At 35.8% G+C, this 72,089-nt stretch overlaps 2 protein-coding genes across 4 annotated transcripts in view; both read left to right on the top strand.

The window, feature by feature from the left end:
• Positions 1-9,764, top strand: part of stard10 (StAR related lipid transfer domain containing 10) — a 26,184-nt gene extending 16,420 nt beyond the window's left edge. For both annotated transcript variants that reach the window (XM_087796062.1, XM_087796063.1), the window contains exons 3-7: positions 1,580-1,727; positions 1,795-1,898; positions 4,848-4,965; positions 5,199-5,251; positions 8,880-9,764. In XM_087796062.1, coding sequence (XP_087652188.1) covers positions 1,580-1,727; positions 1,795-1,898; positions 4,848-4,965; positions 5,199-5,251; positions 8,880-9,092 — 636 coding nt within the window. In that variant the 3' untranslated portion in view covers positions 9,093-9,764. The remainder of the gene's footprint in view (positions 1-1,579; positions 1,728-1,794; positions 1,899-4,847; positions 4,966-5,198; positions 5,252-8,879) is intronic.
• Positions 9,765-13,022: 3,258 nt separating this feature from the next.
• On the top strand, positions 13,023-62,016 carry arap1 (ArfGAP with RhoGAP domain, ankyrin repeat and PH domain 1). Of its 2 annotated transcripts, none has more exons than XM_087796456.1 (34): positions 13,023-13,092; positions 19,537-20,388; positions 23,798-23,961; positions 24,954-25,033; positions 25,102-25,190; positions 25,959-26,099; positions 26,176-26,245; positions 26,312-26,432; positions 26,501-26,685; positions 26,789-26,895; positions 28,427-28,626; positions 28,712-28,797; positions 31,195-31,377; positions 42,681-42,855; positions 43,800-43,931; positions 44,007-44,142; positions 44,242-44,344; positions 44,756-44,948; positions 45,439-45,481; positions 45,574-45,734; positions 46,531-46,743; positions 46,844-46,949; positions 47,035-47,182; positions 47,882-47,959; positions 48,491-48,571; positions 48,646-48,763; positions 50,239-50,352; positions 50,437-50,567; positions 50,637-50,719; positions 51,072-51,131; positions 55,856-55,919; positions 56,242-56,317; positions 59,038-59,075; positions 61,346-62,016. In XM_087796456.1, the coding sequence occupies exons 2-33, from the start codon at positions 19,592-19,594 to the stop codon at positions 59,043-59,045; spliced, it is 4,446 nt and encodes a 1,481-aa protein (XP_087652582.1). In that variant the 5' UTR covers positions 13,023-13,092; positions 19,537-19,591; the 3' UTR covers positions 59,046-59,075; positions 61,346-62,016. The 2 variants fall into 2 exon arrangements, with proteins under 2 accessions (XP_087652582.1, XP_087652581.1); XM_087796455.1 differs by having other exon boundaries at positions 56,242-56,400.
• The last annotated feature ends 10,073 nt before the right edge of the window (positions 62,017-72,089 follow it).

The following is a 72,089-nucleotide window of genomic DNA, read 5'->3' as shown; positions in this document are numbered from 1 at the left end:
TATTCAAGTTAAAATGTTACATTTGAGACTCATCAGTCATCCGTGTTTATTGTGCAGGTGAGCTACTGTAAGGTTTTATTTTCACTCGGGGAACCTTATTTAATCTTGTATGAAAGTAAATGATTGATCAGAAGCAGATTAATAATCTCGTGTTCAGACTTTCTCTATGCGTATGATCTTCAAGGGCTTTTCTGTGGTTTAATCTGCCTTATTTTAACTTAAACTTGGGAAACTAACTTTTATAATATGCTTAATTTATACATTTGATCAATATGTTGTATTGTCTTGTTTGAGAAGCTCTATTTAATTAATACTTTACACTAAAAGCTTCTATATAATGTCAACATTGGTTTCCTGTCCACAGTCGTGAAAGTGTTCAATGGCTGAAACCTCAACAATGAGCCGATAACTAATTCAAAAGTAGCAAATTGCTCAGGTGCATTCTGGGTGTTGTGTTACCGGTTATCAGCAGAATGTATGACAAAGGAGTTGGTTACCCGGAAACTTAATCCAAACACAAGTGAGCGCCAGAAATGTGATACCTTGACCACTTAAACCAGGCTCTACATGAATACCAGCAAATCACCGGCGACTCGACATGTGGCGTCACATTGTCATTTGAAAGCTCGTTGATATAATTAATCTGAGAAAATAAAGTGAAAAAAAGACACTTTTTCATCCATCTAACCCTTGTGTTATTTCTGAGCCAAGGTGTTTTCTGGCCCCCGGGTCACCTTGACCCAGAGATAATACACGGGTTTATGAATTGTTAATCAGTCAGTTGTCTAGACCAGCAGTGATCAATCCCCGATTGAGATCTACTAGTGCGGAGGACCAGTTCCATTGATCATTAATGTCTTAAAGGGGATTTGTTTTTAAAAAAAAAGATGGTATTTTCTCTGAAGTTTCATTAGCCTGTGACTCTTGACACATCAAGACACTCTTTTCTGTCACGTTTACACAAAAAACTAGTGGAAAAATGTGTTTATATAAAGGTCGGTCCAATATAAATACAAAATTAAACCAGTCAACAGAAAAGTATGGCGACCCCTGTACTAGTGGTCCAAAGGTAGTGTGGGTAGATCACATGACATAAAAAAAATGTATATATAAATATCACATGTTTGTCTGTTAACTAGTGAATTTTGCATTTAATTCTGTAAATTTACAATTGTATTGACGATGGTGAAGGTGGTGAAGACTTTATAAGTCGCTCACATGATGAACGAGTGTCAACGGTCCTGAACTAGAGCGAATATTTGCTCATTATAAAAGAAGCTTCTGCAGTAATTACCGGCCGACACGTAAATGACACGGATAATTACAAGTGTTTCATGCATAAATCATCTATAAATACAGGTGTCGGCGACAAAAATAGTCTTGATTTAATGCACGAACATACCTGTAATGCATTTAAAAGACTTTTTGTGCTCAAACCTTATGCTTGAATTACATTTATTAATTATTTTCTATGCTTCTACACACTGTTGTAAGCATGAATTCGATTTCCAGTACCTGACTTGTATATTCCAGGTTCGTTTTGACATAAATATCTGATCCACTTCTCACTCTTTTGCAGTGTAAATACATGTGCAAGGACGTGTCGGCCGAGGCCATGTACGACGTCCTGCACGACATCGAATACAGGAGGAAGTGGGACAACAACGTGATCGAAACCTTCGACATCGGCAAACTGACGGTCAACGCCGACGTGGGATACTATTCATGTAGGTGTCCGTGGATCGGAATGAAAGGAAAGCGATTGATGTTGTTGACTTCACTGTCTCCTCACAGGGAGGTGTCCCAAGCCTCTGCGGAACAGAGACGTGATCACGCTCCGCTCATGGCTGCCCATAGGGAACGATTTCATCATCATGAACTACTCGGTGAAGCATTCTGTGAGTAGACGCTCCGAGGTCACGCACGGATGAAAAAAACACGTTTTATTATTTAATAGAGTTGGCAGCCATTGCTAGCTGCTTCTGACCAGCCTGTTAGCTATTTCGTACGTATAGTTTCTCTTGTCCTGTTTTTGTTTGATGCTAACAGTTAGTTTGTGTCATTCTCGGTGTTATCTTGACATTTTAAGTATATATATGTATATATATTTTTTGTTTTGTTTTGATTGTTTAAGCGCTTTGTGACCCTGGTCTGGAAAAGCGCTCTATAAATATTATATATATTTACTTACTTACTTACTTATACGGGCTTGTCAGTCAATTGTCGTATCATGTGTTTAAAAATGTGACTTATAAAGCGTTAATTCGTTTTAACCTTAAAACATTTGATAAATGTGACTTGGTATTTATGATTGTTTTTTATAATAATAGATGGATGAAATTAAAGAGGAAATCTATCAAAATATAGCATATAGCATATTTTTATTTATTATAATTATTAATTTTATATATATATATATCGTTTAAAAAACACATTCATCTCAGGAAAAAATGATGACATAATTGTTATTTAATTAAAAGGAATAAATAAAGTTGTTAATATCTGTTTCATTTTACTTTTATTATGAACATAAAAAGGACATTTAAGTTTCATTATTTTAAATGACTCATCAATGCACAAACATAGTACTATGTAATAAAAAATATATATAAATCAGACATTATTTAAAGCAGTACTGTTTGAATATTGCTGCATAAACTTTAAATATGTTTACATGTTCGCTTTTGAAGTAAAGTTTTCTGTGAGAGTACTTTTCTCACAGGTGAGTAATTAAGGAATAACCATTACTCACTTACTTACATTATTTAAACATATTACTATTAAAGTCACTGCCCCGCACCACATGTCAAAATGTATAACAATAATTATAATACGTTATTTCTGATATTACCTGGCTTTTGAATCATTAAATAAGAGAATGTTATGACGGTTAGACATCACTTATGAATATAAAGACCAATTATTGTTACGTTGAGCATCCATCTTGTTCTTTTCAAATTCTGTTAACCCTCGTCCAGAGTGGTTTCCTGCCTTCTGGGAGCCGAGCTGCGAAGGCTAATTGGGGCACGAGAGCGAGTTTAATCCCAGAAGTGATGCCGAGCCGACAAGAAATGCACATCATCATTTTTTGACTTTAACGTCAGCATCAGACACCATTTCTTTTAACTTAAAACATGATGTTCATTAATCCTTCAGTCAAACTTCAACAGTTGTCAGTGAGTCTGTATTTAACGTGTCGCTCGTCCTTGAACTTCTTTTCAGACTCAATTAAAGTCACTAATTCAATGTGTGTAATAGGATAAGAATTCTCATGTGACTGAGTAGTTGCTCCAAGTCCTCAGTCGAGACTTTACTTATTCTTTTATTGAACAAGACTCGTCTGAGAATGTCAAGTATGTAATTTATATGTTTTAAAGTATGCTTTGAAGCCTCTAAATTGGGTTAAAGAATCAGAAACCTTTAAATAAAATAATGAAATAAAATGGATTCATGATGTACAATATATATAAATGAAATAAGAAGCATAACCATAAAATGGCGTGTAAATAACTAATAATTTACATACATAAAATGTAATTATTTATGATAGAAGTGGTTCCTGAAGCAGGATCATGAAATCATGTTTAACTCCTAATTATTAATGGCACCTCTTGATGTTGTTGCTTTGAAAGACATCATTCATAAAGTGTTCTTGAACTTGACTTCCACTTAAGATTTTATTTTCCATCCTCGTGAACACTGAGCTCTTTGATTCTGTGGATGTGAGAAGCAATCGGTAAGAGCTCTCGCAGAATTGAAACACGTTTCAAGTTCATTCTTTGTTTCCGATGAAGAAAAACTGTTGCGAAGGAACATTTTCTGCAGGATTATTAGAATTATTTCCATTAAAATTGTGAACGTATTGGGTTGTGTTGAGCAGCGACACTGAGAAATGGGAAAAATAATTTCCTTGCCATAATACAATATTGGGTAACAAGTAAAAAGTTGCTACTTTACGTTAAACACTTATGTACATAGAGTTAGCTGACATTTCTAGCTGCTACTGACTGCTAGTCTGTTAGCTATTTGGTACAAGTCTTATATCTTAGTGTGTTTTAACTCTTATTCTAACGTCTTATTCTAACGGCTAAATGTCAACATTAAATAGCTGAATCTGTGAAACCAGAAAAAGATTTAATCAAACACAAAAGTTGCCGTTCATGGCGATATTTAAACGGCTAAAGGTTAGCCGCTAACCGTTTTGGCTTACGCCAAAAAACGTTTTCCTCGTTCAGATTTTCTCGGTTCAAACTAGACAAGCCTGTGTTTTGTTTTCCTTTTTAATAATACTTTTTAAGCTCAGTTAATTTAATTTAAACAAATATATACAAAAGATAAATTTAATTTTAGATTACAAATGTATATATAATTATAATAATAATTCAAAACCCTTAATATGTATTCACATTAAAGAAGTAAAAAAACAAAAAAGGGACATTTAATTAATTTTTTAATGACCTAATATTTGAATTATTTAAAATGTGAATGAGCTTTATTATTATGGTAAAAAGGATAGAAAATAAAAATGTATAACATGTTGAGAAATTGAATAAGAAATTATTAAACTAACTGTCATTTTTGAATAGTATTGCTATAAGCAAGGTTGTGAATAAGACCAATGTGAAACTATATTGCCCACTAAAATAACAGTACAACTTTTCCCACACTGCTCTTTGTACATTTCATTCCCTCTCAGTGAACGCATCACCTTTTTCTTTTCTTTAACACAGTGTGTGTAACTCATCTGATCAGCATCTGATCTGTGTTCGGGAAGAATGGCTCAATTTCCAATCATCCATTGTTGAAATGTCAATCAAACATTTGTTTATTTTTGTGTCCCCCTGCAGAAGTACCCTCCTAAAAAGGACCTGGTGAGAGCCGTGTCCATTCAGACCGGGTACATGGTCCAGAACCAGGGACCCAAACAGTGTATCCTCACATACATGGCCCAGGTAGATCCCAGAGGTAAGCGGATCTCCGAGCGTCCTCACTTAAAAAACCCACACAGCTACCTGGATGTTCGACACGTAATAAATGACTGATTTCCTGTCCTCGGATAATAAAATTGTTGCCATAGAAACACAATTACCATGGTTTTTCCATCCCTCCTCTGAGTTGAATGTCAAGCACGGAGTCGATTTGTCTGTCGTTTGTTAAGATTGTAAACAACTAATGTTTTCTCACTTTTGTGTCTCCAGGTGCTTTACCGAAGTGGTTTGTCAACAAGTCTTCCCACTTTTTTGCTCCTCACGTAAGTCCTTGATCAATAAAATATATTATTATTATTATTATCAACTCCTTTAATGAACTTATTTTATGGGATCTTGGTATTTAATAACCAGGTTAACTCTTAACATTGAACACTGTCTTGGCAAATAACAAGTAGACCACGTTGCTCTTCAGAAGTGGGTTGAGATAGTTGGTACGATAACTCTTGTTCTGACATAACTAGAGTTGAAAGAAGTTGAATTCGCCTTCTCACGCACACTATTAAGCCCCCAAATATTACTGACAGAAAGGAAATCGCACAATATTTGTGGAAAATAGTAGAAATAAAGTGTCTCTAATCTTATTTTTGTGTATTAGGCACAATTTCAGCAGTATGACTATAATATAAAATGCAAAACAAAATAACTTTTTTTAAAGGCACAATAAGAACAATGAATCAGGCGACAGGACACTGATCTGTTTTTGTGTGATTTAACAAAAACTTGATTCAATTATCAAAATTGGATCAAAAATTCAGTGAGGAAACTAAGTAATTTGTTTGTGTGGCTTTGTTCTGTCTGTAGTTTATTTTTGCACAATGGCCAAAACAAAGTGATCAAGTATTTGAACAACTGATTCATAAAAACATAATAGAAACATATATAAGATTACATGATAGACATACTGGTCACATCACACCTACAAATGATCACACGACAGACATGAGGTGTACATTACACACAAAATGTTTAAATGACACACATTAATGAACAATAAATATTTTTTTTAAATATTTTTTCGGATCAAAATAGTTAAATAACAATTGAAAAATAGTTTGATTATAGTTGAAAATAGTTTCATTACAGTTGAAAATTGTTTGATAGCAGTTGAAAATTGTTCGATTTCAGTCAAAAATTGGTTGATTACAGTTAAAAAATGGTGGATTACAATTGAAAATGGTTGGATTATAGCTCAAAATAGTTATTATTTTAGTTGAATAGTGTTTGATTATAGTTGAAAATTGTTGATCACAGTTGAAAACAGTGTGATTTTAGTTGAAAATAGTTTGATTATAGTTGAAAATTATCTGTTTACAGTTGAAAAATGTTTGATTATAGTTGAAAATTGTTTGAATATAGTTGAAAATTGTTTGATTATAGTTGAAAATAGTTTGATTATAGTTGAAAATGATCTGTTTACAGTTGAAAATTGTTTGATTATAGTTAAAATTGTTTGATTATAGTTGAAAATTGTTTGATTATAGTTGAAAATTGTTTGATTATGGTTGAAAATAGTTTGATTATAGTTGAAAATTGTTTGATTATAGTTGAAAATTGTTTGATTTTAGTTAAATTGTTTGATTAAAGTTGAAAATTGTTGGATTTTAGTTAAATTGTTTGATTATAGTTGAAAATTGTTTGATTTTAGTTAAATTGTTTGATTATAGTTGAAAATTGTTTTATTACAGTTGAAAATTGTTAGATTACAATTGAAAAATAGTTTAATTATAGTTGAAAATAGTTTGATAGCAGTTGAAAATAATTGAATAAAGTTGAAAATTGTTTAATTAAAGTGGAAAATTGTTTTATTTCAGTTGAAAATTGTTAGATTTCAGTCAAAAATTGGTTGATTACGGTTAAAAAATGTTGAATTACAATTGAAAAATTGTTTGATTATAGATAAAAATTGTTGGATTACAGTTTAAAATTGTTGAAAACAACAAGAGTGCGTTGACATCATTTAAATCCTCTTAATGTCTCCTTTATAGGAACACTTTACTGTGTATTACTGCTATAGCAATATTGTCAGTAGTCACTCGATTACTCAGCAGAATAATAGCTAATAATAACTCAATGCTTAAAATAATTCATCAGCACTAACTTGCTTAACTTCTACTCTAACTGTGGTGAGTTAGTGTTTGACGTGAGCCGTCATGCGTCGATAATATAGCGGCCTGTACAAGAAGAGAGTCTCGGATCCTCGATGATCTGCGATGCCAACCAACGCAGCCACTTGGCTAAGAGCCCGACGTTGACGTCGTATTCCCTTCATGAGCCACCAGAGATCGTTGATTTATAATCTCTTCCACTGCAATTAGTTTTCCGACTCCTGCGCTCCGGTGAGGACAATATCCAGCATAGAACCTCAACCTTTGTACAATAATTGGGTCAAATAAATGCAGTGAAGGTTGGCGTAAACTTTAAAAACGCTGTCAGTCGCGCTTCACAACCTACATTTGGAAAGAATGTTAGTTTGTTTTGTTGTTTATTTATTGTAAAATAATGCTCTTAAGAAGCATCTTAAGATTAAAATACTTTAACACAAGGGTGTTAAAGGGTGTGTTTGTATATATTTATATATACAGCATCACAAAAAAACACAATAGGATTTACAACATGTACCAAATAGCTAACAAACTAGTAGTCAGTAGCAGCTAGCAATGGCCGCCACTGCCCGGAGACAAAAAATAAGAGTGAAACTGATGTTAATGGGAAGAAATTTAAGAAAAGATTCATACTTCCTTTTGAGGATAGTTAGGCAAAGATGCATTATGTTTGGCGGCGACTTTGACTGCTACCGGTGTTAGTTTTATTTTGAGTTCATGGATTTAAAATTGTAAAACTTTTGTTCTATTCCAAAGATGTTTGTTTCAGTATTTCCCAGATATTTATCATTACTGTTTGGATTGATCTCGTAAAAACAGTTTAAATTTAGATGTCTTATTTATTTATTTTAATCATAACATTTAAACTTCTATATTACTTAATAAACATAAAAATATGTTTATAGCTTTGAACTACGTTTTTTTTCTCACCAAGAACAAATTTATCAAATTTTCTAAAGTCTTTGAAAAAAATTGAGTTATAATCATAAAATAATAAGTCATATTTCATGGCTGTGGTTCCAGACATTGTGTCATTTTTATAGGATTTTTTTTTTAAATTAGCATCATTAGTAGATTTTTTTAAATTGGCAAAAAAATGTTTTTTTAATGTTGAATTAAAAAAGTGGGTAAAATTCCCCCTAAACCTATATCTGTGGTGTTTTTTTTTCTCAAAGGTGGATTATCGAGTGGGTCTTAAATGCAATATAAAATTGTATTAAAATAAAACGTCAGTTCTCACCTGCTCATTGAAATCATGTGAGTCGCTTCAAGATATGGACGAAAACTCCTCAACGACAGTAGCTATTTAGTTAAATAAATAAAAGGAAAAATCCAGATACTTTTCTTAGACTCGTTTTCGCATTGAGTCCGTTTCTGAAGGTTTCTCCTTGTTTAAAGGACGTCTTTCCTCGCCAACGTCTCTCATTCTGATTGGCTGAGACCTGTTTTTCCTCTTTTCTTATATAATATTATTTGGAATATAAAGTGTCTTGACTTCAAATTAAATTGTATTAAATGTAAAATATCCATGAGATGAGTCTACAAACCAACAGACATAGCTGATAATTCTCCACGAGTTAATCACATTGAACCATGTATGTGCTCCATGTTTCTGAATAACTGTGTGTGCATGAGTGGTCATGTGCATCCAAGTGTCAAAAATACTCTGTGACGAACGTGTCATGTGTTTGTTTTTTTTACCAACAAACAAACAAACGTTGTTTATAATGCATTTTTTACGCCTTTTCAGTCGTGAGCAACTGATCGACGTCTTCTTGTTTTCCAGGCCATGAAGAAGATCTACAAAGCGTGTTTGAAGTACCCGGAGTGGAAGCAGAGACACAACCCCGGCTACAAGCCCTGGCTGTACCCGGAGCAGACTACATTACCCAGCATCCCCCTGTCCGAGCTCAGCATCCAGCATGCGGAGAGTCTGGAGAATATCGACGAGAGCTCCCTCGACGAGGCCCAGTGCCCTGAGAGAGAAGACAGCGACTAACACACACACACTTACACATGCACACACACACACACACACACACACACTGACACACTAATGCAGGGATACATGCATATCTGTCACACATCCACAATCACATGTGTGCATTATGTGATTTACTCTATGTATCTCTGTGTGTGTCCAGATGCACATTTAACACTTTATCTCGTTCACACACACACACACACACACACACACACACACAGCTGATGCTTCAATCCATTTTCGCGGACATAATGCATTTCCATGTCTGCCCACTCGGCATATTTACACACCCACTGTCATGGGTGCTACAACTTAACGGCGATTCCTTCCTCGTCAAAATCCGACAATATTATTTTTTTCCGTATCCTTTTGTAAAATGTTCATCTTTTGTCATTACTTGCTGTGATGTCAGTTTGGTTTATGTTAAAGGGAAGCTGATCCTCGTTTCATCTCGGAATCTTTTCCGTGTCTCAGACATCCTTGTATTTGACGAACCCTCAAATTTAAGATTCAAAAAAGTTCCCTCCATCTAGAATTATGACGTGAAACAGCATGTTGAAGACTGTATGGCATTCTGGTTTGGAAATTGCTGCACATGCCAAGACTGCGTTTGATCCTCTTATTTTTGAGATGTCTGAATGTATGTAGAGTCTAAATTAAAGATTCCTACAGAGGTTTTCAAAGGTTGACGTTGGGTTTTTGTCATTTTTAATCAATCTAATCATTCACTGGAGACCCTAAAGGTTTATTTTATTCGTCTAAAGCTTCAGCTTTGACCCACTCGTTTAGAAACTGAGCTAAAATTGGAATAAATACAAATATCTTAGAGCCTTTCACCTTCTTTTGCAAACTTATGGCCAACAAAATGTTAAAAAATTTAGCCTGCAACGATATTAAATAATGTTTTTATGGCCTCTGGGATAAATAAACACTATTTTCTATACTAAAACTCCCATAATGCATTGCAAAAGGCCACAGTACAGGTCTGTCAAGACAACTGTCAATAATGTGTCGTACTATAATCTTTTAAACAAATAAACCGATAGATAATCGATAAATAAATATCGATAGACTTTATTAATCCCTCCCGTAGATGTCCGTCAGGAAATTGGATTTCCAGTTCACAGCAGACGATAGTTTCATTAAAACAAATTGCAAATAAAAAGAACAAAGGTCAAGGGATGACAAAGTGCAATTATAAAGAGAGCAACGAAAAGGATACAAAGATTAACAAAGAATAACATCATCCTTTCCGCTCATGCCTCCTAATTCAGAATTATACGGTCTAATAGAGTCCCTGGGTCTATTAGTGTTGCAATGGGGAGTATATGTGGTTTGTAAAATGTTAATTAAGAAATATAGAAAAGTGGTTAAAATGTATCTATTTTTAAAGGTAAAACTGTCCCAAGAAAAACATAAATAAATAGATAAAAGTAGTAAATTATGAGAAAACAGAATTTCTTAATCTTTCTATATTGTGGTTGATAACTGTGGAAAATGAATAAAATGTAAAAAATTTAATAAATATGAAAACAAAGAAATGACTAACGAAAAAAGCTTGGATATAAAAAATAATAAAATTATTATTATTAATATAGATGCATTTAAATAGAAAAAGAAACCCAAAAGTAAAGCTACAGATCAAAATACTGTCATTTGATAAAATAAAAAGGGTCTACAAAATAAAATGTAAATGGTAAAATAATATTTCAAATAGTATAAACAGGAAGTGAGTACTCATGTCAGTGTTACACTCTGATCCAATAAGTAACGGGTGAACACGTCAGGAGTCAGTTCTTGGAAACCTCAATAAAGATTTCATGTGTTTGATTATTAAAGTGTTTTTAAAAGGTAAGTCAATGGATTTCTTGGCCAGTCTGCTATTATACACACACACACACACGCGCGCACACACACCCCCACACACAAACACACACACACACTCCCATTGATCTGTAAGTGGTGTTTTCTGAGGAACAAAGACTATAACTTACACCGTATTGACGCGCTGTCTCTTAGTGGGTGATGCCGATATGCATGTGGCGTGCAACTGATCCCACACACTGTTTTTTTTTTTTGGAGCTAGGAATCCCCCCTTTTTTGTTGGCATGGCAACAAAGATACCCACTCACTGTTTGCGTGTGACAGAGGAAGTGATGTCACGCTCCTGTTGGGATGGGTTTATGGATCAAATGCATGTCGTGATAACCATGTTTATAGCAGATGCTTCGTGAAGTGGCATGTCACTATTGCATGACACACACACACACACACTCAAGCCATAGGATGCTGTGACCTGATTCTTCCATCGCCACCTCTACACATGCACCGCCTTATAAAGAATGGATGAGGTCAGGAAGTGTTCTTTAATGCTCTTCCTGTACATCAGCATCCTCCCACCTATTACCACACTACAGCTCCGCCCTCAGCCCATCATTTAAGTGCATCCCAGTGGCATCCCTGTGTTGTCTCCCACACACCCCCGCAAAAAAAAGATGGAGCGCATCCCTGCATATGTGTCACCCGGGCCACCCCCGCAGACCAGTTTATAAACGTGTGATGACTCATCAGACCCCTCATCATCATCTCTCCCAGACCCTCCACCTCCTCTGTGCTCCGATTCATCATCTTCTGCCCTCCTTTGAATTATTCATCTCATCCTTTCAATCACTTTTTTTAATTCCATCATTTTTGCTCTCCACTGACACCCACTATTATATCTCTTGTTTTCTACACACACGCCTTATGACGGCTTATTTTATTTTGTTTTATTTCCAGGTGTCAAAAGTCAAATCACTTCATGTTATTACTGTGTCTAAATCAACATATTCGCTCAATAACACACCACAAGTATAAAGGTTTTTCTCCCTTCTTTAGCCACATCACAAGTTCATCCTTAAAATGCAAGTAAGTAAGTAAGTACTTTTTATTTATATAGTGCTTTTCAGACCAGGGTCACAAAGCCCTTAAACAATCAAAACAATATTCAATAAAGTATATACTTTAAAGGTCAAGATAAAACTGATAACACACAGGAGTTCCAGAAAATCAAGGAAAAGCCTGAACAAATAAAAACGTCTTAAGATGTTTCTTAAAGGAGTCAGTATATTAAAACAAAAAACAAACAAAAAAACAATAGGTACATAAGAGTAAAAAACTTTAAATAATTATTAAAAACACCATCAATTGTTTGCTTTCTAATTTCTTGGGCATTGAATTATTAAGGTTAACGAGGGTGATAATATGAATATAATTATATATATTATTACGGATCAAGTGTAGTAAGTTCTATCTCACTCAAAACAAGTCATCTTGAAATATATATCAACATGAGGTCGCCCTCTACTGAAATAAAAGTTGTATTGCAACTAATATCTAAAGATTCGCCCTGGTAGTTCAATGCTGGATTTTCAATGTTCCTTTTTAAATAAGATCTTCAATATTAGAATAAAATATACCAATAAAAATACATTTTACTTACACACAACACTGATTTTAAGTAGTAAAAACACAAAAACAACAACAAAAAACCCACCTGCACTATGTACAGTGTACTAGTTTTTTTTTTTAAATTGTGAAGTAAATAAAACCTAAAATATATATTTTTTAATTTTAGATCTCTTCGGCAAAACAAGCACCACGTGACGGAGATTTGTATCATTTATAGAGAAGTGTTTTAAGAGATCACTACACATCCAAGAGGTTCTGCATCAGTCTTTCAGAATAAAATACACACTATTGTTTGCACGACAATGAATAAGGGTCGTAAGGTTGCGAGATAAGAAATGTAGTGTACGACCAGCTAATAAAATACACAACTAAGTATATAAGGAATTCGACCAAAACTAACGCCGTAGAGATCAACAAAATAAAATAATGCGTTTAATTTGAAAGTAAATACAGGAAGTTGAGTTTTGGGCATCTTCAGCTTGACGCAAGCTACTTGTCCGCTATTCCGTGCTTCGGTTGTGGATTTAAGTTGAGAAGTGAAAAGGACGGTGTTGTGCTGGAAAAGGTAAGAGATCAACAAACTTATTTGACGGACGACGAGGAGTAAAAACGTGATTATTTGACGCCAAAACGACGATAACTTGTTGTTTTGTTTACTGACTTGCTCCGTTAACTGTGTCAATTCAGCATTTAGTCAATAAAGGAAATACAGCGTCAGTGTGTTTCGCCAAAAAACTACTTTTTGTTGCAAGTTATTTTGTCTTTATTCTGTTTTCTGACGACGTTTACTGCTCACTATTGGACTTCTTATCCCCTCTGGAATTCACTAATGTTTTAAGCTGGTCCTAAATGTACCATTTCCGAGACGAGATTTATTTTAAACCTAATATTTTTGTGAATTTGTACATTAGTATCACTTCACAGAAAAGCCAAGATAATTGTCCATACAATATGTTGATAAGAAGTCTGATAAGAAATCAAACAATGAAATGAATCTTTACTTTTGCAGGGTCACCCAGAAAAGAGATAAGAAAAAAACTTTATTAGTATCACAGATTTGACAGCGGCAACCCTGAGAACGACTTTAAAAATAGAATACATACAATAAAAAAAATTGTAAAATCAAAAATAAACCAACAATCTTGACTATGAAAAATTGAAGAACTTCGGAATTTATTGTTTAAAACAGCATGGATGCCACTGAAGGTTATAGTTCTTATATATGTTTATACAGGTTTAAACTGCTCCAGGAAATACAAACGTTTTTCATGTTTTCATTTGTGATTATACACTTTTTTTAAGGGTGATAAATGGAATGGGTTATTAAATCAATTCTATATTCATGTTAAATACATACTACACATATGTGACATTAATTGTAAGATTTGTATCCAATTGACTAAAGAAAACGTTAGTTCATGTTTTAAATCAACATCATAACATTGTAGCATTTAAGTAGAAAATGATTAAGATCAGTGGAGCGTGTGAGCGGTTGTTCTTTCCTGTCTCTTAGGTGTGGTGAGCGTTACTTGCATGTGTTCCTCAACAGGTTTTTATATTTCACTTCATTATGTACTGATCATAGATAAAAACTTTGACTAGTTGAAACCATAAAGTCGTAAACTTGTTCTGGTCACGAGTGTCGCCTTTAAGTAACCAAACCATAGGACGAAAGAGGAATGACAAGTATACGAAGTAAACAGTTTTTCTATCATGGAAACATATGTTAATCGTTGATGATCTTTTATCCGGTTTATTGTCTTGGAACTTCTTTTCTTTCGACAACATATGGTTACTTCACACTGTGTATTTGGGCAGAATCTTATTACATGATGAGTCACTAATGTTTCACCCTCGTGACGGACAGTGTTTGCCGAGACCACAACTGTCAAAGAACATTTGGTACTTCTGTTTCTATTCATTTTCAAGGTTTTTCCCGGCATGATGAGGAGAATACATGATCCGTTAACAATGTTGCTGCTTCATTACTGGCGGGGCTGAGTCACTGGACCAATAGAAAGTTGGTCTGGGTCAGGCTGAGTCATTTTCAGCATGTATTGTGTACATTCTTGTCCGAGGACATAACCCTGATGACAGATTTCAGTTTGCTCATGGTGCTTTGAATCAACCATGACATTCAGGAAGACGTCCTTCAAAAGTACTTCTTAAATTTACTTGAATATTGACACGAGCGTGGTAATGACGGAATAATACTGCAAATTATACCTACATTTCGTACTCTATCAATGTTTTATCATTATTTATTCAGTAGATGCACTTTACTCCTTTTTTACCCGTCCATTTTTTTTTAGCCTGTGTCGCTATTTGCTCAGCCAAACATTTCAACTCCATGTAACAGTGCGTGCAGTCACCGGTGTTTCACTTGTGGATTGTTATTTAATGAAGTCTCACTTCACTCTTTAACCTCCGGTTCCTCTCAAATGTATAAAGTTTAAAGTAGTCATGCCCACGTTTTAGATTTGAATAGAATTGGGATTTGGAAAGTTGTATCTTAAGAATGCTCTTTATACAACTACATACCTATTTGTCATCTCCTACACTTGCTCATATATGCATTTAGATCACTGCTTCTGAATTTGGTCGTGGATTTCAAATATTTGTGAACCAATAGTAAAGTCGCATGTGTTGTTTCAAACCACACATCTGAACGAGGACCTGAAGTTCTCTAGCGTTCTCACCGTTTAATTCCATTTAAAACACCTTCTCATTTAGAATCGCTGTTGTCGCAATTTATGCTTTTTAAGGATATTGTTTTGATCCCAAAAAGTAGAAAATACTACTGCCTACTATTGATATACTCAGATGCACATGGTTACAAGTACGTTCATTCAAATAATAAAGCCGCAATAAGTAACATTATTATTGTTTCATTTTCTCCTGTAATGATGGTTTAGTTTGAACAGTCATGGCATTATATAGCTATTATTTAAGAGATGAACTTAACTTTGTCTGGATGACCAACTGAAGAGTGTGTGTCACATTACATCTTTTCATATGATATGATAAAACCATAAACTGAAACAACAAGAGTAATTATCTCATTTTGTAAACAAATTACCTGCAGAAAATTGCCAGCAAAACAAAGAATATATAACTTTGCAACTACACTTTTCTGACTCTAGAGGGAGCTAGATTCAGTATTTTAAATCTACGGAAAGGGCCTTTAATGAAAAATGATTCTTTAACTAATGTGTTATGGAAGACACATTTATAATTTTTGCATTTTATCTGCTGTTTTGATAACTGCATCCGTGATCTGGTGGATAACCGTAGCCCTCAACTGTGGACGACGGAGGGGAAAAAAAAAGAAAGAAGCAATTGGCTCCCTTACAAAATAAATCAACTCTGATCATAAAGAGATTGAAAGAAAACCGCTACCAGTGAGTCATTCCTTTTCTCTTTTTTTTGACATGTGGGAGACAGAAAAAAAATTAAAGAATTTAAAAAAATAGTCACGTTCAGCCAATAGCTGTAAACCTGGGTTTTCTTTTAACTAAAAGAGCTCTTGCTTGATACTCTTTGCACTGATATTCGCTTGAAAAGCTAATCTAATGTAATAACTAGTCCTGGAGATATTTAAAACATGTTATATTTTGACCCTCGCTGTCAAACATTAAACAAGTGTGACCCGGAAATGACTTCTAATAAGCCTCCTTATTTCCCTTTAATGTGTTACCATTTCTCATTCGCTTGTTCCTGTATAGTCGGGAGAAATTGAGGATGGTTTTCTCCCATAAATATCGGGGTAATACGTGGATATACCACTACCTTTAGTTGAATGTTTTTCTGGGTAAAGAACTGGTCTCGGAGCGTCCACCAACCATGTGTTTTTTTGCTTCTTGTGACTGGGTTTTGTGAGAGAGTTTCCCCGGGCAACAGAATGCACCATTGTGTGGCCAACACAGAGACCCTGTTATTGGCTCTTGGGTGAGTGGAGGGGGTGATGGGGAGAGGAGACGAGTAAGAGAGTGAACTATAGAGAGCTTGGCCTGAAGAAACCTCAGCAGCCCTTTCAAAAGTTAAAAAAGATTTTTGTCTGCTTTGGTCAGCATTGTTTCATGTTACGATGCTAAAGGTCATGATTCCTCCGGATCTGCATACTCGGCAGTGTTTAGGGCGTCGTTTAAACCATTAAAAAGGTACAAATATAGAAGACTGTCAGGTGATTAGACTAAGACGGTGTTTGTACTTAAAAGTTACTTTTATTATAAGAAACTACTACTTTTTTCTATTAATTCTTCCGGTCAGCACATTTTATTGTTCCATATAAATCATAATATTCCCTTTCCTCCTCCTAGAATGGTCTAATGTCGAAATTAATTCTTAATTTAATTTAATGGGGGACATTTCAAGTGTCAGAAAGTAAAATAATTAAAAAAAACAGTACATACACATTAGATTAAACATGCAGTACATAAATATAAAATATTAAAAGAAATAACAATAGGTAAAATTATTATAAAAAACAATACCCCAAATACACAGAAAGGTAAGGTAAGGTAAAACTTTATTGATCCCTCAGGATCAACTAGAACTACTAGAACTAGAACTACTAGAACTAGAACTAGTTGAGGAAGTTAAAAGCACTTATTAAACTGATTTCTTTTTTGAATACATTTTTATTAAATAACAGCAGTGGGCAGTAAGAAGTGCTGGAATTTAAATAGTGGAAAAAAAACCCACACAAAAATAAGTCAGTATGTGTTAATGGAAAACATTTTTTTTATGCATTTAAGTATTTCCTTTCATTCCTGTCGACCTCATTCATCTCTGTTTTCTGTATCATACATTTTTCCTCAGAAATGATTGAGCACATTTTTGTTTGAACAAATCCCTCCACAGTATTTTTAGACCTTGTGTCATAATGTTACTGTCATAATGACACATACTGTAATGAAGTAAATGATATGAAGGCAAAGTATCTGTTCTCTCCTGAAGTATTTTAAAGCTCTCAGGAAGAAACTTCTTAACCGTTGTGTTATCCCAGGGTCAAGGTGACCCGAAGGCCAGAAATCAAATGTGTTTTTGCTGTCCCTTGTGTTGTTTCTGGGTCAAGGTCAACTACGTCCACCCCTGCATATGTATTAGTAGAAGCCAGGGTTCAATTTGACCCAAAAAACAAAACAAAGGATAAAACGATCACATTTGTTTTTCAGGCCTTCGGGTCACCGTGACCCTAAGATATTACGGGGGGTTAATGAGAAAGATTAATTTCAGTGCAAACGTTTACTAAATACATCTTTAAAAACATTAAACTGTTAATAATTGTTTCTGAAAACATTTCTTGACACAAGATCATCTGGTATATTGTTTTTTAGAAACTGTAAATCTCCGTACAGTATTTCTGTCGGTTATTTTACATGAGTTTGACCAAAAATTTTGCAACTGCTAATAAGTCAAGCAAGACTTAACTGCTCTCTCAAGTTCCTCAATTCATAAATAGGAAGTGTGTGTGTGTGTGTGTGTGTGTGTGGAAGAAAGATGAAAAGACCTCGTCTGACCTGGTTGAAGAAACGTGTGACAGGAAGTGGATAATCACACTCATTTCAACGCAGTATTTCTCAGACCAAACGCTGAGGTCACCGCCTACTTAATCGGCTTGTTCAGAGTCCGCAGACGTGACGACTGAAATGAAAAGACTGCACATGACTTACATGATGTTGAAGGTGGCAAACTTGATCGTAAGATGTTATCTTATAAAACCCAGCTAACATTTGATCGTGTGTGACAAATTCAGTAAGTTTTACTTTTGCTGTCGGCGACCGGTCGAGCTGGTTTCGGTCTTTCTGGTTTTTCAAAAAATAATCTGTGTACTTGGGGAATCCACACAATGTGTCTAACACGTACAGGATGTGACGACTGTACTTCACTAACTGACCAGGAAAGTTTCAAGTTTCATGACTGTCCTCTTACTTTAGACACGTACTCAGGTGGTTTGACCTCCTTTTTTTTTAGGACCTGAGAGACCGCAGGAAGTCAAATCTAGAGCGTACTCAAGAGGTCACGTTACATATGTAGATGTGAAGACTACATAAGATATTCTTATTTGCCATAGATGGTTTGGTGTACTTGTAAATACTAATACCAATTCCATCGGGAACCGGTTAAACTTAAACTAGTATTAAAACTAAACATGTTTTTAAATTGAAATGATGTTGGTTTTTTTTAAGCATTGAATTGTTTTTTAATGATTCAGTTCAATAATTTGTGAATTCAAAAGGTTTTTATTTAGAGCCGGATATTGATCAAAAATCTACTATACACGTACTGATATCAATACCTTTGATACAGATTCCTAAATTAAACTTTTTCTCTACCAATTGTATAAGATCAATTCAAACAGAAGGAAAATGAAATTACACATAGTACATATCTTGGGTTTAATTTACACCCGAAGCCGATCTTGAAGAAAGAAAAACAACTTTCCAGTGCAAAAGAACATTTGCTGACACGTGACGGGACTTAATTCTTCGATACTTAGTTCTACTGAATCACTTCTATCTGGGCCACAAACGAACTGTAGTTCGAAGCCCAGCCTAGTTTAGTTAATTTGTATTGCACAATTGAATTAAATAATCTTTGTGGACATTGAAATGTCCATTTTTTTTATTAGATCATTCTAATATTCTAATAAAACTGTTGTAACTGTAAAACATTTTACAATTTTAAATTCAATATTATCTGGTGACACTATCCAAATATTTTTTTTATATTGAATTAAATATATTATATAACTACAAAATAAAAAATATTGAGTTTAGAAAATGTATTTTTTGATAATGGAATAAGAATATCGATGAATATACGTTGAAAATGTGAACATTTTTTTTATATCGAACCGGTTGAACTTGAAAAATGTGAACATTTTACAATACTATTTTTGTATAAAAGAAACATTTCAACCATTTAATATTCTGATATCACTGATATACCTTCATATTCTTGCCTTTACATAACTGAACTTCTCGTCCAACGTTCTGCTCCACAGATCCTCCAAACCATGATCTAACCTGCTCCTCGACTCCAGACCTGCCGGGGCAGTCATGTCGGAGATGGAGTCTTGCGCGACTCTGCGGGACTGGCTGTCCGTCCTCCACCTGGAACAGTACCACGAGGCGTTCGAGAGCGTGGGTCTCACCACCTTGAAGGAATGTTCCAGCCTCACCCAGACTCGGCTCGAGAGCATGGGGATCACTCTGCCGGGCCACCAGAGGCGAATCATGTCCAGCCTGAGCAAGACTCACGGCGGCGACGACGAACCCCCGACGGACCCCTGCACGGAGGAGAGAGGCGAGGGTGAAGACGGGACCCCCAAACCCATACCCAAGGAGAGAATCAAGCCGGTCCCGCGGGAGAGACGACTGTTGGGAGAGAAAGAAGAAACGAGTAAATCTGTGGAGAAGAAGGTTCCTGAAGAAAAACAAAAGGTTTCTGGACTGAGTGTAGAAAAACCTGTGCCTAAAGAAAGGACTAGATTTCGCTCGAGTGCTTCTCCAGATTCTTCCACCGTCTTTGTGGTTTCTCCCTCTTGTGACAACTCTTTGCCTCCGGTTCCGCCCAGAAGCACCCCCAACTGTCCCCCCCAGCCCTTCACCACGGCCCCGGGACCTGCACCGGCCCTTGTCCTGCCCACACATGTGGGTCCAGAACCCAGACCTATGACCTTATACATTGAGCCCCCGGATCGCTTCTACGGTGTGGATGGAGCGAGGAAAGCGTCTCCCACGACTCCACCTGTACTTCTGTCACCGAGGGAAGACGGGGTTCCTCCGCCCCTGCCGCCTAAAACCGGGCCCACCAGCCCCCCACCGATCCCACAAAGGGTTTTCATAACTCACAGGTGAGGCTGCTTTAAGTGCTAGACAATGATATATTTATTTAGGGGCCACAATTTATAAAGGCTGTTGTAAGGGGCCTTAGAGCAAAAATAAAGTAGTATAATAAAAATGAAGTTATAAAATCGAGCTTAATATGCTTGAAGTTATCATTTTATTGTATTTTTAAACGTTTTGTTTTTTTAATTCTTACATAAAAAGCTAAATTTTTTCACCTAAAATCATTCCAAGGGGCAATAACTTCTCACTAAGATAACAAGATGAAGAAGTGGAGGACAAAAGTCATAATACAAAAACCCTATCATCATATTAAGAGAATAATAATAAGTAAAATAAATAAATAAATAAATACAATTGTCAGACAACTTTATCTTTTTTTCACAGTTGGAATGAAAAAAATAATAATTAAGAAGGCAGATGACATAAATAGTCTCCCAAATATAATAATATAACTGTATTTCCCTATTATGTTATAATAATGTTACTTACATGTATTAACGTCCTGTTTCTATCTCGAAGCTTGTTGACTTATATTCTCAAAGTTCATTTCCGGATTACATGGATTTTAAAAATTTGTCAGACGTCTTCTGTAAAGAAGTTTTTAATATTTCAGAGGCACTAAGTTTTATTAAGTCACAAAAAAAATGTTGTTTATATTAATTGCTCGCTTCTTCCTGGAGAACATCACGTGACCCCTGTGAGAATAGGTTTGGTGTCCAATACTGACATCTGCTGTTTGAATGAAAGAAGTGCACTTCCTGGAATTTTAAAAAAGCCACTACTAAAAAGGTTTTTGCTTTTCTTTTTTTTTACAAGTAAAATAAACTTAATTCCATTCGGTAAGCGTCTTAGGTTGTGCTCTGATTGATTGACATGTGCACTTCTACTTCTATTTTGCAAGGGAAACCAGCTTTTTTTTTATTATTGTAGTAAATATTATAAATTATAAATATTATTATCCTAAATGAGGAATCATGTATGGGTTTTCATGAGATGATTTAAGGGACTGAAAAACCCAAATGAAGGAAAATTTGTGGATGCTTTCCTGTTTTTCAACAATCTCAAAGTTCACTTCACTCCCCCCTTCATTGTGTCGCCTCGACTCCTCCCACTTCTCTTGTTGGTCACTTCCTCCGACTGCTCTCTCCCAGTTCATGCTACTATTTTCTTCAATCCCCACGAAGGAGGGTCAATATTGACATGTCACAACAGGTAATTACTACAATACTATTCTGGTTTGCTTAAGCAACTTACTCTTGTGTCTTCTGCTCGGTGTGTACATCGCGTTGTACACACCCAGTACATGTTGTGTTGTTGCCTTTTTTCATGCTTTTACCATAGAACTCGCTCAGCTTCCTATGGTAGCTGAGCTGGATCATGACAAAGTTGTTGTCATTTTTATGCCAAAACAAGGGCAATTCTTAGATTTCTAAGTGAATGTTACTCTCAACCTTTAAGTATGTATAATTGCATGAGGAAATACAGTATTGTGCAATTTTTCAAAGAGTCAGCATTTGCAGGGGGAAATTGGTATTGTTGTGAGCACACACTACCACACATTACAACACAGAAAAGAGGAACTCCATTAGAACAGAAGTTAACCATTATTTGACTTCATCGTTTGTAAAATTAAGAACTATGAAGTGAAGATACAACAGGATGTAATGTCATTTAAATTGCATTTTAGTATTAAGGTGAATTTAAGTCAACGATCAAGGGTCAATTTCAATCAAATGAAAAGCATTGATTTATCAAAACTGTGATTTTTCTTCTTTAAAGATGTGTTGTTGTGAGTAACAAACAGCTGTTAAGTCTTTTATCCAGTAAATTAGTTCACAATTCTTCCATCAAAAATGTTCAGAATGCGTTTTTGCATTGATTTGTTGAGATATTAAAGTAACCGTCACCCTTTTGTTGAAGCGACAAATTAATATTGCAGTGTTTTCCTAAACATTAGATGTTCATTCAAACTTGCTAGTGATGGAGTTTGAAAGCCTTTCTAGCTTAACTTTATTTTCATTTTGGCATAGACGGTCTTCGGAGGCTTCATTTTGATTTAAAAATAAAGTTGAATCATGCAGTGATTACTTCCTTTTTTAAGAAGATAAATGTCTATTCTTATAACTGATGACATCAATAAAGAAACAAGAACGCTGACGCAATTGTAAAATATCCTTCATCTCAATCCGTGCATCGTCTTTATGACATTGTTTAAGGGAACAAATGTTGTAATGTGAATTAAACTGACTAACCGCAGGCTTCGGTTCCTTTGAAAATCATTTTTCTTGGAGAGGTTCTAACGCTCCTTAATGAAGAGCAGAAATAATCATTTTATTTGTCCATCAGAATCAGAATTACTCTCATCCTATTATGAACCCTCTGTACGTTGATATTTCATTCAACATTTTATCTTGACACCCACTGGGCCGCGATCAAGTCGGAGTAGTTGAGCAAGTTTTAATTTTCTCCAATAACAATAACCTGCTGAGGTAGAATAACATTCCTCACAAAGGATGGTGCTCACACTGAGATGCAGTAAGTATCAGGGACTGTTGGTCACGTTCCAAATATTGTTTACAACAATACTTGTGACCTAGATCGACTTTTACACAAACAAAGGAGCTTAAGGAGAAACATTTGACATAAAAAAAAATCAAAATTGTGTACTTAAAATACTGAAATGGTAAGAGGAACTTCACAATTGTAGAAAGTAAAACACCAACTTTTTGAAATCATGGAAAAATATATACTTTTATTCTATTTGTTTATGGCTTAAGGCTACTTTAATTTTTCCTTTACATTATTTAGCCTTCATTTACTGTTTTTTTCTCTCAATATTTTCTCTTAACTGTTGATTAAAGGGGTTTTCTTTGCTTTCATCTTCACCTCAATTATACAAACAATAAAAATAAAATTAGTTTTTTATATAAATATGAGAATAATAGTCTGTTTTTGAGGAATTTTTGATGAGAATAAATTTGGATTCTCATACATTTATTTCAAACTATTATAATTGAGATTATTAATGCTCCTAATTGAGATTATCTGACACTGGTTTCCCACATGTAACATTGAGTTTAAGATGTACTCGTCCACTTGTTGGTTCAGCAGAGAAGAATGGGGAACGCTCGCTTGTATCATGAACTATTCAAGCATCCGGCAGGTTCAGACTCGCTGCTAAAAGGGGCAGCAAAGATATGACAGACGAGCAGAAGGACAAGACTTGTTGACATGTCTCTTTCTCTTAGCTGGAAAATTGACATTTAGTTGTTGGAATGATTGTAATTAAAATCAAATCCATATTTAGTTTCCACCAAACTTTTAAGTGTTTTATTTTTATTGGATTTCTTTCAGATTTTTTTAAATTCATGAGATTATTTTCATTCATTTGCTTATTTTAACTTTACTCCACAGTCCTTCTGCCATCACGAAAACTACATCCACGATGCAAAAAGACCAGCGGCCGCAGGTCTCGCCCACCAGTACCTTTCCCAAACCGGCGAACACCCAACATTCAGCTCACGCTGACACTAAGCCAGGGCTGCCTGCTCGCTCCACTTCCCAGACGCTTCCCGACAGTGAGTAGAAACCACGAGTCAATTATTATATTTGTTCGGTTTTCTAAGAACTACCTGTAGTTTTTTAAAGATCTTGGTGATTTTTATTTCTTTAGATTTGTTTCTATTTGTTCCATTATTTTCAGCTTTTCTATCATATTTTAAAATGGAATTTATATAAAATGAAATGTTATCCAACTTATTTTATGGCATAATGTGTTTAATATACTTTAATTTTATTTATTTCATTTTAATTTTTTTAATTTTTAGAATCCTTAAATAAGATACTTATTACAAGTAAATATTGTATATTATTTCAGATTAATAGTAAAACTTATTTAAGAATTTCTTTTTATTTATTTTTTTGTTTTTTGTTTGACGGCCCCTTAAAAACAGGCACAGTATATAATGTTTAAGCATAGAGTGTGAGAAAGTTGTGATACTGCAAACTTTGTCTGCTGTAATTTTGACACAACAAAATAAAAATGTTGCAGGGACTTGTGTACCTCGACTTCTGTAAAAATGATTGACAAGTTGTATTGAATCAAATAGTTAATTCATTCTTTCGATATTGAGTAATGTGTTTTTTTTTTCATTTTCATATGTGTAGAATAAAACCCCAACACCTGCATAAGATAAATGCTAGATAACAGTACAAGTTGATTTAGCTATAGAATTGAAGCTTCCAAAATAAAATTGTTCATTTATTTATGCTTTTCCTATGTAAAATATCTCAATACTTTACACCACAACATTATGGTATTGTGTCATTTTGCCAAAGGTTAAAACTAATAAATAAGTTAATTTCTTAAGGAATTAATCAGAAAATATGATATTTTATCCTGATATATTTCAGGAAACCTAAGAAAATTAGGTCGGCTTTGATGATCAAGACAAGGTTGCCTCAGAGAGATTTCCGGCAACACAAACAAGTTAAAAGATCAAATCTAATCGAGGCCGAAACAAGTTGAAAATCTGCTGACTCACTTGTAACAACATCTTCTCTTTTTCAGGGTTAGTTCCAGTGGACGACGCTTCACACGATTACGAAGAAGCTCCCGTCCCTCATTCCAGGGATGACGCACATGCAGGAGTGAGAGCTTTTAGAAAATGTTTAATTCCGGGTCGTCCAGTGTGAAGTAAACGACTTCTGTCTTACAGAGATTGTCGTTGCCAGTCGCCCGAAGTAGAAACGAAAGATGTAATTCACTGTTTAGTGACGACGGACTTCTAGACGATGGAGAAGAAGAGTAAGAAAAAAACTAAAATTATGATTTTTCTCCAGTTTTTTCTCGTTTGTTCTATAAATCAGAATGTATTTTAAACGTTTAGGCCATACAGTTTCAGTACCCTAAAAACTTAAAAATGTATTCATCATTTTTGATTAAAATTAGGTCAAAACGTCTCTTACAATAGATATGATCACTATATTATCAATTTTTAAAGACAAAATTTGAAAGTAAAAAGAACCAAAGTGCGTAGAAATATGTATAAAAAAAGTCAGATTAAAGTCTGAAACTATTTATATATATATTATATGTGCAGTATATTTCAATACATATTTGTCAAAAGAATAATACATGCCAATAAACTTAATAAAGTCCACAAAAAATACTTAACTGATTAAATTATTGTTTAGCGGGTCCACTGCTGTAATAAAATGAGGAAAATTACATCTTTTGCTAGAATGAGGTTATATAAACAGTTTTCTTAAAAATATATATTGACAACAAACGTAAAAGTGCAATTATTCTCTGGCATTATAAAGTAAAAATGTTTATTTTTTTTATAGTATATTATTTATTTTATCCCAAAAAAGACACAAGGAAAAAAAAGACAATTTAAAGCAGCAATATGTGATTCAAAAAAATAGTTTCTGGCTCCCCTAGTGCTGAAGCAGTGTAACTACAACGTTATTGACCCTACAAGCTACCTTTTAGTGTGATGGATTATATAAATCAGTACGAAATAATACATGAATAAATTGTCTTAACCATACATTTTGTCTTGCTGTGTAGTCCAGATTCCTGGTATCGAGATTCCAGAGCTATCGGCAGCATCTACCTGCCCGCCGCGGAGAGAAAAGGATCTTTGTCTCACACGGAAAACTCAGCCACGGTTCTTAAGACTGGCTGGCTGGACAAGAATCCACCACAGGGGTATGAAAAATCAATATTATTATTAAATATCCTTGTTCTTTAATTTCCTAATCTAGATGATTTATGTCTTATGAAGGGTCCTTTATTATCAGCGACGATGGGTGAAGCTTGACGTCGACTACCTGAGATACTACGATGGCGAAAAGGTGACAAAGCACTCGATTTAAGGTGGTTTTTCATTTGTATCTTTTTTTGATCATATGTCGTTTCAGGAAGTTTATTCCAAGGGGATCATCTGCATACCATCCGTCACTAACGTGAGCAGCGTGGGGGAGTTAAAGTTCGACGTGGTCACCTGTAATCGGACGTTCACCTTCAGGGCTGATAACGAAGGTTTGTCGAAAATGTGACTCTTTCTTTATAATTTGTTTTTGTAAATGTGATTTTATTTTCATGCTCAGCGGACCGGAACGAGTGGGTGACCTTACTCTCTGACTGCACCAGGGGGCAGCACTCGTCCACCACCTTGAACCCTGGTTCACCCATGAGAGCAGAGTGCCAGGGCTATCTGGAGCTTAAAGGTTTACGCTCCAAACTTTACACAGCTGTGGCTGCTGATAAGGTTTTCCTCTACAAAAACATGGAGGTAATATTGCAATACTTTGAGCCAATCATTTTCTGGTGGAATTTCTGTTTGTTTTCACACTCGCTGATGCTGCTTCGTTGTAAATATTCAAATCTATTCTCAGGACTATCGTATAGGAGTCGGCATCACGTCGATCGAAATGAATGTCGGGAATGTGAAGGAGACGGATCGACGCGGCTTCGACCTCACGACACCTTACCGGATCTTCAGGTAATCTCAGGGCGATATGGTGTTTCTAAACAATCAATATAATCAGATTATGGATACACGGTGGCGCAGTGGTTAACAAGAAGGTTGCCGGTTCGCTTCCAGGGCGATTTCCGTGTGGAGTTTGTATGTTCTCACCTTGTTGCGTGGGTTTACTCTGGGCACGCCGGTTTCCTCCCACAGTCCAAAAACATTATCAAAGCAATAGGAATGAGTGTGTGTGAATGGTTGTCTGTCTTTGTGTGACCATTTAAACCATAACATTTTGATAAAAGAAAATATTAAAAAATTAAGAATACATTTTAAAATAATAAAATATATTACTTTTTACATTATAAAGGTTGAATAATAATTAAAAATAAATACAAAAAGAGTACTGAGCTATATGACCAAACAGTAACGTTGGTACATATTGTTACTCTTTTGATATTGTGTGGTGGTGCTATTATACCAACATCTTTGCATTTTTATTTAAGAGTCTATTCAAAAGGGTAAAAATAAAAAAAAACTATATATACTGTATATTTAGAGCATTTATTTTTGGATTATTGGAATACGATTATAAACTCATATGTCAGAAAAAGTAATGAATTTCGCAAATATTTGATTAAAAAAAAGGTTTTTATTAATTATTACAACCTTGCAACATACAAATTCAAGAATTCAAGAATTCAATAAATTTTTTTTTTTTTATTAAAACGTAATAATTCAGTGCTTTAGAAAAAAAGAGTTCAATATTCTGATGGCACTCGTGTACTTTAATCCACACAGCGGTGAAGTTTAGGTATGTTCTTCCTGTGTTTATTCCAGGTACTCCAATTTCCTCCCACAGTCCAAAAATATACAAAGGTTGATTGAGAAATGGTTCTTGGTGTGTGTAAATGGTTGTGCGACTAAAAACAAAACGGGGATGTTTGAGTGATAAAGGTCAAACAAAGGCATGATTTTTCAAAAATATTTATTTGTAAAGATGATTTGTGTTTTCATTTCTTATTATTGGAAGAAAAGTTGGGAAAGTATTTCTTGTCTGGAGAACTCACGCTGTTCGTCTATCCTCAGGATTCTCAGCTGGACATCTTTTGAGAATGTGAAGAGAGCTTTGTGTGAGTGTTTGGTGTGCGCACATGTGCATGTGTTGCTGTAACATGTGTGGTCCTTTTTTTCTTTTTTTTTTGGGATGGGGACACAGTCTGCTCCACTTGTGAGGAGAAAAGGTTGTGTATTTGTGCAAGAGTCCAGACTGTGTTTGTGTAATTGTGTGCATGTTTATTTATTCACTGACTGCATGTTGTTAGTCTTCGTTTCAAAAAAAGAGTTTGGTTTTTGGTTGTGTTTGTCATTTAAAATGAAAAGCTGGTTAGTTTTGTTGATTTAAGTCAGATTTAAGGATGATTCCCGACTGCGATGTTAACATTATGAAGATGTTTGATTTCCCTTTTAGATGATAAAAGCATGGAGATTGCATGAGATGTCAATGGGCAAGGCATTATTAGCAAATGTGTTGTGTAACGCCCTCAATCGTGTTTACCTGCAGTTTTGTCGCCGAGTCAGAGCAGTTGAAGGATCAGTGGGTGGAAGCCATGAGAGCTGCGATCGACGAAGCCTTGTCCAACAGCGAGGTCGTGGAACAGATTCGAGAAGAGCCGAGCAACAACGAGTGCGCCGACTGTGGCGCTCCGAAGCCAGAGTGGGCAGCTATCAACTTGTGTGTGGTGGTGTGCAAGCGATGTGCAGGTTTGTCCTGATCGAAGATGGTTATATTCCTCAATGCTTTTCTTTACCTTTTAATGCGGACGGATTTATTTTTGAAAATCCACAGGGGAGCACAGAGGTCTGGGTCCCAGCATCTCCAAGATCCGCAGTCTAAAGATGGACAGAAAAGTCTGGACAGAGGAGCTTATACAGGTACAGACATTTATGCTTGTGAATTATATTTGAGCGGCTGCTCATACAAGTGTGAGTCGTACATGGTGTTGATTTTAAAAATCCCTTTTTTTCAATTTAAACCTTAATTATCTTCCTTTCTATTCCTAACATTGATGTAAAATCTTGAAATTTGTCATAATTTTGCATGTGGAAATTACTTTATTCACATACGTTGTTGTTGTGTTCTCCCTGTTCGGGCTTGTCATCACAATTTGAGCTTCTGTTGTGTTACTTTGTGATGCAATTCTTGAAACACGGGGCTTATCTAATCAAAATCTCTTACCATTTTGAATCCTCCTCCTTCAGAAATAACCTCTAAACGATTCCTATAGCTTCCAATTAGGGTCTGGATTCTGGTGGAAGGTATTTTGGACCATTCTTCTTTACAGATCCTCTCCAGTTCAGTCCGGTTTGATGGTTTCCGAGCATGGACCGCCCGCTTTAAATCACAGCATAAATTTTCAATATTATTCAGGTCTGGGGACTGAGATGGCCATTCCAGAACATTATAATTGTTCCTCTGCATGAACGCCTTAGTAGATTTTGAGCAGTGTTTAGGATCATTGTCTTGTTGAAAGATCTGGCCCCGGCGCTACTTCAACTTTGTTTCTGATTCCTGGACATTGTTCTCCAGAATCTGCTGATATTGATAAGAATCCATGCGCCCCTCAACTTTAATAAGATTCCCCGTCCCTGCAATGGCCACACAGCCCCACAGCATGATGGAACCACCCCCACATTTTACTGTAGGCAACAAGTTCTTTTCTTGGAATGCTGTGTTCTTTTTCAGCCATTCATAACGCTCCTGGTTATGCCCAAATAACTCTATTTTAGTTTCATCAGTCCACAGCACCTTATTCCAAAATGAAGCTGGCTTGTCCAAATGTGCTTTAGCATACCTCAAGCGACCCCGTTTGTGGCGTGTGCAGAGAAAAGGCTTTTTCCGATTACTCTTCCATAAAGCATCTCCTTGTGTAAAGTGCGCTGAATAGTTGAACGATGCACAGTGACACCATCTGCAGCAAGTTGATGTTGCAGGTCTTTGGAGCTGGTCTGTGGGTTGACTGTGACTGTTCTCACCATCCTGCGCCTCTGTTTATCTGAGATTTTCCTTGGTCTGCCACTCCGGGCCTTAACTAGAACTGTGCCTGTGGTCTTCCATTACCTCACAATGTTCCTCACAGTTGAAACTGAGAGCTTAAATGTCTGAGATAGCTTTCTATATCCTTCCCCTAAACCATGATGTTGAACAATCATTGTTTTCAGGTCATTTGAGAGTTGTTTTGAGGCTCCCATGTTGCCACTCTTCAGAGAAGATGCAAAGAGGAGAAACACTTACAATTGGCCTCTTAAATACCCTTTCTCATGATTGGTCTCGCCTGTGTATGGAGGTCAAGGGTCACTGAGGTTACCAAACCAATTTTGAGTTCCAATAATTAGTGCTAAAGGTATTAAAATCAATAAGATATAAGGGTTCCTAAATTTATGCACATGCCTAATTTTGTTTAAATAATTCTTGCACACTTTCTGTAAATCATATAAACTTTATTTCACTTCTCAAATATCACTGTGTTTGTCTCCTATAAGATATATTTAACTGGATTTTTTTATCCAAACAACCAATGATTTATAAAGGAAAATCATGAAAATGTACAGGGGTGCCCAAACTTTTTCATACCACTGTAATAGTTATTTCATTCTCAACAACCCTCTCAGTACCCGTGAGCTGAACAGCTCTTGCCCAGCCAGCAAATCAAATCTGTCGATATATCATTTAAATACAATATTTTAGCAACCTATTGGCAGTCACTTAATAGAGCAGTGCATGCAAAGGCATCATGGGAGTTTACTGTTTTGCTGGCACCATAAGTAAGGTGGGTACGGTAGTGCATCCCACTAAATTCTATTGCTTCGTAAGTTTATCTATTGTTTGAATAAGTCCCTAGATTGTAACATTCTGCTAATTTAACTACTTTAACTTGGAAATTAAAATGCCATATGCATCTACTCAACCTTTGTGACTGCTTTAGAAGTCTTTTGCTAAGATTCCTACCCTTTTACTTTCACAAAAAATACTATTGTCTTGATATAACTTCACGATGGTGCAGATAGTGTCCCGTACTGGTTAAAAAAAACAAGTATGCTGGTTCTGAAAACACCAGGATGGCCTCATTCGAAGACGCAGGTTTAAAGCCGCTCCTGCTTTATGAGTGTGTTCTGTTATTAGTCACAAGGTGTCAACACAAGTCTTTAGTCTCTAGTGAAGCCACAGTTCACAGAAATGCTTCTTAAACAGAAACAACCCTATAAATATCTCGACATTTCTCGAAAGATGATATAATTTGTATTCATGCAGCGTCACCGTCTGTCTTGCAGTTGTTCCTGCTGCTGGGAAACGACCGCGTGAACACTTTCTGGGCGGCGAACGTTCCGCCGAGTGAAGCTCTGTCACCATCCAGCTGCACGGAAGACCGACGGCATTTCATCAGCAACAAATACCGCCAGGGCAAATACAGGAAGTACCACCCGCTGTATGGAAACCAGAGAGAACTCAATAATGTAAGTTCCCGTTCTTCATGTTGGTTCTTATCTTTACATCGACCACTGTTTTTTTTTTAAACAAGTCTGTGGGACTTGTTGTTAGCGGAGACGCTGCAGGGAGTTTAAGCAGAGTCTTATGCAAGATCAACCAGCCGCGGTTTACATGAAGCAAACACCTCGGAACTTTCCTGGTGTCGACTGTTAGTTATTGTCTGTTTGTTGGATAAAAGCTTTATTGTCTTATACTTGTCACACTTTAAAAACAATGTTTTGAGTGCAAAGTGTAACTGACGGTGTTCTGGTGAGCTGGCATCGAAAATATAACTAAAAATGTAAAGATTGAACTTAACAAAATACATGGCATGATGTGTTTTTGCACTTTTCTATTATTAATACATTTTATTATTTGTAGTCACAGACTGTTGACTTTTCTGTGCATTTGTGAGGTTGATTGATTAACTTCCCTTTTTACCATTTCATTTCGAATGTTCTATTTTTAACTATTTAAAAATGATTAAAAGAATTCCAGTGCATTTAGGAATTAAACTTCTTGTAGAGAAACCATTTGAACATTAGTTTTTGCTTGGAAATTTTTGTTTATTTTTGTTTTTCTCTTGTTTTTGTTTTTGTTAATGAAATTCAGAACATAAACTATACATTTCCCCTTAATAAACTCTTAATACGTAACTTTTTACAATATTGAATTAATATTAATAAAGTTTGAAAGTATTTATAAAGCTTTTTTCTTATAATACACATGTTAATTTCCTAATTATTTGTTTTTCTATCCATTTGGTTAAATCATCTTTCCTATAATCTTGCCGATATTAACGAAACTTGAGTCTTATGTTATTTTTTACCATTTACAAGAAGGAGTTGCTTCATGTTTCAATACCTACTTGTAGTACTGATAGACTTTTGTAACATATCAGAAGATAAAACCGTAAAGTGAAGCCTTGAACTGTTGTTAAATGTACATCCACTATATGGCACAAGGGGGAGCCAAATACCCCATTTTTAAAGGTACTTATTGGGGCTTTTGACAACCATGCATTTAAAAGCTTTTGGATTCCTGTAAACTGTAAAGAACATTGTGCACAAAACCATTACATTCTGTACAATAACCTCGTAGCTAGCATTCATCTTAATGCAAATACCTACTTGTTTTGATGGTTGTCGGTATATCTTCTTTGTTAGTATTTCATGACCTATGCCGTCTTTAAAGATGTTGACATAATGACATTACAATTTAAAGTGTGTAAGGTATATTTGTGGGTGTTATTACTGGCTTTTGGTGTTTTAGGTTTAAGATCTTTGGTTGATTGACAGGCCGTCCCTCATCTTTATTGACTAAATAATAAAGGTCTCCAAGGTGTCGCTATAGTCCCGATACAATACTCTATATAACAATGAATCAAGAGAGGCAGAAAGGGAAGTCATATCTCCTAAAATATAGCGGAGAGTTTGTAAATGTCTGGGACAGTTCTGGAGTCGAACCCAAAAAGGAGAGTCAACGAGAGGTCATAGTGTTGAAGAGATGAAACTGTCAAACTTCAATTGAGGAAACTGAACTCTGGCCGCTGATGCAAGACCGCACGTGTACATGTGTTATTGTCAGAAGTATTGCACTGTTGTGGAGAATTAGAAGATGAGTATTTCTCATCTTCTAATTCAGTGGTGACTGGAGTGTTTTTCTGAAAAAAAAAATATATAATAAATTAAAACTTCAAATAACTTTTTCCGTTCAAGCCTTTAAGTTTGAATTAGTTGAATAAAAATAGCGAGTCCTTCTCTCAGAGCTTTTGTTTTCCTACTTTTCCTGAACGTGACGTCGTCCCTCGTAGCTGAAGCTGGAATGTGCATTAACTCCACCTCCCTCTTCTCCTCCCCCGTCTCTCTCTCTCTCTCTCTCTCTCTCTCTCATTGTTTGGCTGGAGCTGCTGAAGAAGTTACTCTCTGGACTCCAACTCTCATAACTTCTGCCTGTTCTCTGTGACTGGCATTGTTTTATTTATTTATTTGTAAATCCTCAACCTTTGCGGAGCCTACACACACCCACTCACCACATCATCACTTCTGCGGCGGAAAAAGCGTTGTCTTGAGCTGAGGGCGAAGGTCGGCAGGTAAGGTGTGAGATCCAGAGTCAGTCATGGGACGTCTTGGTCAGTGTACGATCTCGTTCTGTCGTGACTAAATGTGATTTATTGCGACTAAAACCGAATGAATATTTAGTTGAAAGTGTGTCAGTGGGATGAAATATGCTGGCATGTATATTCATGGTGGCGTGTAGGCAAGTGTGTGTGTGTGTGTGTGTGTGTGTGTGTTCATGATGGGATGAGCTCGATCAATGGGCTACATTGTTTGTCAACAGTCAACATTTTTCTGCTGTCACTCTGTGTTACCGATAAATGCGAGAGCTCTGCACTGACGTCATGTGGAAAAAAATCGTGTCGCTGAAGATATTTACGTTCACAAACGGTGTGTGAAGTTGGTCACGTGCGTTTAAGATAATGTTTGCTCTCGCATAAGTTTCGCTTCGGGTTTCTCGATGCTTCAGGCGGTGTTTAAATTAGATTTACATTTTTTCCGGTGTTGCTTTAACAAGACTTTATTAGTGACCATTTGTTTCGCTTGCTAGCTGAAGTAGCTGCAAAATAATCTTGTTTTTTTCTTTGCTCTGATATAGTTTTAAATTGTTTAAATTCTGTTTGTGCACCTGGGATATACCTTAGTAGCCCTAGCTAGCTGGGACGAACAACATTCATGTAGAAATATGAACTTAAATTATGGTAGTTTTTAATTTCCTATTATTTATCACTATTATTTATGTAGTATTAAAAGATGCAGATTAATTATATTATTTGTAATGTTTTTATCTAAAAACCTTTTGTTAAAATGTACTTTTCACTTTTAAAATATATTTAAAATAATCGTAAAATGCTGCGCATTTATTTCAAGGGTTTCCCTATACATTTTTATGTACATTTATAAATTATAAACAACAAAAAAGGTAATTAAATATATTTTTCTGCTTCTCATTACTGTGTTTTATTTAATATTAACACTTTTTTTTCTTGCTTAAATCACTCAAAAAGTGAATAATGTGACCACCTAAGTACGTTAGTAAGTAAGTAATTTTTATTTGTATAGCGCTTTTCCAGACCAGGGTCACAAAGCGCTTAAACAATCAAAACAATAATGAATAAAGTATATATTTTAAGGATCAAGATAAAACTGATAACGCAACAGAAGTTCCAGAAAATCAAGGAAAAGCCTGAACAAATAGAAACGTCTTAAGATGTTTCTTAAAGGAGTCAGTAGACATTGAAACAATGAATAAATGTGTAATTCATTAAAAATGCATCCCTCATGTGAAACATTAAAATTATTATTATTACAATAATACTGTCAAATTCCAGCCTAAGCTTGGGGTGTAAAGTAAAAATAACGATTTCAAACGCATTAAATGACATTTTCAGTCGTTTTTTATTTTTCCAGATTTCTCGACATGACATAATGTATTTCAGCTCCTCTTTAATAGCGCGACCGCATTCTGCACTTTCCATCCACGTGACCTCGTTTTCAAGCTTTTATAGGCTCGTGTTCCCTCCTCGTCTTGTTTTCTTAATTGGATCTTAATAGAAAGAAAAAGTTCCTCCTTTTTTCCTCTTAACTTTAGTTTCTATTTTTACAACTTTTTCCAGCCCGAAAAAAAAAATTATGAACCATCTTTTTCCACCGTGACTTTAAGATCACGCTCCATATTCACTTCCCCGTTTTTTTTTTCTTTTCCTCTTTCTTTGTTTTTTCCCTGCAAGTCTGAAAAAAAAAAAAAAATGTCCCCATCTCATATTCCCTTGCTCTCCTCTCCTTCTTCCGTCTGGATTCTAACCTCCACCTCTCTCTCCCCCGCCGTCTGCACACTGAGCTGATGAGCTCACGATGGAACTTGTGTGAATCCCCGTCTTCCTCATCTGGATTTCATATGCGCTCATAGAAATGTAAACGTGGGCGCCTCCTGTACGTTGAGAGGCGCGGGGTCGTCTTTTCATGTGTAGTTAACGTCGCCCGTCGAAGTGCTTTGATCATGATTTCCTCCTGTTTTTGTCCGAGTGCAACTGCTGCAGCCAGATGTGATTCCAGACACACCCAGATAAAATATCTCTCTCTGTCTCTCGGGGGATGTTGGGGCTGATTCTTGAAACCCCCTTTTCCTCGCCTCCTTGTGTGATTTTTTTAAAGGGACGTAGAGATTTTGAACTGTTTAATTTGGTCTTTCATTTGGAGATGATGCTGCACGTACGGCTATTGATTGAGCTCCTCAAACATGAGCTCATGTCCAAGTGGGACACAGTTGTGGACATGTTGGCAAATGAAGCGACTTGTAATGTAGGTTTGATCAGTTAAAGTACAGAGTACCTCTAAGTTTTGTTATCTTTTTGTTTTGAATACATCACACACGCATGGCCGTAGAATTTTCCACTACAACGTTTAACATCCGTATTCAATCAAATTGTTACCAAATAATTTTCAACTATAATCAAACTATTTTCAACTGTAAACAAACAATTTTCAACTGTAAACAAACTATTTTCAACTGTATTCAAACTATTTTCAACTATAATCAAACTATTTTCAACTATAAACAAACAATTTTCAACTATAAACAAACAATTTTCTACTGTAAACAAACAATTTTCAACTATAATCAAACAATTTTCAACTGTAATCAAACTATTTTCAACTGTAATCAAACAATTTTCAACTATAATCAAACTATTTTCAACTGTAAACAAACAATTTTCAACTATAATCAAACAATTTTCAACTGTAATCAAACTATTTTCAACTGTAATCAAACTATTTTCAACTGTAATCAAACTATTTTCAACTATAATCAAACAATTTTCAACTATAATCAAACAATTTTCAACTATAATCAAACAATTTTTAACTGAAATCAAACAATTCTCAACTGTAATCAAACAATTTTCAACTATAATCAAACAATTTTCAACTATAATCAAACTATTTTCAACTATAATCAAACTATTTTCAACTATAATCAAACTATTTTCAACTGTAAACAAACAATTTTCAACTATAATCAAAAACTTTTAAACTATAATAACTATTTTCAACTGTAAACAAACAATTTGAACTATAATCAAACAATTTTCAACTATAATCTAACAATTTTCAACTGTAAACAAACAATTTTCAACTATAATCAAATACCTTTCAACTATAATCAAACTATTTTCAACTGTAAACAAACAATTTTCAACTATAATCAAACAATTTTCAACTATAATCAAACTATTTTCAACTATAATCAAAAACTTTTAAACTATAATAACTATTTTCAACTGTAAACAAACAATTTTCAACTATAATCAAACTATTTTCAACTATAATCAACCTATTTTCAACTATAATCAAACAATTTTCAACTGTAAACAAACAATTTTAAACTATAATCAAACTATTTTCAACTATAATCAAACTATTTCCAACTATAATCAAACTATTTTCAACTGTAAACAAACAATTTTAAACTATAATCAAACAATTTTCAACTATAATCAAACTATTTTCAACTGTAAACAAACAATTTTCAACTATAATCAAACAATTTTCAACTATAATCAAACTATTTTCAACTATAATCAAAAACTTTTAAACTATAATAACTATTTTCAACTGTAAACAAACAATTTTCAACTATAATCAAACAATTTTCAACTATAATCAAACTATTTTCAACTGTAAACAAACAATTTTCAACTATAATCAAACAATTTTCAACTATAATCAAACTATTTTCAACTGTAAACAAACAATTTTCAACTATAAACAAACTATTTCCAACTATAATCAAACTATTTTCAATTGTAATCAAACTATTTCTAACTGTAATCAAACAATTTTAAACTGTAATTAAACATTTTTTTTTACCATAATCAAACAATCTTTATCCATACTCTAACAATTTACAACTGTACTTAAATCATTTTCAACTCCTTGTTTAAAAATGTTAGGGAAAGTTTACTTTTATGTAAACTTCTTTTGTTTCACATATATCATTAATCTATACACTGAACAATTTGGGTCCTAGTAGTGATCCTTGTGGAACTACAAATGTATTTATTTTTTGATTAGATTTGGTTTAAATCCATTTATATACATTGTCCTCTCCTATCTAGGTGTTTATTATTCAACTGCCTGCAGTCACAAAAGGCTAAAAGATGTTTCGAGTAACAATAAATCAAAAGCCATATCTTTATGACCACCTTTTCTTTTTTTTACCATCTCAACTGAAGCTCCTGTTCTTTATCTGAAGTGGCCAGTAGCTATCGCACTTTCCTTTATAGCACCTTGACACTAGCTTATAATTACTCACAGTGGTCTAAAGTTTGGATCTACCCTTTCCTGAATGTGTTTACTATTTCCTTCATTGTAGATACACTGATCAAGATGTAATAGTCGTGTAATAGTCGTGTAATAGTAGTGTAATAGTAGTGTAATAGTTATGTAATAGTCATGTAATAGTCATGTAATAGTCATGTAATAGTAGTGTAATAGTAGTGTAATAGTAGTGTAATAGTCGTGTAATAGTCGTGTAATAGTAGTGTAATAGTCGTGTAATAGTCGTGTAATAGTAGTGTAATAGTAGTGTAATAGTCGTGTAATAGTCGTGTAATAGTAGTGTAATAGTCGTGTAATAGTCGTGTAATAGTAGTGTAATAGTCGTGTAATAGGGAGCAAACCTGTACCAAGGAGCTCGTCTCACATGAAATTGTTAACAATGTGATCGAATCAATACATTTCCGTGATTAAAAAAATTAAGTTGTCTCAGGGTCAAGGTGACCCGAAGGCCCAGGAAAAAAAATGTGTTTCTGGCATCCCTTGTGTTGTCTCAGGGTCAAGGTGACCCGAAGGCCCGAAAAAAAATGTGTTTGTCTCAGGGTCAAGGCCCGAAAACAAATGTGTTTGTGGTATCGCTTGCGTTATCTGAGGGTCAAGGTGACCCGAAGGCCAGAAAACAAATGTGTTTGTGGTATCCCTTGTGTTGTCTCAGGGTCAAGGTGAAACAAAAACATGAAAAAAATGTGTTTGTGGTATACCTTGTGTTGTCTCAGGGTCAAGGTGACCCAAAGGCCCGAAAACAAATGTGTTTGTGGTATCCCTTGTGCTGTCTCAGGGTCCAAGGTGACCTGAAGGCCAGAAAACAAATGTGTTTGTGGTATCCCTTGTGTTGTCTCAGGGTCAAGGTGACCCGAAGGCCCGGGAAAAAAAATGTGTTTGTGGTATCCCTTGTGTTGTCTCGGGGTCAAGGTGACCCAAAGGCCCGAAAAAACAAATGTGTTTGTGGTATCCCCTGTGTTGTCTCAAGGTCAAGGTGACCCGAAGACCCTAAAACAAATGTGTTTGTGGTATCCCTTGTTTTGTCTCAGGGTCAAGTTGACCCGAAGGCCCGAAAACAAATGTGTTTGTCTCAGGGTCAAGGCCCGAAAACAAATGTGTTTGTGGTATCGCTTGCGTTATCTGAGGGTCAAGGTGAAACGAAGGCCCGCAAACAAATGTTTGTGGTATCCCTTGTTTTGTCTCTGGGTCAAGGTGAACAACCTCCATGGCTTCTATAAATACATATGCAGTATTGGAGGTCATTCACCTTGACCCTGAGACAACACAAGGGACACCACATACACATTTGTTTGCGGGCCTTCGGGTCACCTTGACCCTGAGATATAATACACGTAACCTCCTTGGCAGATGTAATTATGGATCAAAGTATAAAATATTAAATGGGTCTTTTCCTTCCCTAGTTTTCTAGTCGTACTATGTTTAATAATTGATGAATAATTATTTTGAAGGATATATAATTAGTTGAATTTAAGTTGTGATTTATTCATGTATTCGAGTTCATGACGAACTACCTGTCGAGCTTGTTATCCTTTTATCTGTTGACATTATCTAAATTAAATATTGAATTTATTTCTCTACTGTTAATCTCACTTCTCCATCAGGGTTTGGTTCCCAAAGGTGGATCCAGACCCGGAGCAGCTTGGTCCTGTGGCCCAGTAACCCAGAGCGACCCCCAGTGTGCAGCCTGATCATGATATTGATCGTCTCAGTGACCCCTATTTTTTTTTGTGTGACTGCAGCGATGGTATCGACCATGTGTTGCAATGTGTTGCTTTAATTAGGTCCCGTGAGTGTGTGTGTGTGTGTGTGTGTTTGTTTGGGATCGTCGCTGCTTAAGTCAGGAGTGGTTCCGTCTGGATGCCTCGGACTGATGTGGAATTTCGCAATCCGTTTCGAAAACAGCTTATTGGTTTTAGCCCCGAGCCGAGCGAGCCTGCAGAAGACTCAGCTGCAACAACATGTACATCCTCCTCTCCTTCGTCATAACATCTTCTACGTTCCACTTCCTGCTCCTCAGATCTTTGTTTACACTGACTTCCACACCATTATCTTCCTGGTTTAATTGGCACGGATCAGGAGAAGTTCTCCCTCCTGGTGTTGTGGGATGTGTCAGGGTCGGAGCTGATGATGATCCTACTCTGAGGAACACTTGGATGTTTGGGTTGTGGGAAGATTTCCACCTCGACTCTGTCGTGTGTTTGTTTCTGGCTCTGAAAACAAACTGTGTTTTGATAAAGCTGGTTTCTTTCTGAGAGCTCCGTCCGCTGGGCTCGACCCAAACCCCTCGTGACCCACTTAAGGGTGAGAAGATCCGACGCTGACGCGACTTTGTTTCTCTCTGTTGGTGTGTTTTAGTTTGTGTTATTATTACATTTTTCTACTTAAGCAGTTGTTTTCTGTCTGTCTGTAGCACCATCTTTTGATCTGTTCTTTCTTTCTTTACATCTATTATATTTACTTTCTTTCTTTCTTTTTTCTTTCTTTCTTTCTTTTTTTACATCTATTATATTTTCTTTCTTTCTTTCTTTTTTCTTTCTTTCTTTCTTTCTTTACATCTATTATATGTTCTTTCTTTCTTTCTTTCCTTCTTTCTTTCTTTTTTCCTTCTTTCTTTCCTTCTTTTTTTCTTTACATCTATTATATTTTCTTTCTTTCTGTATTTCTTTCTTTCCATCTTTCTATGTGTCTTTCTTTTATTTATTTATTTATTTTCTTTTTTCCTTCCTCGTATTCAATCCTTTTTTTCTTTCCTTTCTTTCTTTCTGTATTTCTTTTTTTCCATCTTTCTTTGTGTCTTTCTTTTATTAATTTCTTTCGTTTCTTTTTTCCTTCCTCGTATTTAATACTTTTTTATTTCCTTTCTTTCTTTCTTTCTTTCTTTTATTTCTTTCTTTCTTTTTGCTTGCTCTTCTTTCGTTCTTTATTTCTCTTATTTCTTTCTTTCTCTTATTTCTTTTTTTCTCTTATTTCTTTCTTCCGTTATTGGCCTAATTCTTTCTTTCTTTTTCTAATTCCGTTCTCTTATTCATCTTCTTTCTTACCTTCTCTTTTTTCTAAACTTCCTTTTTATTTCTCACCTTTTTTCTCTTTTTTCTCACCTGTTTCTCTCCTTTCTCTCCCTCAGCCCCTTCTTTTCTCTTGTCATATCTTTTTCCCTTCTTTCTTTTTAACTATCCTTCTTTTCTTTTCTCATTTGCTTTCTTCTCATTCTGTGTCCTGGCCTTTTATATCATCCTTCTTACCATCTTCACCTTAATTCCTTCTTTCCGATCAGAAATCAAATACTTATTTACTACTTAACACGCAATACTATGATGCATCTTGCAACTGGACTTTCTTTTTGTAACAAGAAACTTTGTGAACTGAAATAATAATAAAATAAAAAACAGAATTGTTTTTACTTTAACTTAACTTCCACAAAAACAACGCTGCATTAGTATGAGCTCTTGGTTAAAAAGGGTGATGAGAATAGAGAACTCTTACAGGATGTTTATGTCTCTTATCTTGTGTATAGTATCTGAAGGTTTCAGGTCTTGATCTGGCGACAGTTCAAACCAGGGAACTTGGACACACTCTCTGACTCTGAGGTCATGTGCTCTTTGTCATATCACTCACTTCCTGTTTAGCTTTCTATGAACAATTTGCACAGCGGGGAAGGATTTGACTATGGCTGCCGACGGGCAAATAAAACATTCTGGTGTTCTGCTTTACTGATGGTGACAGATGAGTGGCATGATGGTAGGAACCGCTCCATTTGTCTGGTGACCTGAATTAAACGGCATCAGGTTATTTTCTACGATGGATGTTTGGTGCACGAACTTGTTCTGCTTTAGTGTTTTACTTTATTTCTTTGCATTTTTTCAAAATCAAAACACACCTAATATGAGTTGAAGTTGACGATTCCCGAAGCTTCAGATGCATTAAAAGTTCAGTTTAAAATCCCTGTTATGTCGTGAGATGTTGTTGCAAAGACCTGAAATATAAAGAACTTTAATTGGGATTGTAGACTCTAATCACTGTGAAATTGCTTCAGGTTGCTCAGATATTAAATGTGTATACTAGGGATTTATCGGGTGCTTGGCGCACTCCTGATGTTTTTATTAACACGCAAAATCTTCCAGGCACATAATCCCCCAAAATTGCTTCAACATATTCTGATGTTTATAACTTGTTGATTCTGCTTTACAATCATATTTTCTACTCTTATGGAGTGAAACTCAAACATTATATATTTTTTTTATAAATGATGGCAGAGTTGTTACAACTGTTATTATTTCATCCTTAGAGATCATATTTATAGATTTATCCATGATGTCTTGTGTCTTTGAACTTCATTGTTGTCTTGAACAGTAATTTAAAAATGAAATGATATTGACTTTTTTCACAACTTCAAAGCTAAAACATTCTGCGCATAAGCAGAAAGGTTACATTTTGTTGATATAAAAATTAATAATATTGTTCACATAGCTGATGAATCTCTCAGTAATTATATTGAATTAATGAAGATAGTTTTAGATATTTATAGACATTTATAGATCTTAATTTATCCTACAGTCGGGAGATTTCGATATAATTAATATTAGGTTTGCAATTAGCGGGTATATATACCTATGTATATATAAAAAGTTTTTGGATAAGTTTGTTTTTATATAACTAGCTGTGGTTTGATGTCAATGAAGGCACCAACAATTGCACTCAATAACCCACTTTAAAAAGATACAATACAATTTAAAAGAATAATAAAAAAAAAGATTCTAAAACCGTAGCTAAAAGAAGCTTGTCATGATTTTTTTCTTCTTTTTCTAATATTAATTTGTCCGTAAATTGTCTTTATTTTACGTTCAAATGCCTGTTTAATCCTGACCACTAATGTTGTCTCCTTGTGTTCCCAGGCGTTGTGCATCAGTGTGCAGTGCAGCGATGTGCTGGAGACGCTGAGCCTGATCTTCTGCGGCGCAGATGTGAATTGTTCAACTGGAATGGCCAGTTGCCCTTCCCCGCTCTGCTTGGCCAACACTCACGCACAACCTCTGCAAGCCGAGCTGCTGAGCCACAATCTCAACACAGGTATGTGCGTGTGCAGCAACACCGTGTCCGGATTTGACGTGTATATTCTGCTATGAACTGCTGGAGCTGCTCGCAATAATCTGCAGTAATTTATGCCAGGTGCCTTTTTTTATGAGATTTCTGGAGTTAAAATGACATTTTCAGACTGAAATCCCTTTAATTCTCAATCTGACTGTGATCAATAATTTCTTCGGGACACTCCCAATTTACTCATCTAGCTTTGACACTCAAATTCTCAGAAAATTCTCAAAATGTTGATGAAGTTCTTTCTTTTATGTTGTCTACAGCTGTACCATTGATTTTCAACGACCAATCTTCCCTAACTTTTATTAAAAATAGTCTTATCAGATTAAGATGGAACACTAATAGACTCAGGGACTCTATCATTCGAGGATGATGTTAATCTTTGTATCCTTTTCCTTTGTATCTTTTTTCCTTGTGTTATTTCCTGTGATCTGTGATCTATGGTCTTTATACTTGCACGTTGTTCTTTTGTTTGCACTTTGTTCTTGTTCTCGCTTCTATGAAACTTGTATTATCGAACTGGAAACCCAATTTCCCGAAGGAGGTCTCCAGAGGGATTAATAAAGTCAAACTAATCTAATCTAAGATGAGGAGTGCTAACAGGACTCTCAATACCTGCACAGACATTATCATCACAGTGCAGCAGTTACAGGAGGAAGTATTGGTTGTTTATGGAGAAGTATATTTGCAAACAGCTGCCAATGCTGAAGGTGTACCAGCCTCTGAATGCCCCGGAGCTTCCATCTGCGTGTTCACTTGCAGACATTTTTATTCGCACTCAAACCGTAGCTTAATGTCTCAGTCTGTGCATGTTTACTCTGATCCTGCAGGTCGTGAGCCTCAGACGATGTTCTTTCTTAATTAGGAAGTTATGAAACTTTTAACATGTAACCATAACTACAGAGTCACGGTTGTTTCAGATCTTCCTCGGTCAGAGGTCGACGCCATGAAGCCGGTTCACTTCTCAACACCGTCTTGTGTGTCTCACAACGGATTTCTTTTCAAGACCGGATCCATGACCAGAGCCGTAACAGACCAAAAAGTCAAAGAAGGTGTTTGAATTAACCTTTTTTTTTTCTCAGTATTATCCAAGAGATTTGTCAAACGTATTTGGTTTTTCTTCTCAGAATTTAGCCGTCGCTGGTGCACGTTGAACGATGGAATCTTCAGCTACTTTGAAAATGACAGAAACTCCAACCCGAACGGAATGCTGAAGGTCTCGGAGATCGTGTGTTTGGCCGTGGACGAGCCAAAGAGACACGGGTACCTCCCTTTAAGATCCGTTTTTAATCATCACATCTTGAAATAATCAGTGGTTTATTAAAAATTCCTACAAATAAATCAACTTCATATTCTCCTCAGATACGACCACACTTTTGAACTCTACTCAGAATCGGACCGCCTTTATCTGTTCGGCACAGACGACCCTGAAGGCCACAAAGAATGGGTCAAATCTATTGCTAAGGTAATTCTTTTTTTATTCACTGTTGCATCTTAAGGTTTTTGTCAATTTTAGTTAAAGTTCTTATTTAGTTTAGTTCTGTTTACTTATTGAAAGATAAGCTTACGGGTCCTCCTCACCGTGGGCGTGTCTAATTTTGACTTTTAAATGAAATGAAGTAGCAGAGTCAGGCAATAAAGACAATGTTAAGGGCATAAAAAATAACGCTGAGTCAGCAGGAGTTCTGGGTTGGGTTCTCTACAACACCATGGCTCAATATAGAGTTTCTTTTACTCGGTTTTTTTGCCCTTTACAAGTTTATTAATTGAGTAAAATTGACTCAATCGTGAATTTTGACGTTTCAAAGAGTCACAAAGAAGCCAAAATAAAATAAAAATCTAAATGAATTTGTATCTTTTCTTTGGTTTCTGTTAGAGTATTATCCCATCCACTGCTGATCCTTTGCTGAGGTTGGGTTTCGAGCGGCTGGGGCGTCTGAAATGCAAAGATGGATTGAACCTCCAGACTTCAAGGGTCGGCTGGTTCGCGCTGGAGGGCTCCACGCTGTACGCCTACCTGGACGGCGGTCAGGGGGAGGAAATACATCTTCGTAAACTCATCGAACTATGTGAGTGAGAAGCTACTTGTGAGGAAAATTTACATTGAACAATGAGCAGCTCTTGACTTTTCCATCTTCAAGATCAATTACACTTTAAATCAAATGATCCTTTATTCCTTCTTACTAAATATGAATACTATCTTATTTCATACTGAATAATGATGGTGTTCATTTAATGCAACTTTTTGTCTTCATTTTGTTTAAGATTAATCTAAATAGAATTTATTGGTTTGTTTCAATCTCATCTTGTTCTTCAGTACATTTGTTTTTTTTTTAAATACACTTTAAATTAGACACGACTTTTATTTTGTATCTGTCATATTTTCAATTTGTATACAAGAAAAAATGCATTACACAGTACATGCGTTATTAATATTTTTATGAATTACGTTTGACTTATTTTGAGTTGATGTTTGTTTTCTTGTCATAACAATGCAACTGTTTCTTTAACGCTTACATGAGACAAAGTGTCTGACATGTTTCAAAAATGTTTCAACAGCAATCCAACAAGACTCTGTCCTGGTGCTGGTGGAGAAAGGCAGGTGAGTCTAAGGATGTTTCTAAACTGTATAGTTTTTTTTATATATATATATTTTCCACTTGCTAATGCATTTTTTTTATAATAATTTCCCAGAACTCTGTACATCGAAGCAGAGAGGAAGTTGGATTTCTCCGGCTGGTGCGCGGCCATCAAGGCGGCGGCGAGAAGCGGAGAAACCCTGAGCCAGCAGCAGCTGACCGACACAAACATACCTATCATCGTCAACAGCTGCATCACTTACATCACGCAGTGTGGTGAGGAACCCTGGTTTTCTGTCGTGGAAATAAATAAATGAAACAATCGACACCGGCGAGCGTCAGAAGTGAGACACAACTGCTGCAAAGGGGAAACTGAACTTAATGTAGATTCTTTCCCTGGAGGTGGAAGATCACCAGGCCATGAGAGGAATACAACCCTGGATCTCATGTTGACATGTTGAATGATCCCTCATTTATCACGGGGGATACGCTCTAAAAATAACCCGCAATAGAGTAAATCTGCGAAGTCATCAGCTTTCTTTTTTACAATCATTATCCATGTTTTACATCCCTACAAAGTTTATAGACTCTTAAAAACCTACACAACTTTAACAAAAACTTTAACAATAACTAAAAAGGTTCAAACATTTATTTATAACCCAAACCATTCAACAACCCGTCAGTAACAGCTCACATGATGCTTTGCCGCCCAGCCAACCAATCACGGCAGGTGATCGACCAATCAGCTGTCTAGAAAAGCGCTCTATAATACCAAATACTTACTTACTTACTTACTAAATATAGCAATGTGTAGAAAGGGATCATGGGAATTCAATGTTTTGTTGGCACCATAAGTAAGGGGGCTGCATTATTTAGTGAGAGAGACTGCTCAATATTTTTGGTTATAGTATCACCATTATAATAATAGCTTCATTGTTATTTGAGTTATTTTGTTGACAAATAAATGTCAACAAAGGCATTGGCCGCTCATTGGTTTTGTTAAGTAGCAGATATTTCCACCAAATCAGAATATATTTTGTAAATAACGTCATTTTGTTGCTGTCGTTTGTAGGTTTAAACTCCGAGGGCATCTATCGAAAAAGTGGCGGCACCTCCCGTATAGCAGTGTTGTGCGAGCAATTCCGTCAAGACGCTCGCAGCCTTTGTCTGAAGGAAGAAGAGCACCACGTGGACGACGTGTCCAACACGCTCAAGCGTTTTTTGAGGGAGTTGAAGGATGGACTGTTCACAGCCAAGGACTCCAGCGCTTGGCTTAAAACTGCCGGTGAGATTGATAGATGTCAGATTACGGTGGAAACGTAAGCATTATTGTGTCGGGACGAATGGATCTAACGTGTCATGCTTCTCTGACTTGTTTCATCCAGCCATTCCGGATGAAAGTATGAAGATCTCGCAGTTTAAACTTCTGCTAAACAAACTTCCTTGTGTCAACAAGGCGACGCTAAAGGCTCTTATCAATCATCTCTACTGGTGGGCGTCTATCTTGATCAGAAACATCCGCTTCACTATTGGCTTACTATTAGGGTTTTTAATTCTTTCCTCTGTGTTTGTCAAGCGTGCAATGGTTTTCTGAAAAGAACCAGATGAATCTCCATAACTTGGCCATCGTGTTCGGTCCCACCATGTTCCAGACGGACGGGAAGGACTACAGCGCCGGCCGGGCCATTGAGGATCTCATCCAGAACTACACGCTGATATTTGAGGTCAGACTCTATGCTCTTATGGCCAGGGACATACTCAGAAGTGATCGTCCATCTCAAAAATATCAGCAATAATGTGGCCTTGTTAGCACGTGTCCTAGTTTATAGATCATTTAGCATAATCTGTGGTGTATAAAATGGTATTTGTTCCCCCTAGTGTCCGAATTGCGTAACTGTCACACATTCCCCGGTTCCATTTTTATTTTCTGAATGTACTTTTCTTTACAAAAACAAGATCTTCTTGGTTTATTGTGTTATCTGAAATGAAGACATACAATAAATTATAATATTAATGATGACAAAATGTTACTTTAATTTGATTTCATCAAATGGAATGATTGTGTTTATCTGTTTGTTTTGTCAGAAGAAATGCCAAATAAGTATTTAGTATTTAATTTATGGCTGTATGTGTTCATTAAAAAAGCTTTGAGGTAATTTAATCTTTTTTATTATTATTATTTATAAAGGTATTTCAATTCAGTTGGTAAAATTGCAAAATGATGATGCATCAGGACTTTGATGAAACTATGAAAAGTTATCTGTTGACGTCAATCTAAACCAGCAATCGCAACAACAATCAAGCTTGTTTCTTTTTTTCGCTCTGTGTGGGTTTGTTGAAAATAAAGAATGGCTTTGAAGTATGAAGGAAGAAAATCTGTTTCACAATATGCACTGATGATAACTTTGTTTTTGTTTCTCCAGGTGGATGAGCATCAGCTGAAAAAGCAGATTGAAGAGATTAACGCCATCATTAAAATGCGGGAAAAAATAGAGTTTCCAGTAAGTCTTCAGAATGTAGAGAATAATTGCTTTCACGGGAACTGAATTTGTTTATTTCAAGGATTAAAAGTATGGTTAGTGCTTATATATTGAAATAATTATTAGAATTATTAGTATATTTATTAGACGTAAAAATAAAACATAAATGTCGTTCTTATTGTTCGCTCTCTGTTGATTTTGCTGCCAGCTAGTGGCCCCTTTGGTAAACATGCCCACAGGAATTCCCTAATCAGTCCCAGGTTAAAACATAACAAGTCCCTTCATACAGATACATAAGGAAATCTGAGGTTGATAGAATAAACTATTTTGTTATTTGTTTAATACGTGTATTAAACATGTCATTTATTGCCCTTTGTACCTTCTATACTTTTGTACAAATGTTATATCTTACTCCTGTTTTAAAGTCAATTTCCCTTCATATCACTTTGAACTGTGGGAGAATCCCACTCATAACCATTTGTTGGAATTGAACCTTCATTGCTATGAGTCTTATTTAAACGAACTGATACAATTCTCTCCTTCCATCTGAAGCGTCCTGATCCTGGGGGCCACTTCATCTGCACGGTGTACCTGGAGGAGGGTCAGGGTGTGAGGAAGGAGCAGCACGTCCAGGTAAGGATTTCTTAAACAGAAAGCTGATGAGATACACGACACAAGGTCGATGGTCACTGATGAAATCTCTGCAGATCCCTGGTTCCATGACGGCAGCAGAGCTGATCTATGAGTTCCTGGACCAGCGAAACATTCCCGTCAAAGACAAGGACTTCTGGAGCTGCTGGGAAATCTGTGACAAGGAGGAAATGGGTATGACGTTTTTTAAAACTTGAAAGCAAAACTTTTGACTTCTGTGTCTCAGTGAGACTTTTACAATATGATAACAACTCGTACGTCACATCTATTAAGCTACATTCCTTAAACTTGACAGCTCGGTATGTTTTGCCATCTGGTTCCTCACCCAGAAGCCTCCGTACGTGTTTCATCAGATGCCAGAGAGCTTCACATACTTGGCACGTCTCCTAATTTCAGACACCTCAGCGACACGCTGGTTCAGGCTGGAGGGGCGGGACTCTGCCAGGAGGAAATAAATAGAGTCCAATTTCTGCAACACGCTCTATTTTTAGTTCATGATAAGCCTCGTTCTGCCCGTTACAGGGTGTTGATGAGTGTTTACCAGAAATAAACGGACTCAGGATTTCCTGAAATTTGAGTTAGTGTCCAATGATGCGATTAATTACAGTGATTTTTTTTTTTTCATTGCATTGAGAAAATATGTTTGCCAGACAAAGTGTTTGCTGGTCTGTTAGCATTTAGCTTCCCTAGCAAGTACTGGTGTTTATTATTAAGAATATGGCGATACGATACTTATCACGATTCAGGGGTAACAACAAGATATATTGCGATACTGTAGGAACAAGGATATATTTGTAGTATTAACCAAAATATGTCTAAACATAGGCTTTAAAAGCTGCTGGACTTGACTGTATCCTCTCGTCCTCAGTCATCGATGGGATCTCCTGGGATTTTATGGCCGCAGTGGATGTAATGACGGCTGCCATCTAGCGGCCGGAAGTTTAATTACAACACAAAAATGACCAAACGCATGCCAATTCATTTTTTTAAATTATTTTATTTATTAATTATTTTATTTTATATACGCTTTATTGATATATAAACCATAAAATAAGCATGTTTTAAAAAAAAAAGATTTGAAAGCCGAATTACTAACCAAAAAACTTCGATAGATTGCGATACATCCATATTTTTTCGCATCCCTGCTTGGGACTACTGTGAATGACGAAACCTTCAAAACCTTCCTGAATCCAGATGGCAGTTCTGAACACTTCCCGAATCTTATCTTTTCTTTGTCACAATATTTAAAAAGATAATTGCAATATATCGTTGTATAGATATTTTCTCGCATCCCACCTTAGGACTAGTGTCAGTGAATTACGAAACCCTCAAAACCTTCCTGAATCCAGATGGCAGTCCTGAACTCTTCCCGAATCTAATCTTTCCTTTGTCACAATATTAAAAAAAAAAAAAGTTGTAGTATATTTGAAAATGTTCAAGCAGTTTTGCCAAGAAATAAATGAACACCAATTATCACATGGTCTCCTTTGCAGAGGTAATTACTTCAACATTTTGAGGGGGATAAAGGGCTGATAAACTAAAATTGCTAAAGTTAATAAAAGTCTTAGATGCAAAAGCTTTGAGGTCATAAATCAAATCTCTCTGGTTTAAGTCACGATCCAGGTTTTAATTGAGCTTGTCGTCCTCAGAGCGTCCTCTGCACTACAGCGAGCGGGTCCTTCCCATCCTCCACTCCTTCGGCACCGACTCCTATCTGCTCATCAAGAAACATCAAGCCATGGAGACCATGATCCTGTACCTGGGTAACCACGCCAGCCGAGCCCTCCACGGATTCATCGCTCACTCGGCCGTGACTCACATACTTTCCCGTCTCCCTCCTGTCGCAGCCGGGAAGGTCGAGCCGACCCAGCACGGCATGATGAAGTTCCGGGAGGAGAAAAGACTCTCCACTGGAAGTTTCAACGAAAAATATTTCATCCTCAATTCCAGCTCCCTCCTGATGTACAAAGACATCAGAGTAAGATCCAACGCCGCGTCCGTCCGACACCTTCTTCTGACTTTTCTCTCTTTGTTTTTTTTTTTTTAGAATAACCGTCCAGAACGCGACTGGCCGGTGAAAAACCTGACCATTTACATGGGTGTTAAGAAGAAGCTCCGCCCTCCGACGAGGTGAGTTCGGCTTTTTCTTGCGTCAATATTTAATCAACCTCTATGTAAACAGAGTTTCTTTAAGAGTAAATGTTTACGAAATAAAGTATCTTAAAACAAACTCTTCTGGTCGGTATTTTAAAATTATTGTCAAAATGTATAATAAATAAGTAACACAGATAATATCAAAACATAGGCTTCAAATAAATAGTGGTTTTAAACCAGCGTTACGTTTCCTAGATGTCTCCACTAGAGGGCACTGTATGGTCAATAATAAAAATCTGCTTATATAGTGAAACCAACACATTCAATTCACAAACTAAAAGAATAAAACGGTCCAGAATTGAGAACTATTGTGTATTTTTTTCCTCAGTTGGGGTCTGACTGTGCTTTACGAAGGCGGGAAGCAGGACAAGCCAGAGAAACATCAGTGGTGAGTCTATGTTTTTATTTAGCTAACGTACCGCCGCCGGTCATTTGTACTGTCAATACTTCACTAATAGTTGATACTTGGAAACACTTGCACATCTTCTTTCTTCTTTTTAATAGTGTTTAATGGAGATACTGTATTTTTTTTAGCCTTTAATATCATGCTATTAAGAATAAATTAATTTTGCCTTTATTGTGGCACAATATTAAGAACTTCAAACATTCTATATTCTCATATTAATCATAAACCTGATCTTCTGAAGTGACATGTCTGTTAACCTACATTTATTTAGACTTAAAAGGCAAATAATGTTTTGATTTAAGTGTGTCTTAAATAGATGTTGGACTCTATTGTACTCACAAGTATGTGTCTGTTTGTACAAAACTCTCTTTTCATTTAAATATTTACATAAAAAATGTGCATAAACCCAGCCCACTGAAAAACATATTTTTTTCTGGAGATGAAATCGTGTTTAGCATAATCACGCCCACTCTGCTGTGATTGGTCAAACATCAAAGTTTGTCACTGTGCGTCATCAATCCTGAAAGTCTTCACCTCCAATGGACTCGTTGTATAAACAAAGCTGGGCGTGATTACAGCTGGCTGGAGTTGAAGGAGTGAAGCCATTATTCCGTAATAATAGACTCCGCTCTCGTAACCTCTCATTTGCCGATATTTCAGACGGGGGGAGAACTTTATCAAGTTCAAAACATGGTCATGATGAGGGACTTACTGCATCTTGGAGATACTTTTGAACCGTGTGAGTCAGTCAGGACAGTTGGGTTTTTAACTGAGTTAATAATAATAATCCCAGAAGAATGACCATAAATCCCACCTCCAACACCCTATGGTGCAATTACGACAACCATTATTGCAAGGAATTTAAGTATACAAATGCAAAATCGGGGGGAGAAAAATAAAAATTTCAGTGCGGTTTAACTATCTTTCGTCACAATGGGAAACACTAAGCACTTGCAAGTAAGTAAAATAAATAATTTAAAGATTTGTTTTTTTGTTCGACATGCATTACATTCTAAACAGATTATTGTTATTCTGCAGATTAAGGTTCAATCTAAGCGTCATATAGTCGATGAAACCTCGTGAAAGGTCAACCATGCACATGACTTCACCGGCTACAGTGGCATGCTGACAGCGTGTGTGTCTGAGCTGGTGAGTGTGTGTGTGTTTTGTGTTACAGTTGGCTCCACACTGTCAACAGTTGTAGCGCTCAAACCTCTTGTAAAGAGTGTTGTTGTTTTTTTGTCACGCTGGAGGCAGAATCATCGCTGGGTTACGCTCCACCATGATGTTCCTCGCAGCGAATAAACATCAGAGAGAAAAGAGGAATATCTGAGGGATTCTCTCAGGAACAACACGTCGAATTCATCAATCGTTTAATGAAAGTATGGTTGAGAATGAAAAGATTTCTTACTCTTCAGATTACAAAAAATGAGCAGCAACATTAAGGTTGACATTTTATTAGTATAAACAGCTATCGACACTAATTATGAATAAACAAAATGTTTGACTGAAAACATTTGTGCTTTGGCTTTGGTTCTCTCTGGTGTCAGTTTTGACAAAGTTAATCATCTTGACCATGTTTTGAACTTATTACTTTATAAAGTTCTCCCTCGTCTGAAATCTCGGCGAACAAGAGGTTACGAGAGCGGAGTCCATTATGACGTAATGGCGGCTTCACATCTCCTCCAGCCAGCTGTAGTCACACCCCGCTTTGTTTATACAACGAGTCCCTTGAAGGTGGAGACGAATCTTGATGTTTGACCAATTAGAGTAGGCGTGGTTATGGTAAAGGAGATTTAATCTCCAGAAAAACTAAGCGTTTTCAGTGGGCGGGGCTGAAGCACATTTTGTAATGTACCGTATTTTCCGGACTATAAGTCGCTCCGGAGTACAAGTCGCACCAGCTATAAAATGCATAATAAAGAAGGCAAAAACCTATATAAGTCGCACTGGAGTATAAGTCGCATTTTTGGGGGAAATTTATTTGATTAAATCCAACACCAAGAACAGACATGTCATCATGACTGTCATCTTGAAAGGCAATTTAAAATAAAAATAGAATAGAGGCAACAACAAGCTGAATAATTGTACGGTTACTTTACATGACACAACTGAGAACCTGGTATGTTAACATAACATATTAAGAGTCATTCAGAGAACTATAGCATAAATAACATGCTAAGAAGTTTACCAAACCATCCGTTTAACTCCAAATAACTAAAATCCAATGAAATCTTCATCCTCGGTGTCACTTTTAAACAACTTTGCTAACACCGGAGGTAGAAGATAAAGCGCTTCCTCTTCTACGTCGAAATTATCAACACAGGCCTATGGCGCCCTCTTGTGGTTTAGTGCGAAAATAACATGTGAAATGTTATACCGGTAATAATGTGTTATTCATTTCACACATAAGTCGCTCCAGAGTATAAGTCGCACCCCTGGACAAACTATGAAAAATACTGCGACTTATAGTCCGGAAAATACGGTAAATATTTTAATGAAAAGAGAGGGTTTTTTTTAGAAATAGAAACATACTGATGAGTAAGTAAGTAAGTAATTTTTATTTATATAGCGCTTTTCCGGACCAGGGTCACAAAGCGCTTAAACAATCAAAACAATATTCAATAAAGTATATACTTTAAAGGTCAAGATAAAACTGATAACACAACAGGAGTTCCAGAAAATCAAGGAAGAGCCTGAACAAATAGAAGTGAATGATTAAGAGACCACAAGTTTACATGACACACATAAATGATGAAGGACAAGGATGAAGAAAACATTATGTAACAGCAATAATAAAAAACTAAATTCAAGTATGAAGTACAAATTGTGATCAGTGAAATAAAAAAGTTTGATGTGTCAGAAATCATAATATCTGTTCTTCTCTCTGCTCCTTCTTACATCTCTAAAATATCTGGTTTGATAAGGTGAAAATTGTTTGATTGAAAGTACAACGATTACGCATGCGATAGTTATATACTAAACAAAGTGTACAATTGTTTCAGAAATGTACTGAAACTTAAATGTTAAGTACTAGATGACATCGAAACAAATAACTGTAAATACAATAATATGTTTGTACTATGTCAAGTGGTTTAGACAAGAACTATTATTGATAACTAAATAACTAAACTAGGATTATTCCAAAGAAGAACCGTCACTAACATTCGATTCATGAAGTGCAACTTCCTGGGGAAGTTTATAACGATACACTTCTGTAGAGAAAAGTATGTTTGAAAAGTCTCAAACTTAAAAAAAAAAAAAATCCAATTTGTAACAGGAATTAACTTTTTTTTATGGCTGCATTGATCACACGTGTGGCGCCGAAGAGGACGGAGTGATTTTAAATCCCAAGGTCGCGGAAGTAACCGTCTGACGTCCTCGTAAATGTTTTAATGTCCCACTAAACCCTAATGAGAGGTTTATTTCAATGACATTGTTCAATGTGACACCGTTTGAATTTCACTGTTCTCAGGAAGGTCTTTAATTGACACATTTTTAACCGCGTGCACATCACGTGAACGCACAATACACCTGGAGGACGACAAACACAAAACATAGCAACATGTTGTGGAGAACAAACATGTTATTGAAGTGAAGTTTACATTGTGAGTTTCATTAAATCATTGTCTGCACTTACTTTTTTTTACTTTTTATCTTATTTTTTAATTAAACATTTTGAGTTTTTAATAGTTTTTAATTGCATTGTGTTTTAAAAACATGTTGTTCAGTTTAATTGTCGTTGTGTAATGGTTTTCTGTGATCAATAGTAACACAAAAATAAGGACTTTTGTGGGTTTTAGTGAAAAAATAGGCAACGTATACCAATAATAAAAATGACTATCCGTGCAGCCATAACTTATTTTGTTGTATTAGTATTTGTTATATTTTAATATCTTCATCTTGTCTTTTTTCTGACTTGTTTAATTCCAACCCTACACTTGGGACATTTATGTACTTTCCATAGTAACTAGTTACTTCAAAAGTAATGAGTAACTTAAAGTAAGTTTCTTTTGAAATAAGTAAATAGTAACTGTTACTACGTTACTCAACTCAACTTTATTCATAAAGCACTTTAAAAACAACAACAGTCGTTACAAAGGGCTGTACAGTGACATAAAAGATCAAATAAAACCAGTAAAAAGCACTAAAAACAGCTCCGAGTCACATGCTGGGTTAAAAGCCAGAGAATTAAAGTGTCTTTTAAGACGATATTTAATTTTTTTTTAATTTGAAGTAACTTTCCAAACACAGGACATCATGTGTCTTTTATTATTGTACGATTATGTTGTTATTATATTTGTTCATAGTAAATCAAGAGGTTAAACTCTGCTCTGAGATAGTTTATTAATAAAGTACAATGATTTATGACCTTTCCTCAGCGGCGTCATTATCCACTTTTGTCATTACAATCAGAAGTTGCCGCATGTTTTGCTCTCGACGTCACCAGACCGCCGCTTCAAAGTGTGTTTTGTCGTGTGTTTGCGTCGAGTGTCTGACAAGTTAAGTATTGAGAACTTTGCTCGTGGCAATTACGAATTGAATATATAAAGTTTATTTATTCAGCGCCGCCGTGTTGCTGATTACCCAGAGGGCCGTGTGATGTCAACCCGACGTTCTTAAATGAGCTTGTTCACTGTCAGGCTATACAAATACCTGAATACTTTCTCATACACACACACACTAAGTCATTTGTTTCCCTGCAGGTATCTTTGCTGTAAAAGTCAGTCGGATATGATGGAGTGGTACGCCACCTACTTCAGTATCCAGGTGAAACTTTTATCGTCCTCTTGTTATCCTGTTTTTAAGTACATTTATAGTAACATAATTTCCTTTTTTTACCCTTTTATATTTAGAAAGTTGTGTACTTATATTTGGGTTTGAAACCACAGATGTAAAGTTTAAAACCTGTTGGATTTATCCAATTATTAATCTTATTTTTGTTAGATTTTCCCATTATAATGACATTATTTTACACACTGTGACTGTAAAAAATGAGGGAACTTGATGGTAAACCTTTAAAAAAAAAAAGATGTTTAAAAGCTGCTGTAGTTATCAACAAAAAGTTAACGTCCTTGTCCATTCGTTGAAGAACGGGGGCGTCATCTGGCCGGAGAACGGAGTCCAGCGAGCGCGAGTGAGCCGGGCGACGCCCGATACGCGACACGGTAACATCTCGCTGATTCCGCTTCGTGGCAGTGAGAATGAGATGCGGAACAGTGTAGCAGCTTTCTGCCAAGACCCGCTTGCTGTGAGTTGATCTGCCAATCACTGGGTAAATGTGGACGTGTCGGCAGCAGAAGCTGTCGGCCGGTCAGAGACGTTGATGCTGGACGAGTTGTTTTTTCCCGATCACTCCCTCATTTTTTATCTGAAGCTCTTTTTTATTTTAAATGACGGCCTAAGATGAACACGTGTGCAGCATCAACCGTCTCTGACGTTGATTCAGAGTTGATTCATTCATGTTGGATTCTTAAACTTGTAGTTTAATAAACAAGTTACTTAACCGAAGGTGGATTCATGTCGCTAACCTCAAACACAAGCTAAGAAACTTTAGCAACTTTTTTTTTATGAATCTCCTTTGTTATCTCTAACAGCAGGTGTCCACAAGCTTTTTTTCTATTACAAAAAGATAAAGAGAGTAAAAATAAATCAGAGTGTAGGTTTCACTCAGTTTCTCTATTTTACAGTTTTTTTGAGTAAACTGTACTGAAACACGCATTTAAAAAAAAGATTATTATGATAGGAAAACCTTCAAAAAAAGATTATTATGATAAGAATACCTTTAAGAAAGATTATTATGATAGGAAAACCTTCAAAAAAAGATTATTATGATAAGAATACCTTTAAGAAAGATTATTATGATAGGAAAAACTTTTAAAAAAAAAGATTATTATGATAGGAAAATCTTAAAAAAAAAAGATTATTATGATAGGAAAACCTTCAAAAAAAGATTATTATGATAAGAATACCTTTAAGAAAGATTATTATGATAGGAAAACCTTCAAAAAAAGATTATTATGATAAGAATACCTTTAAGAAAGATTATTATGATAGGAAAAACTTTAAAAAAAAAAGATTATTATGATAGGAAAACCTTTAAAAAAATATATATTATGATATTAAAACCTTTAAAAAAAAAGATTATTATGATAGGAAAATCTTAAAAAAAAGACTATTACGATAGAAAAACCTTTAAAAAAAAAAAAGATTATTATGATAGGAAAATCTTTAAGAAAGATTATTATGATAGGAAAACCTTCAAAAAAAAAGATTATTATGATAAGAATACCTTTAAGAAAGATTATTATGATAGGAAAACCTTCAAAAAAAGATTATTATGATAAGAATACCTTTAAGAAAGATTATTATGATAGGAAAAACTTAAAAAAAAAAAGATTATTATGATAGGAAAATCTTAAAAAAAAAAGATTATTATGATAGGAAAACCTTTAAAAAAATATATATTATGATATTAAAACCTTTAAAAAAAAAGATTATTATGATAGGAAAATCTTAAAAAAAAGACTATTACGATAGAAAAACCTTTAAAAAAAAAAAGATTATTATGATAGGAAAATCTTTAAGAAAGATTATTATGATAGGAAAACCTTCAAAAAAAAAGATTATTATGATAGGAAAATCTTTAAAAAAAAAAAGATTGTTATGATAGGAAAATATTTAAAAAAAAGATTATTATAATAGGAAAATCTTAAAAAATGATTATTATGATAGGAAAACCTTTAAAAAAAAAGATTATTATGATAGGAAAACCTTTAAGAAAGATTATTATGATAGGAAAATCTTAAAAAAAAGATTATTATGATGGAAAAACCTTTAATAAAAAAGATTATTATGATAGGAAAACCTTTAAGAAAGATTATTATGATAGAAAAACCTTTAAGAAAGATTATTATGATAGGAACATCTTTAAAAAATATATTATTATGATAGGAAAATCTTAAAAAAAGATTATTATGATAGGAAAACCTTTAAAAAAAAAAGAAGATTATTATGATAGGAAAACCTTTAAGAAAGATTATTATGATAGAAAAACCTTTAAGAAAGATTATTATGATAGAAAAACCTTAAAGAAAGATTATTATGATAGGAACATCTTTAAAAAATATATTATTATGATAGGAAAATCTTAAAAAAAAGACTATTATGATAGAAAAACCTTTAAAAAAAAAAAAAAAAGATTATTATGATAGGAAAACCTTAAAAAAAAGATTATTATGAAAGGAAAACCTTAAAAATAAGATTATTATGATAGGAAAACCTTTAAAAAAAGTTTTTTTTAAACCAAGTTTTGATCTGATTTCCTTCAATATGAAAGAATCCACCTTCAACCAGCTCATCCTCCTGTTTCAAATCCAACAAAAGCTGATTTCCTGTTTAAGAATCCAGACGGGGTGTGGGAGAGACGGCAGCATCTTTTGCATTGCAGGGATGATGTTTCAAGACCTGAGCCATCATTACTCCGGCCCAGCTTCCTGAGAACAGCAGGGAATAAAACTGTGTGTGAAGGAGAATCCTGCCTGCTGGCTGTTCATCCTCTCAATCGCAGGCTTGTTGGACATCATCACAGTCTGTCGTCTTATTTCCAAATGAAATAAAAAGCATTTCGATGATGGTCTAACATCTGCGTTATGAGGACGCTGTGGCCGCCGGCTGGTTTATTACACCTTTATTATTACCTCCCTGTTCGTCTCTGTTGTCTCGGAGCAGAGACGGGTTTGTGCCGCAGATGCTTCTCTAAAAAAATTGTTGATTTAAATGTGCGGGACGTCGGCTTGTCGACTGTAAACGGCTGATTCCACATCGTGATTTCATTTTAAGTCAAGAATACGTTGATACTTGTTGAATAACTGCTGTTGTCTTGCAGCTCTGTAGAGATGTTCGATAGTCGTGGCGTTGATGGAGGTAAGACCACGAATGTTACGCAGTCGTTTGTTGCTTCCTTGTTACATTAAATTAAACATTTAAATGTATATAATTAAAACAGTTCACCTGCTTTAATTCAAACTATAAATTAGCATGTAGCTTCTAATGCCTTCCCTAATGAACATTCATTGTTTCCTGATTAGGATTTGAAGCCATAACAACAGACTGCAGATATGATCTAATACAGGGGTGGGCAATTAAAATTCTTCAAGGGCCACATTAAATTCTGTGAATGTTGTTAGGGGCCGTCAAGCAAAATTAAAGACGAGAAAATCCTTAAAAAAAAGGACATTAGTCATTAGGCCGTGACGTTTATTAAGTTAAATAAGATGCAATTGTATTCTTGTATTTATGGGTTTTTCTTCAACTAACTTTAAAAATATATTTTAAGGGATCACAAAATGGAGGGAAAAGGTAAATAAGAGTTATGTGAAAATGTAAATGAATAATAAGTACAAAATACACTTTTTAATGCATTGGAACCATTTTTACATGATCATACTTTGACATCACGAGGGCCGCAATAATACAGTCAAAGGGCCCCATGTGGCCCAGGTCTGATCTAATATATGAATATAATCTATGATTATATACAGTCAGGGAATATTTTTGAAGTTTTTGAAATTAGAATATATAGAATTTATTTAAAATAATAAAATAAATAAAATCAACATTTAACACAGAATTTCTTTTTTTCAATTATTCACTTAAAACTAAAATTAAATCTTTCAATATTGAAGTCATTGAATTCAATTGTTTTGAAAAAATGCAATGCTTAACCATTGTGTTATCTTGGGGTCAAGGTGACCCGAAGGCCCGAAAACAAACGTGTTTGTGGTATCCCTTGTGTTGCCTCTGGGTCAAGGTCAACAACATTGACCTTCAGATCACACATGGGTAAAAGATTTGGTTTAATTCATGTTTTAATGATTTATTTTTACCCGTTTTATTTTTCCCATTTTCGTGAATATTTCTCAACCCCTCAAAATACCAAAAACACGTTTGTTTTTTGGGCCTCCGGGTCATCTTGACCCTGAGATAACACAAGGGCTAAAGAAAACCCAATAACAGTTCATTGAAAATGATGGAACATGTTGAAAAATGTTTTTTAAATATATCACGAATTTCGTAATTTTTCGTCAGTATAAAAAAAGTTTAAACACAAACAAAGAAACCAATAAAATGTATACGATATGATTCAGAGAAACTGTGATCGTCATATGTAAACTTAAAAACTACACAAATAGTACATGATTTTCTGGAACTCCTGTGTTGTTCTCAGTATTATCTTGATCTTTAAAGTATATGCTTTTTTTAGTATTGTTTTGATTGTTAAAGCGCTTTGTGACCCTGGTCTGGAAAAGCGCTATATAAATAAATATTACTATATAAATAAATATTACTTACTTACTAGTATAAAGAAGACAGTACTATTATAAAGATGACAGTACTAGTATAAAGAAGACAGTACTAGTAAAAGAAGACAGTACTAGTATAAAGAAGACAGTACTAGTGTAAAGAAGACAGTACTAGTATAAAGAAGACAGTACTAGTGTAAAGAAGACACTACTAGTGTAAAGAAGACAGTACTAGTATAAAGAAGACAGTACTAGTGTAAAGAAGACAGTACTAGTATAAAGAAGACAGTACTAGTTTAAAGAAGACAGTACTAGTATAAAGAAGACAGTACTAGTATAAAAAAGACAGTACTAGTATAAAGAAGACAGTACTAGTATAAAAAAGACAGTACTAGTATAAAGAAGACAGTACTAGTATAAAGAAGACAGTACTAGCGTAAAGAAGACAGTACTAGTGTAAAGAAGACAGTACTAGTGTAAAGAAGACAGTACTAGTATAAAGATGACAGTACAGTATCTTGATCTTTAAAGTATATACTTTTTTGAGTATTGTTTTGATTGTTAAAGCGCTTTGTGACCCTGGTCTGGAAAAGCGCTATATAAATAAATATTACTTACTTACTTACTTACAATTTTTGTTGGATTGTCGGTGTCACTTTTGATGGATAACCATCTGGATCCACAAATCTTTTGAAGGTTTCATGTCAATAGAGAGCTAAACCTATTGATTTCAATTGCTAAAAAAAAGCAAGCTAACAATGAAGGTGAAAGAAAAGTGTATTCAAAATATGGATAAAAACAGCTTCCTGTTACTTCTATTATTGATGAAGATGATCTTTCAGAACACATTAAGAGTCTCTCATTGGACTCAAGTTCTTTCTGTCCTTCCAGGTCTCACCGTGACGGCAGGACCCCCGACGTCGGATCACAATCACATGGATACCGTGTACTCAAGACCGGTCGTAATGTTCCGCACCTTCGACGTATCAAGAAACCCTTCCGTTGTTTTCTAATACTCCTGAAGTGTCATCAGGTCGTGTCGCACGTGTTTATAGAAGTGAACACAGGAAGGTAAAAAAAAAAACATCTTGAAGTTCCTCGAGTCTAAATCAGTCTAAACCACGATCTGTTCGGTCCACCTGTGAATATCTTGTTCAGACCGGCTTTGTAAAGATTTCTTATTTATTGGAAGAGCAGACGAGCGGCGGAAAAACTTCATCCCGGCCGCTGTTTTTTCGACGTGTAAATACTCGCTTGTTTCTCCAGCCTTGATTTTATCTTAATGACTCTGTTTCTGGAGGTATCATGGGATTATGGCGCCACCATAGGATGGTTATTTGTATAATTTATATGTAATCTAATCCCACAACCTTTTCTCAAATGTTACAACTCCATCCACAGAATAAATACTTTTGTGATATAAAAGTATTTTTAGATCCGCCCGAGAATATCGCCTGTGAATGTGTATACGATCGAAATGTTATATAATCAATGTATATTTTCTTCACTTTCCTGTGACAAATTCATCTGTAAACTCTAATAAACACATTCTGCAGCCTTTCCTTCACTTGAGTATTTCGATGACATCGTGGTAGTATTTGTTGTTTTACTCCTTAATCCAACGAGATATGTATGTATGACGTGACTCGCAGGTATTGCATCTACTACTTCTTCGGCATCAGGGGTCGAAGGTCGAGCTCCTCCATCCTGACCCGAAATCATGCCGAGTCTCTCCCGTCCTCTCGTCTTTTCCCAGGTACCTCCCCATCTAACTTCAATGAAAACACTCTTTTAGGACCTGTGCCGCCATGCCTGCACTCTCTTCATCGCCCCACTCGATCTATGCGTCAAACTCACGAAAAAAGGCTGAACAAAAATGGAAGAATCTCTTGCTATAAATTGTGTGATTTCATCCAAGTTTTAATATCTTTAAAAGCTCACTTAAGAGTCGACCTCCTTCAACACTCCTTCCACTTAGTAACTTAAGAAACGCTCGCATTTGGCTGCTTAAAGCAAATCCGTTTTCCCAAATTGCATTATATTCCGTTTTATCTGCATCACCTTTTGGCTTCTTTTTTTTTTAATGAATTAATGGCTCATTTAAGATCCTCACTCGCTAGAAAAACATCCAACGGCAACTTTCGTAAACACACGGAACTAGTACTTTGTGCTCTTGAAGTGATGACTCGACTGTTTTTAAGGCTAACTTGAATGTATTTAAATATAGACGTGCATAAGGCAAGAATCTGCTATTATGATACATATACAGCGAAGACGAGTATAGGAGTCTGATAAGTGACTTTGTGGACTGGAGTGAGAGGAACCACTTGCAGCTGAACACCTCAAAGACCAAGGAGCTGGTCTTGGACTTCGGGAGGTCCAGGACAAAGCCACGTCCAGTGTCCATCAGAAGTGATGAGGTGGAGATAGTTGACAACTATAAGTACCTCGGTGTGTGGATGGACAGTAAACTGGTCCTGCAATACAGACCATGTATATAAGAAGGTTCAGAGTAGACTGTACTTTCCGAGGAGGCTACGATCATTTAACATCTGCAAGAAGCTCCTCTCATGTTCTACCAGTCTGTGGTGGCCAGTGTCATGTTCTATGTTGTGGTGTGTTGGGGTAGGAATGTGTCCAAGAGGAGTGTCAACAGGTTGGACAGGTTGATCAGAAGGGCTGGCTCTGTGGTTGAAGCTGGACTCACTGGTGACAGTTGCTGAGAGGAGATCACTGAACAAACTACTGTCCATCATGGATGATGACAGTCGTCCTCTGAACACTGTCATCAGTGAGCAGAGAAGCAGAATGAGAGCATGAATGCTCCTACCCAGGTGCAAAACAAATGGACTCAGGGACTCATTCATCCCTCAGGCTATTAAATTGTACAATTCTGAGTTCAGGGGGAGTGAGAGTATCTGGATGTTCTGTTCTATGTTAGTCTTTGTATCCTTTGTTGTTTTTCTTTGACCTATGTTCTTTGTCTTTATCTTTAGACTTAGATTGTGTCATCTTGTTCTTTTTCTCTTTATGTTCTTCTTCTTATTTTATTTTTTATGTATTATTTTTTATTGTTTATGAAAAATTGCTGGCTATTGGAAAAAAAACAATTTCCCGAAGGAGACCTCCTGAGGGATCAATAAAGTTTTACCTTACCTTACCTTATATACAGGGGCGGGGGCAGCGATACGATATATTGTGATACTGTAGTAACAAGGATGTAGTTTTAGTTGTAGTTTTGTCGAGTACTTGACTCTGGTGTTGTAGTATTTACAGACCACATGACTCTCTATGAAGTCGGAACTGATTTCATTTGTTTTGAAACCAAAATATGTCCAAACATCAGCATTTAAAGCTGCTGGAGTCGACTGTATCCTCTCATTCTCAGCCATCGCCGCGATCTTGTGGGATTTCATAGTTCCGTTATCCGGAGAATACCAAATGATTGATGCCATCTACTGGCCGGAAGTTCAATTGCAACACCAAAATTAACTTACAATGTGAATATTTCCATGTTAATTATAAATAAAAAAATATATATTTTATACACACTTTATTGAACTGTAAATCATTAAATAGCTATTAATAAACTAAAGTATGTTTTGAAAGCTGTATTTGGAAAGGAATACCACAATATATATTTTAAGGATTTAATTAAACAAAAGAAAATTTGATTTGTTATTTTTTATTAAATAATTAGTGTCTTCATACATAGAGTTAGATTTTCTAATTCCTTTTTTTATACACTAAGTTTCCTAAATTTAATGTGTTTTAATTCATATTTTTTTTCTAATAGTGTCACCAGAACAATACAAGAAGAGTACTGAGCTACTTTCAGCCAATCGTGGTGGCGCTATTTTATCAAAATTCTAGTGTTTAATTTAAATAGTATTGAGTAATAATAAGAAAAATTGCATTTCATTTTTTAATTATTAGAATTATAACATCAAATTGTATCTCTAAAAATATATACAGTATATATATAAAAACCAACAAAAATCAAATATTGTAATTTATTATTTAAAATAAATAATATAATAATAATTGAACCTTTAATTAAATTCACCTTTTTTGTTTAAAAATAGTTTGAAATGTTAAATTCAACCATTCAATATTTTTGAATAATTCTATACTATGCTAAATTAAATCATGTGATTAGATTAGATTAGATTGAAATTAGAGATTAAAATGTATTAATCCTTACCAAGATCTCCTTCGGGAAATTAGGTTTCCAGTTTACAGCAGACAAAAGTTATAGCGAGTTTCATAAAAGTAAGACCAAGAACAAAGTGCAAAGAGATAACAAAGTGCAAATATAAAGAGCACAGATTAAAGGAAATAAACAGGACACAAAAGAAGCTAGTAGCTTCTTGGCAGAGGTCTGTGCTGCCCAAGTGCTTTTCTTAATCTCAACAATTCAATGTAGCTGCAATATATTTTCATTTCCGTGTGAAGGTCGATGTCTTGCAGCAACGCTCCAGTGACGCGTCAGAACAACCCGAGAAGCAACATTCCTCTCTGGCCTGTGGAGGTTCTTGAAACGACACGAAGTGACAGCTATACGTGCTGGCTGGTGTAGGTTAGGCTCGGGGAGGTTTGTATGTATGTCTGTACGTCACCGCGGTCCAGCCATAAACGGTACTATCCTCTGAGTGGACCTGACACATCCGGGTCACCGTGCACCTTGAGACACACCGGAGACGCCCGCCAGGAGCAAGGACCTGCTGTGGACCCTCACGGTACCACACAAAGACACACACAGGACGCACACTAAAGACCCCCCTTAGGGTCGCGCTAATATAGGGAAGGTTTTCAAAGTGGCCTTTACCATATAGGTCAGCACAGCAGCCGAGGAGTGTGAGGGAAGATGAAGGCTAAAATTAGGAAAATGAGCCTCGGGGATAACGTCTGCCAGCAGGTCTCCTGGGAAGGTGGAGGTCCACCTGTGGGAGTCCATGTCCTTCCCTTCCACTCGGAGAGCACGGCAACAAGAGCAGCGTGAGATGTGACACTTCAATTGGACTTTTCAGCCTGCTGAGCTGCACCCGGAGCTGCAGCCGAGTGACTCCCAGCTGCTGCACACACACACTAACACACACCTACACACACACACACACACACACACACACACACACACACACACACACACCTACACACACACATCTGGGCTGGAAATCCACAAGAGTTTTCTTGACGGAAATTCCTTTGGAAAACTCGGGAGTGCCATCAAAATATTTAATGGTTTAATTCAACCTTTCAAATGTCGTTATTTTATTTTATTTTTTAATTAAAAAAAAGTTTTCTAAACATTTTTTTTGAACAGTAGACAACTATTTGTTGTATTTTGAAATGTTGAATTTAGCTTTTAACAATATGTTAGGGGTTTTTGTGTTCCGATGAACCGACCCCTCCCCAGCCTCGTACGTGGTGATGGAATGAAGGACAGACACACGGATGAGTTTAAGAAAAATGCTCGTTAAGTGAATTATGCAAAAGTCAGAGACAAACTTACGTGAACACGGGCGCTAGCAAGCAGAGAGATCTATCGCAGACGTCTTCGAATGCCAGAACGCAAAGATCAGACAAAATGGTGGATCTTTATAGTAGAATATTCAGGTTAACGCCTCTAGTCAAATGTGAATGTAGGATTGGTCAGTAACTGTAAACACTTGATTCTAAGATGGCCGTCGCACGTGATCGTAGTGGAAACTTACTGAAAGTTGTTGTTTTGTAGAGAGAGTTTGTTCCCAGCAACTTACTGGACTGTTGTGTCCTTCAGTGTGAGTTCTCAAACAGGTTCACACTGAATTCCTGGAATCTGGGATTGTTTAGTCTTTCTGTGTGTGTGAGGCTTTCTGACCTCGGCCTTTGAGTTGTGAACCTGAGTTTAGTTTAAGTTTAGTTTTAGTTTAAGTTGAATGTAATGCAAGAATAGGATTATTTAATATGAATTAAATATGAAAGATTATCAGTTAATCAAGTGACCATTTGAAATGTGTGTTAAATCTAGATGATTGATTACAGTAAAGTTGTCATTTCCTTACATTATATTAAAAATATAATTATATAAATATATATAATTTTTAATATTCTTATTGCAATAATTCAAAAATACATTTTCTAATTTCAACATTTTATTCCTCATTATTAAATTCTATACAAAATGGTGGCACTTCCTTATCCCAACATTTAAATAGGGTGTGTAAAAGCCTACACATTTAAATATTTTAAATATTTATGAACATTTTCATAAAGGAACTTTATCATTAAATTAATCAATAAAACCTCATTCAACCTTTTAATACAAATTGTTTAATTATATTATCCTGAAAACAATTAAATGCTTCAAAATAAGGTACATTTAAAATTCAAATTCTGGTCTAAGAGAGATGAAGGTATCATGTGACCATCAAGTCATTCTTTCCCAGAAGGTTTATACTGACCTGAATAAAAAAGATGCTTTAAAAAAACACAATTTAAACCGTAAACATCACTTTCACGACACGAGTTAAAATTAAGGCTCGAAATCGTTTCCGTTTGGTGATGACCTCCCGCCACTAGGTGGCGGTGTTTGTGCTCTAGTTGGATGTTTTTTATCGAAGTTAGTGATTGAAAAATGGCAACAATGAATCCTTAAATGCATTTATGAAGGTAGATTTGTTTCTGTATTATTCAATAAAAATAAAAACACTTTTGGGATTGAATAATCACGATGCAAATGTCCCATAATATAATAAAACATAAACAAACATCACTTCAATCAATTCAAGTTTATTTAAGCATCTTTTAATATTGAAGAATTAACAAATAACCAAATCTAACTTCATACTTTGACACTTAATCGTTGGCAGAATAACAGAGTAATTAAAAGGCTTGGATTGAGACTTTGTAACGGAAATATGATAAATAATTCAAGTTAATAGTCCAGTTGTATTTATTTACCTATTAAACGAAAGTTCTATGTTAGAAATTCTTAGCGTCAAAGTCAAGGCTTGAAATTTAACATTTTGTGACGCCCTCCCGCCACCAGGGGGCGGTGTTTGCTAGTTGGTTGAGGAAGCTAGAAATTGGAAAGGGAACTCAGCAGTTTATATGTATGGATTGAAAACAATATTAGATTTATACTTTTTTATATATATATTATTTTAACTTTTTTTTAATACATAGTACAAAACAAACAATACTGTTAAATAACTAGGATTTATTGAAAATGTAACTTTACTTAAACAAAAAAAAGTCAATTAAAACAAATAAAGCAGGTAACTTGTGTATATTTGGTTAGTACCAGGTTAACAAAGTAATGTTAATGTATTTATTCATCATGCTAACCATGATAGATAAAGTGCGACTATGATGTTTTCGTCGGTGAGACGACGTTCTCTAACCTCCTCCTCCTTCATTCTCTGTGTACGACGGCCAGAGGACGTGTTGCTTCAGGAGCTTCACAGACTTGGACTCGGACTCTGTTGGACTCGGATGCAACAGACCTTTTATTTTTTCCCGTTGCTTGACTTTGATTTGAGCTCGTTTGTAAACAGGAAACGCTTAGACTTGCAGATCAGCTGACGTTTGATATTTGAAGGAGAGGAGATGAAAACACTGTTTGGTTTTAACTTCTACTAACTCCTCAGTTTCACAACGCTTTCATCTCCGTTTGTGCGTCTGATGCCCAACACTGTCCATCCTCCCTCTCTCTTTTCATCCTCCTCTCTCTCTCTTTTCATCCTCCTCTCTCTCTTTTCATCCTCCTCTCTCTCTCTTTTCATCCTCCTCTCTATCTTTTCATCCTCCTCTCTCTCTCTTTTCATCCTCCTCCCTCTCTCTTTTCATCCTCTCTCTCTCTTTTCATCCTCCTCTCTCTCTATTTTCATCCTCCTGTCTCTCTCTTTTCATCCTCCTCCCTCTCTCTTTTCATCCTCTCTCTCTCTTTTCATCCTCCTCTCTCTCTCTTTTCATCCTCCTCTCTCTCTTTTCATCCTCCTCTCTCTCTCTTTTCATCCTCCTGTCTCTCTCTTTTCATCCTCCTCTCTCTCTCTTTCATCTTCCTCTCTCTCTTTTCATCCTCCTCTCTCTCTATTTTCATCCTCCTGTCTCTCTCTTTTCATCCTCCTCCCTCTCTCTTTTCATCCTCTCTCTCTCTTTTCATCCTCCTCTCTCTCTTTTCATCCTCCTCTCTCTCTCTTTTCATCCTCCTCTCTCTCTTTTCATCCTCCTCTCTCTCTCTTTTCATCCTCCTGTCTCTCTCTTTTCATTCTCCTGTCTCTCTCTTTTCATCCTCCTCTCTCTCTCTTTTCATCTTCCTCTCTCTCTTTTCATCCTCCTCTCTCTCTCTTTTCATCCTCCTCTCTCTCTCTTTTCATCCTCCTCTCTCGCTCTTTTCATCCTCCTCTCTCGCTCTTTTCATCCTCCTCTCTCTAGGTCAGAATCAAGCCTCAATCTGTTTGCATTCATCTGACAAATTCCTCCTTCAGAATCCTCCTGCGGTCGTCTAGGAAACCAAGGAAGCGAGGTGGAGAGTCGTGCATCCTTTAACTGCACATGGAGGTCACGCTGTTTCATGTTTCATGACTGGTCTGAGATCTGCAGGGTGTTCACACGTCTGGTGCTGTGAGTGTTTCAGACGAGCATTGAAGTGGTGATAAAGGTGTGAAGATCATGACTCTTCTTTCTTGGCTCCGTTTTAATAATGTAGTGCAGAGTCATGGTGTTGTTGTTGTTGATGTTTGTTTTTATCTTATCTTGGTCTTTACAGTTTCACTGAACCGTTAAACGATCAATCGTACATAAAATAATTTTAGGTCGAAGACATTTTTGTTTTGTACAAATCACATGCAATCTATTGTATTATTCTAAAATATATTCAATTTTTTTTTTACTTTAAACCAACAATTTTCAACTATAATCAAAACATTTTCAACCTATAAACAAACATCTTTCAGCTGAAATCAAATAATTTTTAACTATAATCAAACAGTTAACAACTATAGTCCAACAATTCTAACTTTAATCCAACCATTTTCAACTGTAATAAAACTTTTTTCTAATGAAATCAAACAATTTTCAACTGAAATCAAACAATTTTAACTTTAATCAAACGTTTTTCAACTGAAATTTAACATTTTTTCAACTTTAATAAAACACTTTTCAACCATAATAAAACAATTTCAACTATAATCAAACAATTTTCAACTATAATCAAACAATTTTCATCTGAAATCAAACTATTTTCAACTTAAATCCAACAATTTGAACTGTAATCAAACGTTTTTCAACTGAAATTTAACATTTTTTCAACTGAAATTTAACACTTTTAAACTATAATCAAACAATTTTCAACTATAATCAAACAATTTCCAACTATAATAAAAAAAAATTTCAACTGAAATCCAGCAAATTTAAACTTTAATAAAACACTTTCAACTGAAATCAAACTATTTTCAACTGAAATCAAACTATTTTCAACTGAAATCAAACCATTTTCAGCAGCTTGTCTTCAATCACCTGCTGCATCACAATCTCCATCATCTCTGAGGCTCTGATTACCTTCTTCTCTTCAACCTCTTTTTTCAAGTGACTGGACCAAGAGAGGGAAGAGACTTGTCGCCACATCACCATGGCAACAAGTCCACTCTCCACCACCATCAACGTGAGGACCAGGGCTGCCATGTTGGCCTGCTCTGGTGAAGGAGCTTCCAAAGGGAAATGGAGACCTCAGAAGCATTTTTACCCACAATGCACTACTCCCCCTGTGTCTGGTTTGCAAAGTGTTATCAAATTTGTTGCTAGCATAGCCACGAACTTCAGGATGATGAAGAAAAATGTCCTCCCATTATGTAAATATCAGAGCAAAATATCAATCGAACAGCAGGGGGCAGTAGCACACGTCAAAAGACGGCAATAACACCTCGTTCTGCACCACAGAGAGTGTCACATACTTGAATATACTGCACCCAGATGCTAAATAATGAATCATTAAAAAACGAAGAGCCTAAAAATGTTTTAGTTTTTTTAATATATATATCTTAATTTGTTTTGGAGTTATTTTGAAAACAGATAAACAGACAATCTTACAACAGGTCATTAAGAGGCGTGTCATGATACAGTAAAAGTTTATTAATAAAATAAAAAATATTATAATATATTTATAATGTATGATTTATTACAAAACATATAATCTGCATATTTATAGTAAATAACGTGTACATAAATGCCTAAAAAACATGCAAGTATCATTGTATTCAACTAGAAAAGCACTTGCAGTGTGCAGAGATCCGCCAAGCAGCTCATTTACGCCCATATTGTGATATACATTTTATCTATTATTAATTGTTATCATTTGATTCCTCGATTTATTTTTTATTTTTAAAACAACAACATTTCGATACTGATTAAAATAAGGTGAACGAGACAGTGTGCTCGCTCAGACAACACACAGCACCAGAGAACAAGAACCCTGTTTTCACCACTAACTTAAAATATGTTTTTTGGGTCATTTTGGTTGAAGTAGTTTTAAACTTAATCCAAACATATTTTGTTTATTGTACAATTTCAGGGCCTAAACAGAGACTCTCGAAGGGCCACATTTTGGCTTCTGTACCACATATGGTTAAACATGGTTCAGATCCAGAGCGAGGACGGACCTGGAACCGTTTAAATGCCGAGTGAACCACACGACGCTCAGAGATTCATTTCGATGAATGATTCCAGGGATTCAAATATCCTTCATTAACGAAAAATCTCTCCGAAATGTTTCCATTTCCTCTCGTTCCCTCCATCGTTCTCAATCTCTCCGGTTCATTTCTCGTCCGACTCTCGGCTTTATTGCTCAGATAGCATCGGCGTGTGAGACCGAGAAGGAACCGGCGAGTCGGAGAAAAAAGCGATAGCGAGGCTCAGACGACAGAAGAGGAAGAACTGGAAAGAAGTTCTTGAAAATAAAACCTAGTGATCGGAAGGGTCCAGGATTGAGTATCCCCTAGAGCCCAGTCCCTAGAGGGAGGCCGCGATGATGAAGAGGCTGCGAGACAAGTGCTAATGGTGATCCGGTCACGAGGCCCCGGGTGACCCCGGGTGACCCCGGGTGACCCCGGGTGACCCCGGAGACGCGAGCGTCGCTGTGGGCGTCTGAACTTATCAGAGCGAGGCTGAAGGAAGATGGCACGTTCCAGAGTTCGCCCCTTTGTTAATGTACACTCGGATTAATCCTGATGGACATGATGACACTGTAGAGCAGCCACTGGTGACACACACACACACACACTCACACACTCACACACACTCACACACACACGCTTGCAGGCTTCATCTGTATGCAGCGACACAAACGAACCGCCTGCTACACAAAACATAAATAAAACATTTCATCAGTGATGTTTTTGTTTGTGGCGCGAAGTGTGTGTGTTTTCGACAATGACAAACTGACGCACAACTCGTGTGTGTGTGTGTGTGTCGTTCTTATTTTGAATCAAGTCATTTCAAACCCTGGAAGATTTATGATGTTTTAACGTCGTTTATTTGTGTTTATGGTTTTTCTGTATTTAAGCGCGAACTGTTGATCACCACAAGGGGGCGCAAGCTGTCAGGCAGCAGGTTTGTTTCAAGATCAAGCGACGAAGAGAAGAAACAACTTGTTGTT

The sequence above is a fragment of the Callionymus lyra genome, chromosome 7 (genome assembly GCF_982586985.1).
Source record: "Callionymus lyra chromosome 7, fCalLyr1.hap1.1, whole genome shotgun sequence".
In the NCBI taxonomy this organism is placed as follows: domain Eukaryota; kingdom Metazoa; phylum Chordata; class Actinopteri; order Syngnathiformes; family Callionymidae; genus Callionymus; species Callionymus lyra.
This window is presented reverse-complemented; position numbering and strand designations above follow the sequence as displayed.

Excerpts from the sequence above, each read along its gene's own strand:
- arap1 (XM_087796455.1), top strand. The coding sequence starts at position 19,592 with ATGTCGGAGATGGAGTCTTGCGCGACTCTGCGGGACTGGCTGTCCGTC. Across the intron at positions 44,345-44,755 it reads GGGTCAAATCTATTGCTAAG|AGTATTATCCCATCCACTGC; the intron begins GTAATTCTTTTT and ends GGTTTCTGTTAG. Across the intron at positions 51,132-55,855 it reads AAGCCAGAGAAACATCAGTG|GTATCTTTGCTGTAAAAGTC; the intron begins GTGAGTCTATGT and ends GTTTCCCTGCAG.